This window comes from Rhipicephalus microplus, chromosome 6 (genome assembly GCF_043290135.1).
Source record: "Rhipicephalus microplus isolate Deutch F79 chromosome 6, USDA_Rmic, whole genome shotgun sequence".
Lineage (NCBI taxonomy): Eukaryota > Metazoa > Arthropoda > Arachnida > Ixodida > Ixodidae > Rhipicephalus > Rhipicephalus microplus.
The window spans coordinates 190,253,405-190,314,352 of record NC_134705.1 but is presented as its reverse complement, the minus strand read 5'-3'; the positions used below and the strand labels follow the sequence as shown (position 1 = coordinate 190,314,352).

The 60,948-nt window shown below is 45.2% G+C and overlaps 2 protein-coding genes across 2 annotated transcripts; one reads left to right on the top strand and one right to left on the bottom strand.

Moving 5' to 3' along the window:
• Positions 1–3,916: 3,916 nt before the first annotated feature.
• On the top strand, positions 3,917–45,917 carry LOC119166954 (nuclear RNA export factor 1-like). Its single transcript, XM_037418349.2, has 24 exons — positions 3,917–4,123; positions 5,116–5,283; positions 7,245–7,344; positions 9,069–9,133; positions 10,590–10,657; positions 10,916–10,999; positions 11,436–11,540; positions 16,992–17,063; positions 18,355–18,513; positions 19,805–19,912; positions 23,122–23,234; positions 28,394–28,430; positions 29,628–29,696; positions 30,659–30,714; positions 31,339–31,399; positions 34,917–34,957; positions 35,730–35,788; positions 36,911–37,026; positions 37,620–37,662; positions 39,292–39,364; positions 40,557–40,614; positions 42,718–42,893; positions 44,318–44,378; positions 45,653–45,917. Exons 1-24 carry the CDS (start codon positions 4,087–4,089, stop codon positions 45,689–45,691), a joined length of 1,968 nt encoding a protein of 655 aa, XP_037274246.2. The 5' UTR covers positions 3,917–4,086; the 3' UTR covers positions 45,692–45,917.
• Positions 45,918–51,039: 5,122 nt separating this feature from the next.
• Positions 51,040–60,048, bottom strand: LOC119166955 (fatty acid CoA ligase Acsl3). The gene is made up of 2 exons (XM_037418350.2): positions 58,914–60,048; positions 51,040–52,747 (listed from the first exon to the last, which is right to left on the bottom strand). The coding sequence occupies exons 1-2, from the start codon at positions 59,628–59,630 to the stop codon at positions 51,302–51,304; spliced, it is 2,163 nt and encodes a 720-aa protein (XP_037274247.2). The 5' UTR covers positions 59,631–60,048; the 3' UTR covers positions 51,040–51,301.
• Positions 60,049–60,948: the final 900 nt, after the last annotated feature.

Below are 60,948 nucleotides of genomic sequence, written 5' to 3'. Positions count from 1 at the left end.
ATACAGTTGTTACTAACCAACTAACCAACCAAAGCGAGCCATATTAGATTCCAGTGCAGTGATGGCGATTGTTTGGGTTAATGACCCTAATGACAATGTTAGTGGTATTTTAACAAGAAAAAAGAAGTGAAGGTTTGTTAATAATGCTCCTAAAAATTTCATATATTCATATTCGTGGCGGAAAAAAAAGAAAGACGCCGACACAATTAAACACTTCCCTTCTAGAGCCATCTGGTGTGTGTTCCTTATTGGGTGCAGCTCATGCAACGTTTATACATATATTTAGCATCGTTTCATGACGTGGTGCAATAAAAAAAAAATGCAGCGCGGTCACCTCTCTTCCGCATGCTTCGTATAATAATGTCGATTCCCAAGATTTCTGCGGATCTGCCGAATTTTTTGTTTGTTTGTTTGCTAGGAATACGAATAGAAGCGACAGCTGGCTATATGGGCGCACATAGCCGCGTGCACATGAGCCCCGCGTTGACACCTCATTTCAATGAAGGCTTCCTGGGTGCTGCTGTTACCCCCTCTGAGGCGTTGGAATTATGCGTGACCCCTCCACAAATGCGCTTCCGAGGCAAGGACATCAGCCATTGTACCCCCTTGCAAGTCTGCCCTCCTTTTTCGTGGAAGAGGTCGGCTTGCTACGAGCGCTGGAAAGATCGTGGCAGCCAACGCGAACTTTCAAATTATTTTCAGATCTGTTCCGGGCTACATTATCTGTCGATATTTCGTAGACGATGCGTATGTGTCTGCACAAATCTATCCCCCAAGTTATGTCGCCTTGAAACGCACGCCTAATTCTGCGAGTACATCAGCCTTTCAAATCGAAAATTACTGCTTGTAAAATAACCACGCGCTTTTGAAATTACATACCCTATACGAAGGTTTAGTTTTCTGTCGTGCAGTAAAAAAAATGGGTCGGGAAAAATAAATTATGGGCCTCTGTAGCTCAGTGTCGCAGGCCTGATATGATTACGGAGACGCATAATTATGAAATCGCTGTTTTACTTCCCAAAACGACGAGTTCGTACTGTATGGTGCATCAGCATTTGCGCAAAAAACACGAAGTGCAGAAGACATGGAATTCATGCGCGGCTTGTGAATTTTTCTTTTTCTGTTATTTCCACTATTGCCATTCCCAATATGATTATGAGAGACGCCGTATACAGGAAGGCTTCGGGCCTAAATCTGAATACACGGCCCCATATCATTTTGCCTCATGTGGGTTATACAGAATCCATTTCAAAAGCTTTTTTTTTTATTGAAGTAATTTGCTTCTATCTCGTGTGCATGCTTACAGGGTTTATAATTGACCTGGTCAATGCAATAAATGCTTTTTTTTTAAATCACCGAGTGATGGACAAGTTATCCACGGCGCGACGGCAGCAAGAGTATTTCCGAACCAGCTGAATACTTAGTGTCATTCACTTCAGGAAACACATTTTTATTTTATTGTATACGCTCTAGACCAAGGTATTACAGAGAGCAGTGGCTAAGTAAAAATACAATCATAATAGAATAGCAGGGCAACAAAATGGGTTCGTTAATGAGTCGGGAAGGTGATTCTACTTCTGTGAGTTTCGAACAATTAATGGTTCGTGACAAGTTCAGGTGTGGCATTGAATTATTACAACGTTATGGCTATGATCGACGTTTAGTGAACAGCGGCTGTGTTCTAAGGAAAGGATGCAAGTCGAAAACAGTGAACGAATCAAGAAATCAAAAAATAAGGTGTCTACAAACACATTGCTGCCATTGGGCAATGACGCAATCTCGAATTCTTCGTGTATATACGAGAAGTGGCTAGCCTTCAATATACGCACTATGTCGATGAATACACTCGTGTGTCGCTGCTTACGAATTAGGAGTTTCGGCATCATCAAATGAGCGGGTGGAAAACTTTACTGAGAACCTGCGAGGTGCGCACGTAGCTAGTAATTCTGGCCCGTCCGACTGGCCCGCGAAGCGGCCTGATTGAATGGAAAGAAGAAAAGTTAGTTCCTCGTAAAAAAAAGTAAAGAACGAAAACAAAAAATGGCGAAGCTTGCACATAGCCCCGCAACCCTTGAACACGTCGAAACTGGATAATTCTGAGAAGTAGTTTGGTTGTTTCTAGGCCTTAGCTAGGTACGATTTTAATTTCAATTTATGAACGCCGCTAGCCTGGACCGATAATGAATTGTCTCGTCTCGGTTTTGCTTTTTATGTCCTAATATAAAATGATCCTGGTCATCAAACGTTGAATGTACCAGTCCGAGTGTTTTCGTCCACGTAAGTTCACCCTTTAGCACAGTTTATTTTACACGAATGCCAAACCACAGCAATAGCAGTCCAAGATGGCAGCGCTTTAGCGTGTCGTCACTGTGGGCTTGTCCAGCTAGGTTGTTTCTGCGTTGTCACCAATGTCAAACAAAACAATGACGTTTCGGGACCCGTACGGATCCCTTGTTCACAATAGATTGTGAACAAGGGATCCGTACGGGTCCCGAAACGTCATTGTTTTGTTTGACATTGGTCAGTGACCTGTTTTATTCAACAATGCCTTTACCTGACCAGACGGCATTCCGTCGAACTCTCGACTAATTTAACGAACCACAGTAATAAACGCGACAGAGTTGTCCAAAACTCCAGAGACAGAAAATCACGCTGAAACCATAGCGTTCATACTTCTCATAGATCTACTGGCACTTCGTCGTTTGCGAGGGCCTTCTATCGCTTCGGATTTTTCTCGCAGCCGCATTCGCCTCTCCCGTTCCCTAGTTAGTGTTGGGCTAACTATAGCTGTTGCCTTCTCTCCTAGTGGACCAGGGCTAGCGGCGAGATTTATCCAATTTCGGTGGCACATGCCCGTTTATGAGTTGTGATAAGGCACACATATAAAAACAGCTTAACCAGCTTCGCTGTAAAACACTACAACCGCTTTCCTCCTTCTTCCCCCTTCTTGGTGACCATGGTGGAAGGAAAGAAGTTGGGGACTTATTTTGATGTTAGCGTAGTTCCACGATAGTTCAAACAGCGCGCCAAGGTAAGTGGCGCACTCACTGAAAGCTTCAATAAAAGTACGAGCGGACGCAATTTTCGCTTATGGACCGGCGAACACAATAGTAAGCTAATAATGTATTATTACTTTTTTCAAAAACCAAACCTCAAACACCGTACAAGAAAAGCTTCCTTGAAAATTATGTCGTAATTATAATTCATATACGCCCTATAACTTTAGTTGGTATTCAAATAAGTGCTATATCGACAGCGCCTAACGTTTGTAGAAACAGCACCATTTGAGTAGAGTTTGCACATCTTGGAGGCTATTGTTATTTCTGCTAGATGCAACAAAAGCGATACAGAAAGCCTAAAAACAGTTTGAAGCCTTCCCGGGCCAAAAATGACGTCGAACTGACATCAGTGTTTTTTGGCACAGCCTCCTAGATTTCTCTTGCCTGGCGGATTATCGGTGGCCACTTGAGAAGTGGTCGTCGTCGGAACTGCACTAATGGCGCCCCTAAAGTAGGGTTGTCTTCAAATAATTTCTTACGTTTTTGGAGCTTATATGCAACAAATATAACGTCAAAAATTTTAAAAAGACGTGAGCAAAGTTATAAATCATTATAATTAATTTTACGTAAGTGACGCCACCACAGATAATGGGCGTTTCGCGCTCATTCGGCAGGCAACATCTTCAATACAAAGCATAACCTCTGAAACTAAAAAAAACGTCAATGTTGCTAATCTTGAAAGCCAAGTACAAAAACCTTCAACCCTACGTAGGTGGCGCCGCTATAGATGACGGGCGTTTTGAGTTCATTCGGCAGGCAACAAAAGTATAGGCGGCTATGTTTTTGGCTTGGTTGTTGGCTTGGCTAGGTACTAGGTATTGTGCTTCTGTGGTTGAATCCGATGCGGAATCCAACCAGTGCCAGTCGAGCAAACGCAGTTGACGGTGGTGGCTGTGCTGGTGTGTGCGCGTGCTTGTGGTCATCGTGTAAACATCGTGCCTCTTCCTCTTTATTTTTTTCGTTCCACGATCGTTGTGATCACCGCGGTGAATTCAGCAGTGCTTTTTATTCTCACCGTTACTTCGGCATGTCGTCGAGAGGACCGCGCAGTCAAGGCTTCTACGGTAATATTGGCGTTAGGCCTAAATCTCTATTGAAGAGAATTTTTTTTTTCTTCGGCGAACGGCTTCGTTCGCACTTCGCCCCGAGCGTCAGCATCTTGTGTGTGCGATGTTCGCGTTGCAATCTAGCGTTTGAATCTTCCCACACGACCTGCGTGAGAACCGATGACCTGCTTCATTTCGAGGAAGCGCTACATCCACGAGGAAGCCCTGCTGATGGTGCTGCATTATGCCTCGTTTCGCACATCAAAAAGCCCGCGAATGCGATATTCTGTGCAAATGTTTCTGCCACGGTGATTTATTCTGATGCTCCGATTGCCTTCAAGCAGTGGCGAACGTTTTCAACTACTGTTGGTGGAATCTAGATCCGTTTCTGGCTGCACCTTACGTGACGATAGTTGTGGCGCGAGAACAAAACGACGACACTAAGACAAGAAGGACACGAAAGACACAAGCGCTCGTGTCTTTCGTGTCCTTCTCGTCTTTGTGTCGTCGTTTTGTTCTCGCGCTATAACTATCGTCATGCCATAGCAACTAGCCCAAGCTGCCACACTAAGTTGCACCTCACAGCATGTTACCACGAAGCCGTGTTGTGTTGATTGCATCTACCCGCAACGGTGGGCTTGTGCATATGGTAGTCGACTGCTGACTGAAATGTGGCGGGATTGATTGCCGGCCGCATTTCGGGGGAGTCGAAAATGTTAAGAGGCACGTGTACTTCGATTCAGGTGCACGTTGGAGAACACCAGATGGTCAAAATTGCCGGACCCCCTCCCCCCCCCCCCCCCCCCCTGCTACCTCCGTAATCATATCTGTTTGCGGACGTTGCCGTTATTATGACACCTTTGCATTGCTCGAAATGTATTACGGGAAAATCGACAACCAGTTTTGTTGTAATTTTCAAGGCGTATGCGTTGGCAGGTATGTCTGTCTTTGTGCGTGCTGAATTTGACCAAGTTGAGCGTCCCCCCCCCCCCTTTTTTTTTTTTTTGCAGGCCACGATGATCGCGCCGGAGATCGTGGCGGCAATCGTGGACGCGGGGGTGGCGGCCACCGGGGTGGGGGACGCATGGGCAACAGGGGTGGCTTCGGTGCGCCCATTCTAAAGCGCTACAACCGCCAAAAGTTCGGTGGTGGCCCGTCAGGTGGACAACCCGGCTACGGTAAGCGTCTTTTTGCTGTTGTTGTTCTATTGTTAGTGGCGCATACCCACTGTGGGGTATGCGCCACTAACTGTGGGCCAAGAATCGAGTGGTTTCAAAATTTACTGTTCAGATCTGGAATGATGGAGGTTTAACAGAAAGATTACCGATAGCCTAGGAAAGTGTGGTGCATTAATGTAATGCATACAACTATATACATAAACGAATTTATTCTTAAAATAGAGCAATAAGCTGATTTTATATGTATATAATTATGTGGACCTGTTAGGTTGATTTAATTAATCAACCTATTATACATAAACGAATTTATTCTTAAAATAGAGCAATAAGCTGATTTTATATGTATATAATTATGTGGACCTGTTAGGTTGATTTAATTAATCAACCTATTAGTTTCATCAATATAATCCCGGACGGCCGCACATACTGTAGCATTAGAGAAACCAGAAATGGAAGCTCCAAAAGACAAAATGACTGGCAGAGATAAGTCCATACTAATACCACGTAAAGGTATTTCTAATAGGGTTTTTCGTAATGTGTTAAACCGTCTGCAGGTCTAAAAGAAATGGTCTATTGTTTTCAGTTCATCACAGAATGCACACAGTGGCGAAGGTGCCTGAGCAGACCTGTGTTTATAGAAATTTAGATTTGGTACCCGGCAACGCAGCCTTGTGATAGCTACTTCTTGTTTTCGAGTGCGGCAAAAGTCTCTTCGCCAGGGATATAATAAATGGCAATATTCTGTACAGTTTGTTAGTGCTGAACCTTTAAAGACTTGCATAAGCGTACATCTGCAAAATCGAGCAGCAGTCACATAAGTGGATGATGGACAGAGCGGTAGAATTGGTTCGCTGATTGACGACTTAGCTAAGGAATCGGCTATTTCATTTAGAAACAAACCTTTATGTCCAGGCACCCAAACTAATCATACTTTTCTCAAATGCGCAGGTACTAGAGCACGGAACTCCTTTTGTCGTTTTTCACAGTTCCAGCGCGTTCAAATCGACGTGCAGGTGCGAGAGAATGTTGCCATGACAACTTTCGCACGCGCGAAATAACGCTACAACGTCCGCGCTTGGTACGATCGAAAATTTCGGAGCGAAGTGGCGGCCAGTTCACGCTGCCTACAGCCACGTCGTTTGCGCAATCAGAATAAGTTTTATTACGGTGGAGGCAAGTTGTTGCGTATCAGGAGGAGGCGCAGGAGTCGGAAGCTTTAGCGGCGATCTCGGCTCATAGTTAACAATTAAAAAAACGCGGCTAATAAATCATCAACACGAATGGAAGAAAATTGAAGTTTGCATTTTATGTTAACTGATCCAGGTTTATCTATATAATGCAAAAACATGAAAACACATGATGCATTGAACAGTTGCAGACAGGGGGGTTGCATAATAGAAAAGAAAAAGAATGAAAGTTTGCTCTAAGGGCTATGGAAAAGAAATGTTCTGGAATTTTATATAATGCTAGATAAGAAACGTTCTTAATTCTTCTATATTGAGTCTATTGACATTCATTTTAAGATGGATGGCGGTGAATTCCATGTGAGAAATGTGCTAAAAGGAGTGGTTTGTCTAATCGTAGTTACTACAATGCAGATAATTACTAATATGACATTTTTGTGAAAGGCAAGGCCACAGTTTTTAGTGTTAAAAAGTGAAAACGGTGGGATGATGGAAGATTGGGAATCCATTGCTGATATGCTTTAATGATCAGAACTATATTTATATTGTCCACTGCTAGTTCATTTTAAGCATGCTGAGTGTCGCTGTGTCAAACATTCCTTCCCGTTTATCATTATCTATGCGTGAATCAGTACAGAAATAGCTGTGGGTACAGTTGACATTTTTTTTTTTTTTTTTTTTAGATATAGCGATCTCTGGTGCTTTATTGCAACACAGCATTTGCAATTTCACACGTGGAGTTTCTGCAGGTAACTTTGTTTTTCGTCCTCCGTTCAGGCCGTCGAGGCGGTGGAGGCAACCGGGCCAGATTTGCGGAAGAAGACGGGGACATAGAAATGCAAGGGGGAAACCTACCTGACCACATGCGCAACCGCTTGTAAGTATGAACTGACTGGACACCCTCTGTTAATGCCAGCCGCCCCTCGTCTATCCATTACCGGGTCTGTCGAGGCCAACCGAAACATAACCACAGATTGCACATAAATGCTTAGATTTAGATAGTGTAGTTATAGCGTTAGACTCCTTTATAGTGTAGACTCGAGCAAACCTCAGAAAACTGACTAGGGTATGTAGTTCGGTGTGTTGGTAATACATAACTAATAATATTAACATAGCACATAAGAACTGAGACACAGGACAAGGAAAGGGACAAAGAGGAGTGCTAACTTCCAAGAAGATTTTATTTTGAAGAGCGTACATATATATATATATATATATATTGAGCGACCGAGGCCGCGTCTTTCTCGTGGATGTTATTCGAGAACTTCTTGCAGAATGCCATGTAATTCACCGCTGTACTACCGCATATCGCCCACAAACAAATGGCTTGACCGAGCGCTTCAACCGTACTCTTGGCGACATGCTTTCTATGTATGTCGCCTCCGACCACACCAACTGGGATCTTATCCTTCCTTACGTAACGTACGCTTGCAACACGTCACCTCAAGCGACGACAGGCTTTTCTCTATTCTTTTTACTTTATGGTCGAGAACCATCATCTCCAATTGACACCATTCTCCCCTACCGACCCGACTCATCCGAAGGCACACCAGTTTCCGAAGCCGCGCGGTATGCGGAAGAATGTCGGCAATTAGCTCGCACCCTTGCAACACAAGAACAAGGCCTACAGAAATTTCGTCACGACGATGGACGGTCCAACTACCAATTTTCGCCCAACTCTCTTGTTTGGCTGTGGGTGCCCCCCAGTGCTGCGCCTGGTACCTCTACAAAGTTTGTCAGCAGGTACCATGGACCTTATCGCGTCATAGAACAAACTTCCGCTGTTAACTACCTCATCGAACCCCTCACGGCCACTGTGGACCTGCGTCGCCGAGGCCGCGAAATCGTACATGTGAATCGCCTCAAACCATATCACGAACCACTTGTCCTCACGACACGTTAGAACACTTACTTGGCACCATCTTCAGCGAGGGGGAAATATGTAATGATGAATGTAGTGGGTCATGCAAATCTCGGCACACACACTGTCAGTGCTAAGCACAAGACGCTCGGTCCGGACTGTCGCTGATTTTGCTAGCTAGGCCTACGCTCCTACCTGGTCTCGGATAACAGTTTTGACTGTCTCTGTTCTATATTATAATATATATATATATACATACACACACACTCACGAAATGCGAAAAAACAGACAAAACAGTTTTGAAACCCACAATTGCTCTGCGCGGAAACTTACAATCATAGGAAGGACGAGTCTTATTAACAGAACCTGAGAGGGAGTGCTGACAAAGTTCAGCCCTAATCTTCAAATCTGCTCTGCTACCATTACTGCTTGCACTGGCGAATTTCTTTCTAATTAAGAAATGCAAGTTGTATTTATATCGTAGACAGAATGTCTTAAAAACTCGTACTAAGTAGGTCTCTCTGGCAATCGTATATACTTATGGTGTTAGCAGGAGTCGCCTTCAATTCCGTGGTACTTAGCTTTTCTTTTTTTTTTTAATACATTTTGTCTGTGTTTTTTGAGCAAGCAGAAAATGCTCTCACTTTGTAACCTAGGTGATTGTTTCTAATCTCGTGTGGTAATGCACACAGGACTGACAAAATAAAATCTTTGTTCTTTTTTTTTTTTCCAACCCCCAGCAAGCCGTACAACAACTCCTACAACCGCAACAGGAAAAGGAGGGGCATGCCAGACCGGAGAGGAGGTGAGTTGTCCTTTATTTGTGGTTTGTTTGCTTCGTGATGTAGCTTCTGCTTTGACATGTTTACTTTTTTAGCTCTCTGTAGCAGAACCTACATAAACAATAGAGGTGTAAATGTTGTAGGCCCGTGTACTCGGATTTGAGTGCACGTTACAGAACCCCAGGTGGTCGAAATTTCCGGAGCCCTCCACTACTGCGTCTCTCATAATCATATGGTGGTTTGGGGTCGTTAAACCCCACAAATCAATCAGAACTTACATAAAGTATCAAGTAAAGTTTGTGTAGAGCAATTAAAATAATCAGGGGTGTTTCTCATTGTCTTTATAATGAAGTGTTATTTTTAAGTAGCAGGTGAACCAGAGGAGACAAAATATATGCAAAAACAAAAAGTGAAAAGGTCAGGGAAATTATCAGAGCTATTATTTATGAAACAAGCTTTTTCCATCCTCTTCTGCTTCCTTTTATTTCATCATTGATTCAGTTCACTTAAGGGGGCAGACTGGTCTTAGACATTTTTTTTTATTTCTTCAGTGATCTTGATAAAACTGCACAGGGTTATACAGTTTTTTCTGCTGATTTCAAATATGTAATTAGTTTTCCTGTAACTCACTTTGTTGCTGAGATAACTTAAGTTCACTCCCTATTGTTTAAGGCCACCATAGAAAAAAAAGTGCTTAATTAAAAGTGATATTTAGGATATGCCAACATAGACTAACGACTATAGAGTGAAAGTATGGAAGAGGTTTTTGTTTTTAGACCTTTATTGGTTATTTTGCAGCAAAATGAACTATACATTTTCAAAAGCAGTTGGAATTGTGTTACAATTTTGATTAGTAATTAATTAAACAGGCATGTGCTCTAAATTTTGCTCCCATACTTGCATTCTACACACATACAGGTTTCCACTGCAAATAGAAATATTGCTGTACCTGCCCTAGCTGCAGAGATATTGAGGCCTCAAAATTGAATAGTCACAAATTTACTTTTTTGAGAAAAATGGAAAAAACTGAAAACACACAGTTTCTTCAAAAAGCAACGATCATGGTGCGCATGTTTAGCAATCCTCACGAAGGCGCTCATAAATTTGTAGTAGAGCTTTAGACAAAGGGGCTGGCAAATTATAAAGAAGCCTCAAAGTCGGTTCCCCATTTTTTTTGCAGGTTCTGCATGTTAACAGCACCATGAATCTGGAAAGTTAAAATGACATTACAAAAAAATTACTACTTCTTGGTGCGTGAAAATTTGCAGAGAGATAGAAAAATACTTGCAAAAACCAAATATGTCAATTTTAAAAAATGAATATTTTTGTCACTTTTTGGTCCCAAAGAGCAGTCTGCCCCCTTAAAAAGTACAAAATGCTCTCTGTGCATTGCCTTGGCACTTTTCATCCTACGTTTTGCTTCGCTTCAACATGCCTAGAAGTTTGTGCATTTGTTCACTAATTTGTTTGCATTTGCAGGCCGAGATGTTTACGTTCCACCCCACCTACAGAACAAGAGCGGCGAAGGAACGTGGTACAAAGTCGTGGTAAGTTCATTAAGCCGGAATGCAGTGTTCAAGCGTAAACTCCTTCTTTCCTTGTGAGTAGAAATTTCTGAAGTTCCGTGATTGCGGCAGAAAGTTCTGAGAGTGCTAAAGTATTTTTCAGCGTGCGACGTACCCATTACTGGGCTTCAGTAGTATGACTTTAGTAAAAAAAATTTCCGTGTAGGTGTTATAAAAATCGGGCGCCCCCATAGAACAAAAGGTGATACTCAGTTTATTTGCTATTTTTTTGTTTTGCAGATTCCACAAGGCAAGAAGTTCGGCAAGGACTTCATCTACAGAGAGATCAAGGCGAGGATCAGCGTCCCGCTCATTCCTTACAACGTGAGTTAACATTTTACATATTAATGTTGTGGACCTTTGGGCTGCTCTTAATCATCGCGTGCACTTCTAAAGAGACTCGAGGTTTCTTTATAATGTCTACTTTGGCAAGACATTCGTGGAACAATTGTCGGGGTATGCAAAATACGGTCTGAAAATAATGTATGCCTTTACCCATTACAGAACGCTTGGTTTACCGCGTTTACTTGCGTACTATGCGCGCTGGTTAATTATACCCAATGATGACTATTTGATGGCTATGATATATGGATGGCTACGAATGAGTGTTGGATGTCAGATGATGTGGCTGTGTGTTGGCCAAATGGAATTTCTTGTGATGCTTGTTGTGTTTCGTCTGACAGATCTTCGTTGGGAAGTTCCTGCCTTGATTTATCTGTTTCGTTGCCGGCTTTTCTTTCGGTTTCCTCTGTTTACACAGTTCCAGTTTGATGGCCATAACGCAGTCTTCTACATTGCCGATGTTGCAACAGCTACGGCCGTGCGAAACCTCAACAGAGTCATCGACACACCCTCCGGCTTCAAGGTCAGCTTCCATTTCACTCTCTGTTTATGAAAAAAGAGCTCCACGGTTTTGCCTTGTGGGCAGTTCTCTCTTTATTCTTTTTTTGCATATTTGTATGGCAAATAGTCATCTGGGAAGATGCGATTGTTCCAACAGTGATGTGCTTATCAGTGGTTGAAGTGCTGCTCCAATAGTGCCAAACATGCTGTTCTGGTCTGTTATTTTCGTTAACAAATGCTCCAAAAGTGCTTAGAAATGTCGCTGCGAAAACGTAGAGGAGGAACTCTTAAGGAGAGATGCGAGTCGAAAAATCGCGTTTTTAGCGAAATTTCTCGTATTTCTGATTTTTATTGCATTGTAATCTTCAAACCTTCTTTCATCTGTGAAAATTTCAAAACTAAATTCGAACTGCAAAATGCAAAAAAATGTGTATGAAGGCATCGCAGTGGCTCAAAATTTCGTGAATTTGCGCCGATATTGGCCATCTTTGACTGCGCGCTGCTCCCCGTCGCAGTGCCGCCCGCCATCGCGATCGGTAGGGAAAGTTGCGTCCGGCCTTCTTCTTACAGCTCCGACGACCGCCAGTTTCGTACGTGGGCAAAAAAAAAACGAGGCCTTTTTATCACGTGGTTTTTGAGCGGTTTGAAACGCGCGGCACCCTAAGCCGCATCGCCATTGGCTACCGAGTCATTGTCAGCTGTGTTGGTGGCGGCCATCGGCATTTGGTCCGTCTGCTTTTCTGCGCGTCTACGCATATTTCCGCGATGACAAGCCCGAAAAAGTGCAACGTGAGACCGCAGAAGTCTCGAACGAAGCACAAGTTCAAGGGAAGGCGGCGTAAAGCGTCCCGAACGACTGCGACGAACGAGAACGCGCCTACGTGTGCTAGGCCTGACGGCGGCATCAACGAGTGCGCGAGCGGCAGTGGCTGCGATGAAGGGATTGACGCTGCGCTTTCTTTCGTCAGTGCTTCGGAAAAGAAGCTCGGCTTCTTCAAAAAGACGAAAGACAGCGCGATGAGGTTTGTGCAACGACAGTTTTGTGCGACACCCTCTTGCTGACGGCACTTGTGGCAGGTGCGGTATGCCCTGCTTGCGGTATTCAAAAACTTGCCGTTCGGGAGCCGGCAGAAAAGCGCAAGGGACTTTCGTCGCTCCTCGAACTTCATTGCGAAAACAGCGAATGCTCAGCGACTGTTCTTTCATGCTCCTATACGTCACTGCGTGTTACGGCGGACGGCAGCAGCCGAGTGAGCCAACAGTACGACAGTGGAAGCTCCCGAGATAGTTTCGCTGTAAATGTGAAGGCGGTGGTGGCTGCACGCGCTGTCGGCATTGGGCATGAGCAATTGTCAAGATTTTGCTCCATATTTGGACTCCCAAAGCCAATGCACCACCGAGGATTTTTTTCGATAGCAAAGAAGGTGCACACCGCTGCCATGGCAGCTGTGAGTGAAAACTTGCGCCGATCCAGAGAGTTGACGAAAGAAGTAGCAGGCGAAACTGATGTGGCTGTTATGTTCGACGGCACTTGGCAGAAGAGGGGCCACAAAAGCCACAACGGGATTGGCGCAGTTATCTCCTTAGATACTGGCCTCTGCTTAGGCTTCGGTGTCATATCAAATTACTGCCTGACATGCAGTAGGCACTAGGATATGGGCCCAGACGAGGAAGTGTGGCAGGCATTCCATGGCCCAGTCTGTGAAAAAAATGCAGACTGTTCCTCCCATGTCATGGAAACGGAGGCTGCAATGCACATTTGGCAGAGAACATTGACTTATGACACCCCACTGCATTTCATGACATTCTTGAGTGACGGTGACAGCAAAGCATATAGTGCAGTTGCAGAGTCAAAAGTCTATGGTGTTGTCAATATAGAAAAAGAAGACTGCACTAATCATGTGCCCAAGAGACTTGGCACCGCGCTACGGAAGCTGCATGTGCCATTACCACGAGGGCAGAAAATGAAAGAGCCAGCCATTGAGAAGCTCCAAACATACTATCAGATTGCCATAACAAGCAACAGGGGGAGTGTACGGGATATGTACACTGCAGTATGGGCTTCGTACTTCCACTCATGCTCTACTGACAATGCTGGCAGCCACAAGTTTTGCCCTGCAGGAACAGAGTCGTGGTGCAAACATCAACGCGCTGAAGCACTTGGTGAACCTGCACCACGCCACACACCTCTCCTGACAAAAGCACAGGGATTGGCCTTTTTGGCCCATTTATAAGCGGCTAACGGCTGAGAAGCTCCTTGCTCGATGCATCAAAGGGAAAACCCAGAACGCGTCGGAATCCCTGAACAGCAAAATTTGGCTACTTTGCCCCAAGACTAAGTTTGTCTCCCGAACGGTTGTCGAGACTGCCGCAGCTATGGCAATCCTGTGGTTCAACAAGGGCTCTTCCAGGATGTGCTACTTTCGAGCACATCCTGGAAGAGCTCAACATACTGCCATCTAGAGATCTAGTTACTTTCAGTGATTCCCGCGATGCGAGGCGCATCAAGAGAATGTCCGAGCATCTGACAGCAGAAGCAAGGGCCCACCGTCGTCGTGGAGTGAAAAGGGCACGGCTAGAAGAGAGTGCTCGCAAGGACCGTGAGGGCACAACCTATGCTGCAGGACAGTTCTAGTAACTTGCAGTGCTTTTCAAAGTTCTGTTGAACATTATGGCCAAAGATTATGCATTTCTAACAACTCTGTGATAAAAAAAAAAGTTTCAAACTTTCAAATGCGCTTTTCTCCTTTTGCAGTTTTGTTTGATCTGTGCTTCTTATGCACGCTAGTTCGTATACTTAGAATTGTCATACCTCTATGAAATTTTGCACATAGCATGATGAAGGCCCATAGAGTGCAAGTATCTATTCAGATTGTCAGTGCTGCTTGATTATGTTTTTCAAAAATTACATAACATTGAAAGCCCTTGGCAACTAGAGCCATAGTAAATTTTTCTATTTTATTATTGTATTTCACCTTTTTACACACAAAATTTATATAGTTTTTTGTACTTTACAGTTCCAAAGGATCATAGTCAGCTATATCTGCATGCTTTATCTGAAATTTTTATAGGTCAGAATTGTTGCATAACAATGGCCATAATTTTGCAGTATCTGACCTGCAGAAAGAAAACCAAGCAATCTACATGAAAATAAATGACATATTTGAAAAGAGGAGAAAAAACTCTATTAGCATGCCAATTTGTGTTAAATTCAGACTCTTATTAAAGAAAATCGTTTTTCGAGTAGCATCTCCCCTTAAGGATGTGACCAACTTGCAAGCCGTAAGAAACCGAAAAACAATTTTCATACAGTAAAAGCCCTTTACTCAACCTTTGATTTAGAAAATGCAGATAATTCAGACATTTTCTCTGGTTTCTGAAAGCCTATGTATTGTTTGATGGCATTAAATTTTCCTTTATTCGGTCATATTTGGCCACGACCCGGCTAACTCTGGGCGTTCTTCGGAGCGGCTCAAGCGTAGAGCACAGCAAATGTGTGAAGCAGAGGAGCTAAAACCGCAGTAGCGAACTACTGAAATGACCACAGGCTTTCAGAAAGGCGTGGTTGCCATAGACCTACCACAATGGCACTGTTGATGACTGCAGCTTAATGGTGGTCTTGAGCTGCGTTCACGTTGTGAATGAAGTCGTGAATGGTGAAAGTTGCAGCCTTTACACTTGTGAAAAAGATACCGCATTTAAGTATTCGTGAAGAAAATGAAAATACATTGAGTAGCAGACGCTTGTTGTTTTGTTAATAGTTCGGGTGATTTGGAATTGTTTTCCAGTCTTGTGAAATCATAACGTACGTTTACTGTTTTATCAACCGAGTACCGTATTTACTCGATTCTACCGCGCCCTTGATTGTAACGCGCACCCATTTTTCTCGCTGGCCCGCACGATCACACCACTCTAAAAAATGACTCCTTACGGGAGCGTCTTCCATTTAAATATGAGGTACGGGGGAAGCTTGTGCCTATCTGACGTGCAATGGAGCATTGCCGTCACTCTAGTTTTACCGTGGCCCGATGTCAGCACGCAAACTTGCTTGTCCCCCTTCTTCTCGACGGTTGTGGTGCCTGGCATGTCGAAGTAAAGAGGCGTCTGATCGGCATTCCCAGTTTGCCCAAGCAGGTAGCCGTTGTTGTGCCGCAAGTTTAGGACGAACCTCTGAAAACTGTGAAGCTTTTCATCATACTGCTCCGGAAACTTTTCGCATATGCCTGTTCCCCTTCGGAGGAAAAAGCCTTTCCTCTTCATAAAGTTAGTTAGCCAGCACTTGCTCGCTTTAAACTGGCTCGGCATTAGACCTTTTTCTAAGGCTAATTGCATAGCCCGCACTTGGAGCAGTTCTGTCGTCACGGGCCTCTGTGCCACTCGCTGCTCAAGCACATACTCGCCGAGCAGCTCTTCAATTTGCGGAAACCGACCCTGCTGTGGTCCACTGGAGCCTTTGCGTGAAGCTTTGCTGTCGACAATCTTCTGCTTTTGTTTCCGCCAGTCCCGCACGCACGTTTCGGGAACTCCGAACGACCGCGATGCGGCCCGATTTCTGTTCGTTTCTGCACACGCGATGACTTTTCTTTTAAAAGCGGCATCATGGTGGACACGAGTTTTTGGAGTCGGCTCTTCCATGCCGTCGATGCTAATGCACTACAAGATGACGAACAGCTCAGCACACGTACGAAGTGCCGCACATGGGAAACACATAGGCAGAAATGGCCGACGCACGTAGGGGGCGGCCATTTTAAAAATGGCAATAGCATGACCGTATTCATTTTTTTTTTTTTTTTGTACTCTGTTCTAACGTGCATGCGATTCATGAACTCGCTTAACCGGAAAAAAGGTGCGCGTTAGATTCGAGTAATTACGGTATGCTAGAATGTTATTTATGCAATAAGAACTAGCATATCAAGCATATTGGTGAATTAGCTGTTCTCTCTCTCTTTCTTACTCTTTTTACGGCCTGGCACGCAGTGTATTTTATGAAATGTGACAAATTACCGACTTGGTTAGATATTATACCTATTATCAACTACTCCTTTGGCAAACCGAGGTTACTTTTGTAATGCGGTACCTGACTTACCCAGTTGGACGTCGTTGCTGCCACAGCTGCTGATATTTTAAATGTAAAGCTCCCATCACGGCACCATCTTCAGCAACCATCTTTTTAATTGTCTGTTTTTAGCAGTTTACACAAGTGTTGTCTGTGAAGTACGTTTCATAATAAATAATAATATCTACGAAATGCTCCAGCGATGTTTCAAACTCCATGAGGTTGTCAGGGAAAATTGTGCTATCTTCATAAATGCAAATGTACTTACTTAAACTAGCATTTTTCTTCTGCTTCAAAAACGCTCTTGGCTTCTCCGCAGTGATACTTTATCTGCTACGAAATCTGCTCCGAAAAGTAAAAGGCCACTTTAGTCAATGGCTTACGCTTTGTCTCTCCTTGTCTGCACATTCTCTGCAGATGGCCATCACAGTCAAAGGCTCCGACCTGCCAATCGTGGCCGTCGACGAGGAGGTCATGCAAAGTCTCAAGGTAAGGCCTGTGTCCTTGCACATAGCCCCCACTCAAGTTTCCTCATGGCTTCAAAGTCAAAAACAAAATCTGCCTAAATAGTAACGTGCATCAAAGCTCCACAAGAAGAAAAATGAAAGGCTTTGAAATTTTAATTGGAAAATTTTTAGAATCAGGCAGAACTCTATTTACACTCACACGTCGTTATAGCAAAGTTGCATTGTACATGAAAATGACTTATATCCAAAAATTCGTCATAAAGGTTTATTCCTAACATCATCTCTCGATTGCAACACTATTTTTCATTCACTTCGTGATAACGGGTATTTCGTTATATCTGAGTTCATCATATCGAGGTTCGAATGTATTCCCATCAAAGCACGCACATGGAAATGCGTAAGTTATCTTTCAAGACGCTGGCGGAATCAATTTGACCGACATGCTACATTTCAGAGGCGAGTCAAATTATATTTTTAGACTCAAGTTTCCACTTCCTGTTGGAAACTACGGAAATTTGCAGCCGAAAAAAAAAAGTAACATTGTTAAGGCATTCATCATTGGGTGAAAAAAAAAAAGGGAGGGGGGGTGTTGCAGTTATGTATGCAGCATGTGGAAGAGCAGAGGTGAGCAACCTTTCGCGGAGGGAGAACGAGTCACCTGAAGCTGACATGGCTTCGGGGGGGATGAGGGGAGGGGGCTGAGAAAAAAAGTGAAGACGCTATGTGGACCAAACGGGAAGCTGGGGGACAATTCCAGTGGGAAGCGACCTTTTTTTTTTTCTCTTCATGTCTAACCCCATTAGAGCTCAAAACTGCCATTGCAGTCTTCAGATATGAAGTGACAAGGGGATTGGAGAGGGTTCCGACGTTTTTCTGGGTGCCGCAGGTTGGCAACCTGCTGCCTCCAGAATCGCAGTCATTATACTGCAGCCCAGAATCCTAATACTGACGCGACGATTGTGTGCGGGCCACAGGTTGTCGATCTTTGTTCATGCTAGCGAACAAATTTGAATCGAGATGTTACAGTTTGCGTGACATTGTTACCACGCTTAAGAAATTTTTCTGAAAGCCCTGACTCTCCAAAATGTATTTTGTAGCAGAGCATTTTGTTTGCTTCACATGTCTGCTGTGCACTGTTTCATACGTCAGGTACGATTCTATATAAGGTAGTGGGACATCTTGTAGCGGATGCATTCGCGTCTTGAAGTGGCGGAGTGATTTTACCATACATAATGTGAAAACGAATCGGTCGCATTTGGAGACTCGTGATGAAAGTCACAACAACCTCCTTACTTTTTTCTTTTTTTTTCCAGCTGGTGATGAGCAAGCGATATGATGCGACTCGCGGTCACCTTGACCTGTCAAACTTTCAAAAGGATGAGTCCCTAAAAGAGCTGAACCTGTACATCACCTTCACGCGGCCGAGCATCTTGTCCATAGCGATCAAGATCATCGTGGAAAACGTTCCCGAGGTGACACATCTTGTACCTATTTCCGAAATTTCTTACCGCATCTGTCAAAGTTGTCACAGGTCTTGCTTGTGGTGAGTTGACAAGAGCGATGCGCTTAAGGGGTCACGTGAACTAGGGCTGACAAATGTAGGCGCTTACTTGTAACTGAGGCTTATTGTGAAAATCAGGAAAAATATACATATAGATCATATTCTAGACATGTTCAAGTGCTGCGATTTTGGGCTGATGAAGTTGCAGTTTTGTATCTATATCAAATAAACATTGCTATGTGAACTTTCAGCGCACCAAAGCAGTTGGGCAGATAGATTCAGCATATCATTACCATGTGAATATGTCACAACAAAGAAAACTGGCAAAGCGTTCCTTTATCACTCCAAGGTAATGATGCCCATGAATGGAATGGAAAAACTGTTTTTGTCCTGCAGGACGCGCGTAGTGGGGGTCTCCCACGTAGGCACCTTGCAATTGAAATCACGTATAGACATGAATGGAACAGTGGCGCTAAAAGTCAAGATAAACAAGTGCGTAATCAATCCAGGTTCCGTTCATGTATATAATTTTTTATTTTCTCTTCTCTTCTTCACTCTAGTCTATGTCTTCCTTCTATGGTACTTCACCCTCACGAGTAATTATTCAATTCCAATTAGCTCTAGCTACCACCATCAAACTAGGCATTCAAACTAGGATATGTAAAGGAAGCAGTGTGCATCCACACACATACAAAAAAAAGTGTAGCTGCATTTTGGTCTGGATTCAAGGAGATAGACTGTAATGTCTCACATAACAAGTATAATTTCTTACCGTGTCTCCAGATTTAACACATTTGTGCTGTGGGTAGGTTTTAGAATGATCTTTGTGGAAAATGTTCACGTGATGGCATGTTCTGTATCTGCCCCTTCCCCCCCTCTTCCGTCCAAAATTTCTTATTTTATCTGCCAAAATCACCAGTTTCGCTGATAGTAGAGCATTCAAACTAAGATACGTAAACGTATTGGTGTGTATCCTACAAAAACAGCTGTAGCTGACGTTGACTTAGAATTGCTAACCGTGTTATCCGTATCAGGCAACTTCAATGCAGTTGGGCTTTAGGTAGCATTTAGGTTATGAGGTGGAAAAGTAGTAATGTGGGCATATTAAATAAATAAGTGCAGCCAACATTTTAGTTGCAACTTTAGGGTAAATACTCTCTGCACTTTAGGGTCGAAAACCATTAGTCTGTTATAATAAAGGAGTGTACGGGTTTACTCTCATAATTCTTATATACTAAGTACATTTATGTGCTGTCGCGCAGGTTCAGACGCTAGACCTGTCGAACAACAAGTTGACCACGCTCTACCCACTCGGTCCCGTTCAGGGTGCGTGCAAGCAGCTGCGTTCCCTCAACTTCGCCAACAACCGGGTAAGTGAACGTGCGGTCTTTCCCAATGGGGGTTGTTTCCTTACAAAAGTACTGCATCAGAAGCTCAAGAAATGGATCATTGTAATGTGTGCATAGTTTTCATTTGTGACCCACTCACGAGAACTCGGATGGGGCACGTCGACTCCCAGCTTGCGCATAATGGGAGCAATGTTACAGCAAGCTTCTAATTAAGCTCGTCAGCAGTGCATTGTTGAAGATTTTCGTTGGTCAAATGGTTACAGAGTGACGTTGAGACAGTCTAGAAAAATGGGGATTGGCTTTTCGAGAGTTGTCTGTCTCTCTAGCCTGGTTTCAGAAGCGTAATGTCAGTGTAAATGCAGTGCCAAGCTCTCTTCGTAGACTTCCTACCTCGATGTTCTTGCTGAGTTTTTCACAACATACTAGTACAGTCGACTCTCATTAATTCAAACTCGAAGGGACCCCTGGATTTTGTTTGAATTATCAGGCTGTTTGAATTATCAGAAGTTCTCATATATGCGACTCTGGGTAGGGTGACAGCACAAATTATGATCAGACATCTATATTCACACTTTTAAGCATCTCTAGATCCTAACTACACAAAAACAGAGAGCGGTGCATGTATGGTCAACAAGTTTATTGACTATCTACTGCTGACTAGACCTTTTAAAAAAATCATGGATGGTCAACTGCTTATTTGCCACATGCGCATTTAGCACAAAGCTCTCGATGCCAGTAAGTGCTGCCAGTTGATTCTGAGAGTTTTCTGTTGTTGTCAGAAATTTTCTCACTTTAGCAATGTACTGGAAAGCCTGTGCAGTTGTCACATTTTCCACTTCCGGTTCTTCTTCACTTTCACTGCTGTGTTGTGCTGGCAGCACCTCTGCCACCAAGTCATCGAGTGTGTCCTCCCTGCACACGTACAGGTTATCATCAGTAGCTGCATAACTGTCGAGGTCGGCAGCTATGTTGTGCGCTTTTAGAGCAGACAGCACTTGGCTTTCATCGTCGCCCTCAGTCTGCAAGCAGTCAAATGAAGTGGCAATGCTGCAGCCAGGTATGCGGAAGGCATGCTCGAAGCAGTTCCTTATTGTTGCTGATGTGACAGCATTCCATGCGTCGGCGAGCATGCCCAACGATGAGAGTAGTGTGACACTGTAAGGCATGTAATTGTCCATACATATCAGCATTCTCTTTAGCAGTGTTTTCCTGTAATTAAGCTTCAAGCATTTGATTACCCCTTGATCCAGGGGCTGGAGGACAGCTGTAGTGTTAGGAGGCAGAAATTCAAGGCGAATTGCTTCCAGCCCCTCCACGTCGCCGTGCGCAGGGCAGTTATCAACAATGAGCAAAATTTTCCTTTTCGCTCGCTTCATTTGCCCATCCAGTTTGCGGAGCCAACCCTCGAACAAAGCTTGCGTCATCCAGGCTCGCGTGTTTCCGTCATATGCAACTGGGAGTGTTCGGACGCCTTTAAAGCACCTGGGACGCTTTGACTTGCCCACAACGAAGAGTTCTGGCTTGTGACTTCCGTCCATATTGGCGCAAACCATGACGGTTAACCGTTCTTTGCTCAGCTTTCCGCCAGTGCAACGCTCTCCCTTGCGACACAAGGTTTGATCGGGCAGGCACTTAAAAAACAGCCCCATTTCGTCGGCATTATATACATCAGCCGGGGAGTATTCAAGCAGCAGGCTTTGAAGTCTAGTCTGCCGCCAGTCAGAAGAAACAGCTTCATCGACCACTGCTGCTTCACCACTCACTGTTTTGAAGGAGAGACCGTGGCGTTCCTTGAACCGAGAAATCCAGCCATCGCTGCACTTGAAATCTTCAATTCCCAAGCGCAAGGAAAGTTCTTCAGCTTTCTCTCGTAGGATTGGCCCATTTATCGGTAAATTGGAGCTCCGTGCGCGCTTGAGCCAAAGAAGCACGGCGTTTTCGAGATCCGGGTACGCAGCTTCCCTAAGCCTTTTCCGATCGGGAGCGAAGCGGCTCGCGTTATTCTGCAGCTTGTCTTTGGCTTTCAGAATGGTTGTGAGAGTACTTTTGGTTATTCCATACTTCAGTGCCACTTCGGTCTTCTTTACCCCAGCGTCGACTTCTTGGATAGCGGCCAATTTCTCTTTTAGGGGTAGTGTCCGATATTTTCCTCGCGGTGACATGGTCGATCGAAAAATGCGCAGCACGTAAGAAAGACGGGCAGACCTGTACGCATTCTGTGGACAGGTCACGTGCTTCGGAGTCGGCCGGCGCCACCGGCACGCCGGAAAAGCAGAGATAAGCCGCGAGCCAGCTTCGTAACCACCGGGCCGTTTTTGTTTTTCGTTTTTTTTTCCACCGCGGCGCGGAATGCTGAGAAATGATTGTGTGGCAAAACCTTTTCCCTTGAAGTTTTAAGGCGCTTATTTTTCAATATCAGACTATTATGATAATCATAAGCACGCAAATTTTCAAATATTGCCGGCAAATCAGCAGAAATTTTCCAGTATGGACAGGCAGAAAGTACGAATTAACCGAATGACGAAGTTTGAATTAAGCGGCTTTTAAATACATTGAAAGCATAGCGAGCCAACCAAAATTTTGAATTTTGTATGAATTAACCGAAAGTTCGAATTATCAGAGTTTGAATTATCGCGAGTCTACTGTATTCCACTTTGAATGATGCAGTGTGCTTAGGACCCTATGGGACTTTGAATCGGGCTTTCTTTTTAATTTTAAAGTTACTGTGGTTTACACTACAAAGCGAATGATAAAAACCTAGGACCTTTTTCTAAACCATTGTTTGGCCAGTGGAGTGGGGTGTATGTCGGGAGGTACGTATAACTGTATAGTATTAGGTAACAGCACATTGAAACAGTGAATACTCCTAAAGGGGAAGGTGGGGGGGGGGGTGTACTTTTGTTGGCATCTTTGTGCTGAAAGGGACGCCCTTTGTGCCCTTCCACTTTTTGTATTTGTGCTTCTCTGATGTATTTTTTCGAGTGGTGTGACAGCAAGAAGATATACAGCCATGCCTCCATGGAATGAATATGGATGTAAGAGCTTATCGTTTGGGACATTCTAAACTAATACCGTAATAGACGTGTCGGTAATACACATTACAAATATATCTTTTTAATGAACTTCGAATTTAGTGCTGCCATTTTTTCTTATATGCAATTTCGTTAATGAGGTTTAAGTGGGTATAAGAATGCGGTATGCCCCCTCCCCCCCTTTTTTTTCACAATCAGATTCTGAAAATGGCTGAGCTAGACAGCATGAAGGGCATGTCGTCTGTCCAAGAGCTCATCCTGGAGGGGAACCCCGTCTGCACGGCGTACAACGACAAGAGCCAGTACATAAGGTAACGTGCCCAAACTTCGCAGAACGTACGTCTAACTTGTATGAAACCATACGAACATTGCTGACACGTTTGTAATTTATTTGCGAACTGAATTGTGGCTCCATGTTTCTGCTCTTACGGTGCTGACTGTTCCGTGCAGTCTGACCAAGGTTTCTTTGAACTTGTGTAGAAACATCTTTCCCCGGCTATGTTTAAGCAGCGTTTGGTCTGGCACATTAGCATACTCTGATTTGAACTTTTGTGTGGCCTTGTATGTACAACGCTACCGGGTGTACAAAGGTTGGCCTTCCTGTCTTCATGCTCTTAGTCTCTATATCAAACTCGTATGCGTTTTCCTCTTTTTTCAACCTTTAATAATAGTGAAGGATGCCTAGTTTCTGACGCAAAATAAATAACTGATGCCAGTGAGGTTCACAGCTGCTGAAAACTTTCTATTGATAATCGTTCAGCTGGGCTCGATCTCTCAAGTGCCATACTTGTGAGTCTGCTTTCTCGGGCCAGGAATCTCACAAAAAAACAGAAAAAAAAAAACAGTTTCATGCGGTGGTTAGTGAAGTCCCCAGCTTTACATGCCTGCCAATGCCTCTTGACGTGTGCGAGCCAGCTCAAAATTTCTCAAAATTTTTCATTCTGCTTTCATGCAAAAATGCAACACAAGTGATGGGTCAATAGGTTATGGTGTAGTCGCACCACCATCCAAATTTCGGTAGCGGTTACTTCAAAGTGCCACTTTGACTGTAGCACCACTTTTCAGGCGACTGTGCTGACTGCTCATAGCAGTCTCGCTGCTTCTAAAGCAAGCGTCCTCAAGCACTGTCGAACAGGACGAGAGAAGCGACGTTTCTGCAGGGGAAATTGCGGGAAGCATTTCGGTTTCATTTTCGACGGGTGCGTCTTGCTCTACGCACCATTATCCGAGCAGCAAGTGCGGCTCTTCGAACGGGCGGAATCGCAAAACGCCGGCCACGACTTCAACTCGTATTGTTGGGTTCAAGTTCTGCCAGCCCAGCCGTAACACTTTCTTTTTTTCAGCAGAGTGAAAAAAGAAAGGGTGAAATGAGAATCTAGCCTATGTTTTAAGAAGTAGTTTTTTCGACTAATTTATTTGCGCGGACTGAGTGCATTGCATTGCAGGGCGCTCGCGATGCTTTGCCGTGTGAAGGTGCTGCGATTTTGCTTTTGCCGTTGCTTTCATCTATCAGTGCTGCTCGCGTTTCACCGTCTCCGAGGAAGTCTCGTGCATAAACAAAGCAAGGCACTCCGAGCTCGGCTTCACGGCCTATGCGGGGGGGGAAACACAAAATGGAGTTGCCTTGCCTTGCCTGCTTCGAAGAAACCGCATCATTTCAAGTTTCAATCAATCTTTCATTCCCCCCCTTTTTTTCACGTTTCTGCCGAAGTATTGCGTCAACTCAAGAACATTGTCCAACAGTCCCCCACCCTCACTTCTCTTTTTGTTTCTTTAAGACGGGCACGGTGACATCTCGAGGCTCATCCGCGGTGGGGAAAGACTCTGCGAACGCTAATTCCCATGTCCGTATCCCTCCCGAGCGTCAAGCTTTCTCTAGAACATCAGAGAACCAGTTTGTTGAGGAATATGAAGAGGAACAAGACTAAAGCAGAGTCTGCGGATCCCCATGACGGCTGGGATGGTCTCTCTGTTTCCCGAGGGCGCCAGCCACCAGGGACCGCCTCGCCTGGTTCGGATGCTTCAGTCTCTGGAGATTGCCGCTGCCCTCGTCACACCGCTGCGAAGACGACCGATTAGCTAGCTTAGAGATGCCTCTCGTGTAAAGATTTTGAAAACTTCTCAGCCCCGGCTCCCGCGTAAATTACTAAGTCACTTCTGTCTCAGATCTTCGATTTGGCAAAGGCTTCTCCACGACCCCGCCCTGCAGAGGCCAATTGAGTTACGGCTCTCTGTGCTTTTGTGAAGAAGACCGCTCCACTACGGTGTTGCCGAGCGAGCAGAGAAGCGGCTTGTGTGCGGACTTCCAGTTACAAGCAGTCAAAGCCGGTCCACCGTGGCTTATGACCATCGGAGAAAGAAGCTGACTGCGCATGCGCAGTCAAAAAGCATAAAAAAAAGGAAGCGGAGAACGGTTTGGTAGATGAAGGAAACGGTGCTGGCAGACGACCGGTTTTTCGCAGCACACCGCTGAGGTTTGCGGGCCCTTGACGATGCGTGCAGAGCATAAAATCTTTGCTCCCACTCTACAGAACTCTTAAAGTGAACTGATGCGCAGTAGCCCATACAAACGTGGCCTGTGCCGCACGGCTACACTGTCCGAGCAGGAGGCCAGCCTCCTGCGAAGCCGGCACGTTCTTCAGCCGCATTTACACGCTCGGCCAGGGTTCCCAAAATTGTAGCTGAATCGGCAGTGACAGTGCCTACTTGAATGTCGCTGCTGTCCGATCCTGGGAAGCATGCCCTTGAGGTCCTGCGTGCAAGCGCTTTTCAAGCAGCGCAAGTCTGCTACAGCAGTGAAAACACACGTTCAGAGATTTGGGAACATCAAAATAAAGAAGAATGTGGAGCAGTGGATTGGCAGCCAGTCTCACACAAACTGCTTTATTCACTTAAATTAAGCTGTTTGCTTTATGATCACTTTTGTGTACAGTGTTAAATGAAGGGGTATAAAATTGTGCTTTCATGTTGCAGTTGCCAAGTGACTTGCATTCGAGTGTGGGGTGTAATACTGCTAATTCAATTGCTAGCCACATGCTGTGCCCCTTCATTTCTTTTTACTGTGCTGTCCTTCACCATCTAATGTGTTGCTCTGGGACATTGTGCCCTGAAATTCATTATTCTTGTTCGATTATCACCGATTCAAGTGCATATTTGGCTTGCATGCAGCGAGATATATTTGGCAGACAGCTGCAGGCCCGATTACTGTGGCAAACTCTGCTACGTGTGCTGATATTTTGTTTTATTGAGTATTGTATGTGATGATTGCAGCTCTTGTGTTGCGTAAGCTCGTTAAACATTACCAGGCCCTGTTGTACTGGTCTTGTAAATTGTGCGTTGAGTCCGTGGATCAAGGAGCAATTCGCATCTTGTGATCGCTCCGTTCACTGAGGTGTGGAATGGACATTTCATAAAGCAGTAGTGGGAGTCGGCGAGGTGTTGATAACTAAAGCCCTTAAAATTTTGAATAGATGATAACTGCACACTGCGTGTCACTTAACTCTTTCCTTACCGCCAGGAAAAGACCCGTTTTCATGTGGTGCAGAAAAAAAAAGTTTATCGTTATATAACAATGTTTTTTTGTTGATTGTAATACACCAAAATGTAGACAAATAAATGCGCTTTTTAATGATATAAATACAAAACATGTGTTTGCAACACAATAGCAGACAAAAAATCCCAAACAACAAATTTCTCGCAACTACCGTAAAAAAATGTGGAAAAGTAAGCATGGTGGGCACAAATATCTCAGTAAAAAAAATTCAAGATATGCGTTTTGTGGCATATTTACATAGCTAACTATCCTAAAAGTTTCAACAGTACACATAAAAAATTGTTAGCACAGCAAAAAAGAAAGTTAGCACTTGTGATTACGGGACAATTTTTTGAGGGTGCAAGAAAAAAAATTTTATCCGCAGATAAAAAATATTTTAGATGTTCCGCAGCCCATGAAAATGTAGAGGAATGAATGGTCTATTTAATTCAATAAATTTAGAACAAGTTTTTATTACACAGTAAGAATAAAAAAATAACAAACAAAAATTCTCAAGGATACAAGTTTTTTTTTTCTTCAAAAAAAGTGGGTGTAACAAACGAAAAGATGGCAATACAAATTCTGAATATACATTGGTTAGGTAGTAGTTACTTCTAAATACCACAGTGGTTACAAGAGTACACGTAAACAACTGTGAGACCACACAAAAATGTTATCCCTTGTGGTGGCGGTGCCACTCACCAAAGCAGTCTCTGGTCGCGATGAAGCACAAGTAAACGCCACACGTTTCCGTCACGCTCAGCATACTGAGGAAGGAGAAAAAAACGTTTTCTTGGCATAACCCCACGTGGGATTAGCCCAGAAAACAACTCTGCTGTGCTCCAATAGAGGTGCAGGCGAGGCAGTTGCACTATCCCCATGTAGATGAGGAGTCCGATGAACTTCATCATTTCATCTGGGGAAACATTTTTCCACGATCCGTCGCGTTCCGAGTACGTTGGTTTCTCGAGAATGTGCGCCCAGGCGTATTTATTTGTGTTCTCGCACATCGCTGTGACGAGTTCCGTTGTGAAAAACGGCAAGAAGAAATCCAGGGCTCGAAGAAACCGACTAGCGCTGCTCCGTCGCGCCATGCCCAGATCGACTCCTGGTTTCCGTCTTGGACAAAACTGCACGCGCTGTGCAGCGGGAGGCATTGAATCGCACCCATAGGATGTAGAGACCCTGCGGATAGAGATAATAACTGTGACAACACGCTCGGTCCCCTCGCAGGCGCTCAACAACGCGATAAATCCCGTAAAAAAAACTCACCGTCGAGCTGACGAAGACGTTCCCGGTGTGTCGATTGCCTCATCGCTGTCGGTGCTAAACTCCGATGATAGGGAATCTTCTTCAGGGCCACTGCTACTACTTTCATCCGAAAAATCTACTGTAACAACACTAGACTCACGAGAAATACGACAATTCCTTTCAGACCCGGCGCGCGACGACGACGCCGTGGCTGCCGCTATCGCCAGACGCTCGCTTATCTTCCAAGCAAGGTCAAAAATCACCGGGTCTCCGGAAACCAAAACCGAAACTGACACGGGTTGTGTGCTTCCTGAGCTTCATTTCAGATGGCGCCTCATGTCCATAGGGCGCGTTGGGGCGCGGGAATTTCAACTTGAACCCATCGATCAGATTGATCGAAATTGAATAGGCGCGGTAAGGAAAGAGTTAAGACAGGCAGTGGGGAAACCCCCGTCTCGCGTTAAATTTCCTTTTTTTCTGCTCTTGCTCTTGTGTTTGGTTCTTAGTGTTTGAACAGTCGCGGTGTGCATGAGCTATGTTGAGGGCCTTGTGTGTGGCGCGAGTCTTGTCTCGGCAGGCTGCTCGCCGTCTCCGGCCGCTCTTGAGGCGGTGGGTTCGGAGGACTGACTGTGCTTCGGCGCGCGCCTGCGCGGCGGCTGGGCCCTGCTCTCTCTTGTCTTTTTGCAGCGCGGTGCGGCAGCGCTTCCCCAAGGTCATCCTGCTGGTACGTGTAGACATATTATTATTATTAATATTATTATTATTATACTTTGCCCGGAATGTTGCTTGTCTGGGAAAGCTTAACAATATGTCACCTGACATCTGACGTTGCCAATTGAAAGAATGCACTTATCATATATACCCTATTTACTCGTATTTACTTTCTTTCGCGGCAAACTGATGAAAAGTTGGGGGTTGCGAAAACGTACGGAGCGGGAAGGAGGAAAAGTGGCCACAAATCGGGATTCTCGTGTTAGTGACTAACTACAAGCTTTGTGAAACTACAAGTTCAACACAAGGCAAGATTTACTTGAGACGCAAAAGCTGCGAGCAAATAGTGGAGTTTTGGAACACCCTATGCAAAGCTTGCGAGCATAGCGTTAGCGTTTGTCACTCAACGGCACCCCGCAAAAGGTTAGCGTATAACGTCAACCTTGTGCTGATGGCCATCTAACATGGAACCGTTCGCAGTTGCTTTCCAACGAAATAAAGCTTTACCGTTCATCCCAGTCTTCTGCCCACGGAAGGCTGAGCGCGTCTTGGTACTTTTCAGCTGCCAGTGCTGCCATTGCCAGTAGCGAACACAAAATTAGTCGCCTCCAAAGTGCCTACCGGCGGCCCTGTTGCCGTCATTTAGTCCAAGATCAATCACTTTCAACTTGAAAAGCAGCCATACAGCTTCTATATTGCCCCATAACGTAACTACAGAACGGACACTGTGTACATTGACATGCTGTAACGCACACTTAGCGCTTTGGATTGGATTGAATTGGAGCACCGTGCGATGATAGTAAGCATAGTGCTTAAGAGGTGGCCCCCGACTGTTGTGCGCTGTCTTCTGTGGTTAGAAGGGGCACACGACATATCAGCTGCAATTACTCGCAGATAAAAACAAAAATCATTTTTCTTGGGCAATGTGGGGGTGCGAGAATTGTGGGAGTGTGAAGGTTACTCGAGTAAATACAGTACCACATTTACTCAATTGTAACGCAGCCATGATTGTAAGGCGAGGGGCGAATTTACAGGTCACTAGTGAACGGACTGCGAGCTGCAGCTTTGAGACCGCCCGTTTTTATATTGTTCATTACCGTTAAGAAATCATAACTGAATCGATTAGGCAGACATTGTACTTGTGGCTAAGGTCTGCGAGAAAGAAGTTCCATTACAAAGTGCTGTTCCTGGTTCTTTTTGTGATTTGCAGGACCACAACGAGCTACCCCCTCCCATATCGTTCGACCTGGGCCTGGAGGAAACGATTCCTCCTTCAAAGGTTAGCATAGGGATTTTTTTCTGATGAAGTAGTTACCGTTTGTTTGACGTTTCTTTTTTTTTCTTTTTCTTTTTTTTAATTTTACTTTTTAGAGGAAGTGCATGCGGGATTTTCTTTTCGCTAAAGCAAACACAAGTACGGGAGTGCTTTGTAGGAAGGTGTAGCTGGCGTTGCATGATTATTCGAAATTCCAGATGCAGATGAGGTGCTCATTGATACAGGAAGGCGAGAAGTGTTTATTTCTGTTTGCAGAAGAGGTAACACTTGTATTTACAATGAAGTCGCATCTAACACAAAGTGACTTCCTTATGTATGAAAATTCATTGTAAACATACATTTGTAACACTATTTATGACAAGATAATCCATTAATATTGTTGTAACTTGTAATTTGTTATGTCTGTGTTCATTATATCGAGGTATGAATGTATTTGTATGCACTTAAATAACTTCAGGAAAGCTGGATGTAGTTAACACAGATGGTGCTAGTTAGTGCCGGATATAATTGAAGTATTTAAGTTTTTATCACCAGCCACGTCCTGTAACTAATATACGTGGATTGCAACTATGAGTTTATAACGAAGGCAGTTGTGTATTGAGTTTTGCTGTAGTACCAAGGTTCAGTTGTACTTATTTACCAACTGAAGGAAATAAAAAAAAAAAAACTTTCAATGAAAGCTGCATTTTTCAGACTTATATGGAGGTGGATTACTTGTTGCGCTATCTGCAAACAAGTCTTTTTTGTTTCATAGATCACTAAAAGGCAGATCAGAGGAACACGTCGTATTTAGTAGTTAGCTGCGGCGGTGATTTTGTTCAGCCTGCTAGTGATTGTCAATGAACATGGCAGAGTGCGAGTTGATCCTTAGAGGAGTACTGCCGACCCTTCCCAGACAAACAACCCTTCCGTTGCACATACTTTCTTCAGCTCATTTTTTTACTCTTGCTGCTCTTTCTTTGCAGCCAAGCTATTTCCCCTCGGAGGACGTGAAGCAGATCGTGGTGCAGTTCCTGGAACAGTGAGTATCGACTCACGATCCCCACATTGGGTGGTGGGTACATGTGTGTGTGCACAGGCTCGTATGTCACAGTTTTGGGCAAGACGTTTCGCTAGTGAACTGTAGCTGTAAGACTAAACTCACCACTGCCGCTGTTGAGGCCATCCAGGGTAAAGGAATGCCGTTCCACCTAAGAAGACCCTGCTGCCTTTGTTTTTACATTGAAGGCGGGTTTCGGGCATATTGCATCACCGGGCAAACCAGTGCGTGGAACGATTTTCAGCACCCTACTGCCGCCGCAGAGCATGGCGACGGTGCTTCACGGCACTCCCGCGTCCCTATAGTTTATGACGTAGGGATCATGCTAGCGCTACTATCGGCAGTTGCCTCTGTGTTCGCTACGGGTTGGACGCTCGTTCTCAACGCGGAGGAAGAACAGCGAGAGTTGAAGGAGAGCCAACATGCACAGAAGCGTGAACGGATTGAAAATGATGTGAGGTTGCTGCCACTGGTGTCGCTGACTTCTGTGCTTACAGCTGTGGGAGGGCTCTGAATATCTTTACAATCGATTTGTCTCGCTCGTTTGCCTTCTGCGATCCAAAGCGTCCGCTGCTAGACTATAACCTCTCACTCCGTCTCCCCCAGGTATTTCACCATATTTGACTCGAAGAGCAGGGGCGGCTTGATAGACGCCTACCACGACGACGTAAGTTGTCACCGCCCACTCCTTCTCTTGCTTTTTGTTCCATCTCAAACGGAGCATAATGGAATTACTTTTGCCGCATATGCAAGAAACTCTAGACGTGCATCAGCATGGTGTAGTGCGGCAAAGTTCTTGCGAGCGTGCTCGTTGTGAACTGGTACCATCAGTAACCTACCAAGTTACTGTCGGAATTCTGAGAATTTTGCCTAAAACTTCAGGATTATGTGAGTAAATTAATTCGAGGATTACACAAGAACTTTGCCTGAATTCTGTGAAAATTGTAATGATAAAACTTGCCATACAAAAGGAACTGTTCGTTTGCTTTCAATTTAGGTATAACGCTGATTTTTAATTTGGCCAGCACATATTACAAATTGCGTCTCAATATGGGCATTTTTTTTTTGTAAGGTTTAGCAACTTGAGGGGTCTAAAGATATTTTTTTCACTGAACTTACCTTCGGTGAAGTAAGTATTTATTGCTTAGATATTCACATAAACTGCAGCATTGCCATTGAGAAAACGCAAACGTGGAGGCAGAAAAATTGCACTAATATTACCCAGTTTCAAACACTTTACACAGGCCCATTTACTTAATATGTATAAACCAAATTTGGTATAGAAAGAAGAAGCCATACATTTAAAATAAATGTTCTCACAGTCAACGCTCAGACATCTTTATGGGAGTTAGCAAGACAACCACGTGGACCAAAAAATTTCTTTTTTCTCAGCCTGGTCATCTAAACCTGCTGGTTTCTTATAACAAAAGTTCATTCCTTTTCCTCCTCCGAAGTATTCTAGCAATTCACTGTTTTCAATGCAGTACATCAGTACAATTTCTTTCTTATACATTTGAGCTGGTCACCAAAATGGCTCAGACGTTTGCCATGGAATGACCTCTAACTTAAATGAATTCCTGGCTTTTAGATAGCTATATTTTCAATGTACACTCAGACTTCATTATAACAAAGTTGCATCTTACGCAAACATAAGTGTTATATCTGAAAATTCGTTATGAAGGTTTATTCCTAACACTATATTTATTGCAAAACTACTTGTCATTTGCTTCACTATAACTAGTATTCTGTTGTATCCGTGTTCGGTTTATCGAGGTTAAAATGTATTTAAATGAAAAGAATTCAAACTGCACTATTTGGTTAATCCTGTTATTTTATATATTGTGCTTATTTCGTACTAAAAATTTTAGCTGCCATTCTTCTTTCTTGCCAACTGCTTGCATTTGCATATTTTCAAAATCGCCAAAAATGAAGCATGATTGCCTCCCTGGACTTGTCAAACTACTAACCATAAACAGAAAGAAAAAAAAAAGGAGAAAAGGGAAGTAAAAGATGTGGAAAAATGCACGTGGTAATCTGTTATCTCTCCTTTTATTATCACGTTTCCCCCGAGCTACATTTACCGTATAAACGTGTGTAAGGGCTGCACTTTTTTTTCAGGAAGTGAGGGCTAATTTTCAGGGTGCGGCCCATACACGGAACTTTTTTTTTTGGTGAACTAAAAACAACGTACCATTTAGTGAACGAATAGCGTTTATTGCAGTATGCCGCGTGTGCGCTTAATCGTCGTCACTCGACGAGTCCTCTAACTCGGAGTTCGAGATGGTGTGTTGCGGAGCACCATCATTCCACAAACAGTCATCTTCGGTGCCATCCAGGCTGTTGGATATCCCAGTGGCTTTAAAACTTCGGGATACAATGTCCGTCGTCACCAAGCTCCACGCCGACAATACTCAACCAAGAACAGTAGCAAACGGTGCCCTCTTCAGCCGTCCGGTCGGCGTCTGCTCATGGTTGCCGGTTGCCATCCATTCCGTGTAGAGTCTTCGGAATTCAACTTTGAACGGTCGATTCACGCTCACATCCAATGGTTGCAACATTCCTGTGAGGCCGCCTAGAATCACGGCCATGTCTGTGCCGACACGGCGCAGCTGCTCCTTCACCTTATCGGTAAGGTGGCCGCGGAAACTATCCAATACTAAAAGTGAATGTTTGGCCAACAAAGCTCCCGGTCTGTTCTGCCAAACACTTTTCACCCAGTCTAGCACCATATCATCGTTCATCCATCCCTTCTCTTGGGCTCTATGATGCCCTTGGGGAAAACTTCGTTGGGAATTCTTTTCCTTTTCAAAACAACGTACGGGGGCAGCTTCCGCCCGTCCACGGTCACACAAAGCATCACGGTGCAGTGTTGGCGCTCAGCGCCGGTGGTCCGCACGGCGACACTCTTCTTGCCTTTTACTTCGACTGTGTAGTTCTCGGGGGAGTCAAACCACACAGGAGTTTGATCAGCGTTCGCTATTTGCGACAACAAATAACTGTGCTGATGGCGCAGGCCGATGACATGCTTGTGAAAATTAAGCACCTTGTCGGTATAGCCTTCTGGCAGCCGCTGGCACAGCGTGGTCCTTCGCCGAAAGGAGAGTCCCTTCCTTTTCAGAAACCTTCGCACCCAGCCAGCACTAGCCTTGAAATCCCCGGCCGGTATATTTTTCGCACGTGCCAAGGCTAGTGCCTTCATGCGCAGCATGTCTGTAGTGAGCGCAAAACCATCGTTCCGCACCTCAGTCACATAGCGGAGCAACTCTTGTTCCAAATCAGGATACTTGCACTGTTTTCCTCGAAAAGCGCGCTTTTTGATGTTGGTGTTCTGCAAGGCTTTCTTCTGGGCGCACCAATGTTGAACACACTTCTCGTCAACGTCGAATTTTCTGCCGGCGGCCCGTTTCCCAAGCTCGAGAGCAAACTCGATCACCTTCAACTTATAGCCAGCTGTATAGCTATTCAGCTGCTTGCCCATCGTGCCAAAACGTAAACGTCCCGCATAAAACTAGCTAGAGTCCCAGAGTCATTCAACGGTGCGCAAAACTCGAGCACATGGCAGGCTGAACAGCACAATGACCAACAACGCACAAATACCAAAGTTGGTGATGCTAATGCCGAAATGGATAGCGCGTTTGTATAGAAGTGTCAAAAGTTAAAGATAAAATCCCGCTTTAACCTTTAGTTGGCGGGTGTATGAACACTACTGAAAAAACTAAAAATTTTTAGCCAACTTTATGAACATATTAGCATGAAGAAAACCAAAAAATTATTCTAATGATGTACTATATGGTGATGATGAGAATTGCGTTCTCTAACGCCATCTACTGACAACGCCTAGTAGCTCATACACGCGCGCGCATTTTGAATACGCATGGGTCAAGAAAAGTGCGGATGCGGCCCTTACACACAACTTTTTTTTTTTTAATATGTGCTTCTTAAAAACAGGAAGCGGCCCTTACACGGGTGTGGCCCTTACATGTGTGTATACGGTATGTTCGCACCTGATAATTCAAATACAATTCTTAATTAAATCCTGCCCTCAAGTCGGAATTGCTGAGTTTGTTGTATATTCTTTAAAACATCGGGTTCCTCATGCTACCCTTTTTGTGGAGCTCACTGATAAATCAATTCAAGTACCTTAATTCTTCTCGTTAATTGTTTTCTTTGTCTTGTCGTTTCAGGCAATCTTCTCCATGAGTTCTTCTAAGCTTCCGCAAACAAAGTATGTTCTCTTTTGTCTTTTTTGTCGGTTTATGTCTGCCTCAGTACAAAAGATACCTTTCGATGCATTTTAAACTGCTCTAGTGTTCTACCAAATGAGATTGTACTCAATTGCAACAGTTTTGTCTGTTGGGCTTACAATACAGAGTAATATCACATGATGCTAACCAGTTTGCAATCTGTCCCTGTATCCTAATGATGAGTGAGCTAGATTAGCTATGATTAGCTATAGTCAGATACTACTTCAGATACTGGAGAGGCCCCGCCCAGTTGATCCAAGCCTGGCGGCTGATCTCCTCCGCACCCAAAAAATAATCTTGCCTGTGCACTTTGCAATGTTTTCGAAAGGGAGCGTCCCGCCACCCACCTCGTGAAGCCAATCTAGAGTATGCGTCAATTAGGGCAGGCTTGCATGCATTTGTTTTTGAGAAGGAGATGCTGCATAATTGTAAAGTTCAAATCTGCATCATTTCTTCTCTGCCGCTGCTCATTGAGCAAAGCAAGTCCTTAAGCACCGGTTAAAGGCTGAATGCCAAACACCCGGTGTGCTTTGACTTAGGCACACGTTAAAGAACTCCAGGTAGTTCAAGTCTACGGACCCCTCCCCTGTGTTCCTTTGTTAGCACTGTAGTTTGGGACATAAAGCCCCAATAGGTATTATTATCGTTACAATGAGGCTTGAGTTTATTCATACACAATTTAAACTGAATACAATCGTTATTTCATGTTATCCTTGTGTCTCGCGGCTTAAACACTTCTTTGTTCTATTTCAGGCATGATGCCAGGGAATTCATGAGAGACAGCAGAAACATCATGAAGGTGACAAATACAGGTGCGTAGAACACAGCGTATTTACTTGAGTCTGCACCGACCCTGATTCTAAGCTGACATACTAAAGTCGAAAGCCCGAAAAAACAAAAAAAAAACAACTTATCTCGAACGTAAGCGGAACGAAACAGCAAAGACAGCACTCTCAAAGAGAAAACATTTATTGAACATAAAGATGAAACAAAGCATGCTGCAAATAGCTCAAGAAACATACAGGTGCTAGTTTTTTTTTTTTTTTTTTTTCGCTTTGCTTCTAGTTATTTGCATCATAGAGATGCCGCGCTCATTCGGAGTCGTCGTTGTCGCTGACTTCTTTGTCGCTGTCTTCAAACAGTGCACAATTCTTGGTGCCTTCAAGTACATTGGATATGCCGCACTTTTTAAAAGAGTGCACAATGTTTCTGGGATGTCGTCCTATGCTGCAGCCCCTCCAGCAACGCACATTTTTTATTGTCCACTATAAAGTCCCGCCCAACTTGAATGTTGGACGATGACTCTACAGCTAGAACAACTTTCCTTTTATAAGCGGCACTATCATGCCATTGGCTGCGATTGAGCTACGCCACACACAGACTACTCGAAGTGCGACTCGAAATGACAAACGGCCCGCCTCAACACTCACCTCAAAGATCAAAATGGAGGCCTCGAGTGTGTACTTTAGCCAGTTGTTGGCTCGACTACTAACAGCTATATGAAAAATGGCGCGTTTTTCAAAATCCTCGAATGAATACTTTTTTCTTCCCTGGAAGTCGCTCTTCTCTTTACAATCATGGTCGCGTTACAATCGAAGTGAACATGTTATAAGGTTTGCAACAACTAGGTATTTGCTTCAGCAATTTGACTGTGCGAAATATTTATAAAGTGTTCAAAAAGCATTCGTATTTACGAACAGCTCGCATTCGATTTCAAAGACAGAATCAAACGAGCTGCTATACTATTTGATTCTATACTAATTGATTGCTCAAGATTTTCAAATATTTGCACACTTTTTGCAGTAAAATAGTGATTTGCGTGATTTTTGTGCACATTCTTGGCTGTACCGTTTTGCTTGCTTATAGGCCTTCTCATTGCTGTTCTTGGACTTGGCGCCCCATCAGTTCATGAATTGGAATTTCTCTTCTTCCAGAGTCGAGACGAGAAAAACTCAAGACGGGGCGGGTCAACGTCGTTTCTTTTCTCGACCAGCTGCCCGAGACGCGCCACGACCCCAGTTCGTTCACCGTCGACATCCCCCTTGTGACGGTATGTTCTTTTGACCTTTTTATTCATGATGTGTCGTTCTCTCATTTTGTGCACTCTTAAAAGGAAAGGGCATTTGCATCTCTTAGCTGTGGACCAACAGTTATCATATGGCTTTGGCTTGCCTTTCCTTTTTCAAAAACTGTGCCCTCCACGTTTCAATTATATCTTGTAACCTGCACACCGTTAGTTACCAGGTTTGACTTGGTGCATCGCAATAACACAAAAAAAGGACTGGAAATAATTGTGTAGCTTTGCCCCTAATGCTGTAACTCTTCTCATATACACTCAAACCTTGATATAACAAGCCTGCATATAACAAATTACAGTTATAACAAAGCAAATTACTTTTAAAAGTAGTCTTGCAATAGAAATAGTGTTAGAAGTAAACCTTTATAACCAATTTTTGGATATAACGAACTTACTTTTGCACAAGATGCAACTTTGTAATAACAAGGTCTAAGCGTAAATTTTTCTGTGCTTTCCCGATTGCAATTTCGTTGTGCTTATTTCTTTGCTCTATTTTATGCTGAGGTGCCGTTGCAGGCACTCGGGGTGGTGTCTACTTTCTAACGACTTAACCTTTATTTTTGCAGCCATCTTTGATGTGCTTCACGGTGTTTGGAATCTTGAGAGTCGGTGAGTGGCCATTTCTTGTTTTTTGTGTGCTTTCTAGACTCAACAATAATGGTTACAGTATTTTATTGAAAGTTGAACACACTTAAAAATGGCTTACCTCTAGTCTTCATTGCCCTGCAAACCTGCAGCTGTGCTTAAGAATTTGTTGGAAGTTTTATCTATCTTGATCAAACTTGCTGAGTTTATGTCTATTTATATTTCGATTTCAAATGCAAATATTTCTCTAGTACACAACAGTATATGCAGTTAACATATCATTTCATGTGCCTTTGTATGAGCAATAATTTTTTCCAAAACTCAGAAAGAAAGCAAGAATGGATGCTATAAATTCGTTTAATCAAAGCGTTCTACCGTATTTACTCGCATAATCCTTGCACTTTTTTTGCCGGAAAACAGATGAAAAGTTGGGAGGTGCGAGAATTACGCGGGGGAAACTTTCTACGAAAACGTACAGAGCGAAAAAGAAAACGAAGTGGCCACAAATGGGATTCCCACACCAACTAACAGCAAGCTTTAAGAAGTACTAATTAAAACTTACCTCAACAATAAAAGCAGAGGTTCAACACAAGACAAGATTTAATTGAGACACAAAAAGTGGAAGCAAATAGTCGAGAATCAAAATACCATACGCAAAGCTTGAGGACGTTGCGGGTGTAGCAATAGCGTTCGTCGCTCAACAGGAGCCCTTAAAAGGTAAGCGTGGGACGTCAGTATTGGGCTGATGGCTATTTAACAGAATTGTCCGCAGTTTCCTTCTTAAGAAATAAAGTTTACCATCAATCCCAAGGGCCTACCGGCGGCCCTGTTGCCGGTCTTTAGTGCATGATCTATCACTTGCAACTTGAAAGCAGCCGTACAGCTTCAGTATAGCCTCATAACTTGACAAGGTTACCAACGCAACGTACAAAACACGCAGCAACGCGCACTGGCCACTTCGGCTCAGCTTGAGTTGGATTGAATTTCTGTGCAATAGTACGCTTGATGCTTAAGAGATGGCGCCAAATGACGTATGCCATCATCATCAGTGGCTGGAAAGAGCAGACGACATTATTGCAGCAGTTTTCGGGGGTGCAATAATTACTCGAGGAAAAAAAGAAATAGTATTTTTGTTGGGCGATGTGGGGGGTGCGAGAATTGTGCGAGTGCGAGGATTACGCGAGTAAATACGGTATATCAAACATTCGCAAGTGAGTATAATGTCGAACTGGGATTTGAATCAGGAATGTACAGTACACCGTAAGTTTTGCTAAAATGGGCTCCGTTCTCTTTTCTATAATGTACAGTTTTCATTCCATATTACTACTGTGATATGCTGCTTGCATTTGCTACTTTTTCACTTGAGGGAGAAAACTTGCCGCGTCAAAAGAATGTGAATTGTTTGATATTCAGGAAAGGACTCATTTCACTAGAAATAAAATTGAAATGTTGAAATTTATGCACCAATATACATGCAAGTTTCAGCAGCATCAGTTTAGGATTTAAAAAAAAACCTTTTAAAGTGCAGTGTATCCCCTTAAAATTTCTTACCAATGCAGTGTTCTCACGCACGCAAATACGTTTTGCTGTTACAAATCTGTTGCAAAGTTTGCTGAATGGTTTGTTTCTTTTCTTTTTTTTCTGCATTCGTAGTGAACAATGGTCTCATCGTTCCACAAGTAAAGAGTTTCACAAGAACCTTCTTTGTTGTTCCCCAAGGTGCAGGGTAAGTGTGCAGCCTGACGTGTTTGCCTCATCAGTTTCCAATCATGCCTGTAATTTTTTTTTTCACTATTTGTTTTACCGTGATGCATCATACACTTTCCTGAAGAAGAGTTGTTCAATGTCAGGTAAAAAAAGAAAATCGTTCGAAATAATCATCCAGGTTCTGGCTTTAAAAGTTGTTAGTCACATAAAAGTAATTTTCTCAGTTTCAGTAGACTGTACATATGTGGCTCTCAACATACTGCCAAATCCTGTTAAATGGAACCTTTAAGAAATGGAAATAATGTGTTTTGTTTAATGAGAGTTTTGTTTTATTGGAGTGAACTAGAGCACAGAAAACTGCCATATGCAGAAATTACCAATTAAAGATGGTTCAGTTTAAGTCGAGCCAAGTTTATTACATGTTTCAGATTCGATTACATGGTTGGAATAGTACAGGAGGTCCTAAACTTTCAGAGAAACTTACAGGGGGACCTTTTATGGCGACATGAATTGGGTAATTACAAACAAAAGAAGTGCAGCAAAAGGGGCGAATTTGGGAGCAATGAATAACGAGCTTAATTAACGATAACAGTGCAATTATTGCATAACATGATGTAAATACTACTGATAAAATTTGACATGAAAATGTTTTATAGCAGGGGATAAAACTAGAACAATGCAGTGTTAAAGAACTGTGCGTGAAAAATGCAACTAGTAGTTGCATAAGTTGTACATAGGCAAATGTTAATAATAAAAAACTAACACAGATATGTTGAAAGCTATTAACAGTTAATTTCTTTAACCAAAGTTCTGTTGTACATTTCATTTGATGATACAAACTTGCTAATATCATGAATGCTGGGCGATGGACGTAGTTTTAATGTACAACCAAGAAGTGCCATTTGTTCAAAAGGCCATTCAACAGGAAATTTGTAGCTCCATTTGAAAAGTGCTTTGAATTGTCTGTGGAATTCACCGTATGCCTATTGTGTTACTATTATATATTAATAATCTTGTGTTTTCATATTACGAAAGTTACCTATCATGTGGGCTAACATTGCGCTGCATTTGTAGACTGCTTGAAGGCTGAAATATCCGATGCGAGAGATGCCTGGTATTCATTGTGCAGCTCATCACTTCTTGGCTTGTAGAATCACCTTGGAAAGATCCTTAAGAGCACGGTGTGACTGTTTTTCTTTGCATTGTCGCAGGTTTTCCATCATCAATGAAACACTATTTGTCACGGGTGGAACTGATGATCAGATCAAGGTGAGTAAGCTCTTCTCACATTCTAGTGTTGTTGTTTTTTCCCCTAGAGACAAAAAAAGAAAAGAAAAATACCATCAGTTGTGTCCAATATACCTTGAACTCTTTTGAACATCACAATGCCGCCATGGTCGCATCCCTGTTGTTACCGTGGTAAAGGTTGTTGATTTCTCCTCATACGCGAGTTCGATTCGTGTGCCGAACGTTCCTTTGCCATGCGATTGCACAACCACTCTTTGCCACCTTAGTTTCATCTGGTCTGCATTCGCAGAGTGCGAAAAACATGTGAGAAAAGACACAGGGCATCAGTGCGAATGTTCTGTGTGTGTGTCTTTTCTCTTGCCTGTGTGTGTGTCTTGTCTGGTATGTTTTCAAGTTCCACGCACGAAAACTTTTTTTGGTGCTTAATCGGCTGGCCTATTACCAACATAATTGTTTTGTTAAAGGGCAGCGCTCCTTATGCTGTGGGTCATTCCCTCCTACGCAGTACAGTTTAACCCCTCTATTAGAGGCATGCTCCAGGCAGCAGTTATTGTCTTTTATATGGGATGTCTCTCATAAGCAGGGTACTACTTATGCATTTTCTTATCAACCCGTATATTACTGTAGGCAAACTGGTGTCTCTTATACCCATTTGTATAGCCGTGTCTTCTTATAGCCGTGTCTCTTATAATGGAGTTTGAAAGTTTATTTAACATAAGACATGTATTGATTACAAGAAACACACTTTTGGGACCCAGCAGATCTGTTGAAGGGTCCCTAACAAAGATATCTGTAGTAAATCATTTAAAGAAGCTGTTCAAAAAACACTAAAAAGGAACAGGAGTGTGTAAATCATGCAAAACAAACATGTACTGTACAAAAGAAAATGTCAGCAAATTAAAGTTTTTTCAGTGATACCTTTTAATGAAATGCATCTTGAAGGAAAAGGAGGAAAGAAAAAAAAAGGAACAGAAAACTGTGACTGTAGTAGTAGTGGTAGTATGTAGCCACCTCTAGTTTGTGAGTTGTTTAATAGATGGCGTTGTGTGTATATGCATGTTTTAAGAAGAGTGTAACTAGATGAATGAAGTGAATTATGATGAGTGGGGCAAAGCATCCGTTTGTTTGCACGTCCGTCCGTCCGCCCGTGTTTGTACTTCTGCCCGTGCTTCTGTGCGTCCCGACGAGCAGAGGGACACACGGGCGGGCAGTTTGCCCCACTCATCATCATTCCCTCCGTGGATATGCTGTAATTTTTTGTACACTCAGCTAGTACTAATTCCTCAATATTGTGTGGAGATATGTTGGGTATAACAAGATCTGGTGAGTGACAGTTTTGTGCAGTGTTTCCTTCTTTTCTTGCAGTAATTGAAGTAGTAGCACAATTTGAACAAGCCAGAGTTTTGGAATGTCGCGTTTCTGCCGCCTCCGTTACAAAATCACACAAAATCTATGTTAAAAGAATAGTATTCGGAAATTGTTTAGGACGTTCTCACACCGCTATTTAAATTATCAGCTTTTCCAGGCTTTCGATTTATGCAACAGAAACAAGTCACAGATGGAATTGCTGTTTTTTTTGTGTGTGTGTGTGTGTGTGTTTAGCTTTGTGGCGCGCTGTACAGCTGAACATCTGGCTTTGCTTTTAGTATCTTTATGTGCAAGCTTTATGTGTCATGTAGAGAGTCCTGTCAGATTGGAACACATCAACGAAACTTTTGAGTATAACGTCTGGTTTGCACAATTGCTCGAGGCAGTCGCATTGTGTCCCTGCGAATGCGGCTGCTAGATGTAATATGGCTAAAATCTAAGCAGCTGAGTTTAAATTGGGCAGACAACACGAACTGAAGACATAGGTGGAGACTATAACATGCATTGCTTAGCCCTGAGCTCTTGTGTTTCAATCTGTGGACACTGTAGTTGTGTCACACATCGTATGATTTATTGCCAATAATTTGTTGTTGTTTTTTCTCATTTCTGGTTTACTATTTGCAGCCACATTTCCGCTAATGTAATGCCCTACAGAGCTCTTAGCATACCTAAAGAAACTTGCTTTGTCAGTGCTACTTTAAACGGTTGTGGGCAGTTGTTTACGAGGTACCAACCATCGGTGCCATGTTTCTGCAGGCATACCCCACACCTGAAAACACGCTGCCGGCCCCTACGCCGACCCCGTCTCCGGTGCCTGCTCCGGTGCCGACTCCAGTGCTCACACCGGCAGCACCACTTGCAACGAACGAGCGGGAGAGTATATTGGTGCAACTGTGCGCAGAGACGCGGATGAACAGGGCTTTCGCAGAAAGGTCAGTATTTGTCGTTGACAGTAAAACTTGTCACTTGAGCTCACACAGCTTGAACTGTCACAAAAACTCAACTCCTCAGTTCCCCATTATACTTCCAACAGTGGATGATTTCTAACCTGAGCATAAATCTGTCTAAGATAGATAAAGATTTCTTTGGCAGCTGGTGTTCCTGGTGTTCCTAATTTTGGTCACTCGCAGTCAAGCAGATTGGTAGGGCTACTTAAATTTCGATGTGTTTACCCCACTCATCATTCCCCCCCCCCCCCCCCCCCAAAAAAAAAAAAAGAAAAGCTCCAACGACTGAGTTGTGAGTGGGCAGTTTTACATTATTTCGGAGATACTATATTGTATGTCATCTTTTGTTCATCTAACGTGTATGCCTAAAGCTTTCTTATAAAGACACTCTATTCCCCTTCATTGCCTTTCTGTTTTGTGTGGCAATAAACAGCATACTGTCTGAAATAGTGTCCGATCTTGCGGCGCTTTCTCTGGAAAGCAGGCAGACATTTTCAAAGCGACTTTTTGACCTATGCTCGTTGGCCGATTGGAGGGAGGGGGATGCTCGCAACACTGCTTATTGCCTGCAACCTGCAATGACAATCGTGCCGGTGAAAGTTGAAAACTGGAACCACATGAAGTTTCTGCAGGCTCCATTAGGATTTGTTCAATAATGAAACAATTACTGGTAACAGTCACTTAGAGCTTACAAATTGTCAAGTAAAGTGTTATCACCCCAATCCCGCGAGCGGTGTTAAGTAAGCCTGGGAAACCATTGCAGTCGAGAGGAAAACTTGGATCAGTTACCAACACTGGTGTCGGGAAATGGACTGTAGGGGTTCCATTCATGCTAAGTGTTCAACTTGAACAAACATGACACATGCTTGATAGAAAAGCAGCAGGTTTCTGCCTTTTTTCAGTCATGTTTAGGTGTTCGGGTGACTCGCGCTTTCACAGCGTAGGCAGGCAGAGGAACGGGTTTCCGGCAATACGAGCGGGTGCCTCTTTGAATGCATGATAAAAACAGCAAAAATTGCTCTCTGATGCAACGCAAAGCTGTCAAAAGTGCATCAAATACACTTTTAAAGTATTTGAATCCTACATGCAAGTTTTTGTTCCTGCCAATAGATCGAACCGCATCGCTGTTGGGTGACGCTAGCGGTTGTACTTTCAAAACTTTGAGAGGCAAATTAACAATATGATTCCCTTTTTATTCAATAAAAACCATGCTTGTTGCCGCCGGCTTGACGAAAGGTCTTCTTGATTTCACTGCTGTACAAAAATTTTCTGATTGGCAACATTCTGTTTGAAGCTCGCGTGAATGGCTATATGGCTATGCAAATGTGGCAATCAACTTTAGTGCTTTAATGAGAGAACATTTCCACTTTTCGTTCTGCAAATTTTTAAAAAATTGCTTTTCATTACAGGTGTATGGAACAGAACGAGTGGAACTTGCACAAGGCACTCCTAGTATTTGCCGAACTAAGCGTGAGTTTGCATGCAGGCATCTTTTCTTGTTGAAAACTCAGTTCTGTGGTGCTGGTAAAAACACCTTGATGGCCCATGAGTGAACCTTCTGTATATGATGGAATAAATGAATATACAGCAGACTCTCAGTAAACGGAACCTGAAGGGACCGGAAAAATATGTTTCATCTAACAGGAGTTTCGTTTACCGAGAGGTGAACATGGGTACAGAATACAAGCCCGAAACCAAGCATTGCAGAAGGAGTAGTTCTGTTTAAGCAGTAGTTTTGTTTACGGGGAGTCTACTGTACTAAAGGAAGTGTAATAACACTTGTGGTCAACTTTTACGTTTGTGTTTCAATGAATAATAGCTCTGAGTAAGGTATTTTCATGTCAATTACGGCCAATGTAAACAATATAAAATGCCTTCAGCTAACTTTCTGCATCTGTTACTAACCTAATTACACTTTTTAAAAATGCATAACCCTGTTCCAATTGTCTCAGTGGTCACTACACAGGGCCATGCCGTTTGGAACATTCCATATGCGTACTGCTAATTTGATTTGTTCTCCATAAGATTGTTACAAAACTTTATTAGTATTGTATAAAATATGCATAAATCTATAAAATTGCGTGGAAAAACCTTGGACCATCTTCCTGAAAGGAACCCTGATGGAATGCAAAGCAGGAGTGTTGCACACGGGTGGCATCGTGGGTTGAACGGCGCTAACGCTAGTGCTGCGGTCAGCGCTGGAATGTTCGTTTGAAGCAATGGCTGGCCTAGCTTTTGTAGGTGCCACATGTTTCAACATGTACGTTAGGTGCACGTCAGGTTTATTGTACGTGAACCGACAAGTCTGTGGTGTAGCGAGCGGAGGTTGCGGTAGGTGTTGGGGGCAAACGGACGAGGCGGTAGCTGCAGGTGCCACAGCGAGCGCACGGCAGGTGAGGGAGAGAGTGACGTCGGCGTGCACTATGAGGGGAACAGACGTCAACGTGCAGCAGTGGTGTGACCTACTTGGCGCCGTGCCAACACCTGTGGTGTGTTCGTGCGGGGGGAAAGCGTTATACAAGCTAGTCGGAGTGCTGCTTCGCATCTAATAATGCGAACCTATTGGAATGGCATTTGGAATGTACCTGTAGGAACATGTTTTTTGTGTGTCTATAAAAATGGGGATATCAATGTATGTGCCACCTTATTTTGGCATTATTTTGGCGTTGTATGCCAGGCTCATGTATTCCTTGAGGTGGTGTACTCTGTGGCTAACTGCAACATCCTCTTTTTTTTTCCCACAGGCTCGAGGAGCAATACCCCCAGAGGCATTTCAGAGCTGAGCGCATCATCCTCAACCATGGCTATCATAGTTAATGGCAATAAGGCGAATGGGCTGAGAGCAGCTACTGTTAATTTCATGTAAATAAATGCTTTTTAAAGAAACATCATGTAAATAATAAGCCATCAGGCGATACCCAAGTGTTAATGATGTACATAGGATGGAAAGAAGAAAAAAAAAACAGGTGCGCAACAAATCTTGTGACACAATAAACACATCTCACTAAATGTTGTCTTGTTGGTGTCATCAATGCTAAGCAATAACTTATGGTAGACAGCTGGGCCAGATAAAGTGACTATAAAACCAGCACATGGAAAGTAAGTATGAAAAGAAAATAGGGTAGAGTAGTGCGCAGTGGCAACAATGCTCTTGACCAAGTATGGCAATGTAATTTAATAGACGCACTTCACACTGTGGCTCATTAAAGTCACGCGAGAAATCTCCAATCGCACAACATTATGACTTGTGCAACATGCTTTTTTGCTTTTAAGTGTTGCAGAGAGTATGACGTGCTGTCAGCTTCGTGCTTTAGAAGCGAACGCCACATGTAACAGGCAAGCTGGGCACAAGGCAGGCCTTTAAACATGCCTGAATGGGTTGGCCCCTGTGGCTGAAACAACCTTCTCCTGTTCGTTCTTTTCTCCGTCTGAGGCTTGTGTTAAATGCCCCACTTTCGCTGATCAATGAAGGCCACAGCAGCAAGTAACTTGTAGACATGTCCACTGTTAAAAGGAACACCTGAGCGCACAGCATGCTCAGATTTTGCAACCCTGCGGAAAGATAGTAGCTTACATATGCATAAGACACATATGCATATGCATAAGATGGTTGGAAGTTCCGACTCCTTTTGACTCACTGGGCATGTGCTTGCAAATTGTTTTCGTAACCACGTGCTCTTAGAATGCGAGCAGTGTTGGTGTGCATTCGAGTGTTCCCTTTAACAGTGTTCGGTACTGTACAATAAAGGCAGCAGCAGTGAGCGAAGTGGCTATGCTCTATGGCTCCAATGCAAACGTGGCGATTAAAGATCAGAGAGTGCGTGCCTACGAGCCATCTCTTATCATCCCGATAAGTCTAAATCTTTGTCTGACGTCACATCTTGCAACGACGTGTCCAGTTTGCGTATTTCCCGAGCTAAAGATTCTCTGTAGAGTTGGCTTCCCCGCAATCAAGGGTCGAAACGGGTGAAAAATGTTGGGGCCCTTATCACCCCCGATAAAGCTAAACTTTTGTCTGACGTCACACCTTGCCGTGGAAGGCGTACTGTGCATTTGTTCTGGCTAGATGGCGCTATAGCCGGCGCCCTATTTAAAAGGTCCAGCAATATCAATCTATCAATCCAGCTATAAGGCCCCTGGTGCGTTGGCTTCCCCGCAATGGTTGGTCGAAACTAGCGAAAAAAGTTGAGGCTCTTATCATCGCCGATAAGGCTCAACTTTTGTCTGACGTCACACCTTGCAACGATGTGTTCAGTTCGCTTATTTCCCGAGCTAAAGCTTCCCTGAAAAGTTTGCTTCACCCCAACGAATGTCGAAAAGTCGTCGAAAATGTTGAGCCTTATCAGTGGTGATAAGGGCTCCAACTTTTTTCGCTTGTTTCGACCATCCACTGTGGGTAAGCCAACTTTCCTGGAAGCTTTAGCTCGGTAAATATGTACACTCGGAACATCGTTGCAAGGTGTGACGTCAGACAAAAGTTGAGCCTTATCAAGGGTGATAAGGGCTTCAACTTTTTTCGCTAGTTTCGACCATTTGTTGCGGGGAAGCCAACTCCTCGGGGAAGCTTTAGCTCGCGAAATACGCAAACAGGGCATATTGTTGCAAGGTGTGACGTCAGACAAAAATTGAGCCTTATCAGCCGTGATAAGGGCCCCAACTTTTTTCGCTAGTTTCGACCATACACTGCGGGGAAGCCAACTCCTCGAAGAAGCTTTAGCTCGCGAAATACGCAAACAGGGCATATTGTTGCAAGGTGTGACGTCAGACAAAAATTGAGCCTTATCAGCCGTGATAAGGGCCCCAACTTTTTTCACTAGTTTTGGCCATTCATTGCGTGGAAGCCAACTTTTTGGGGAAGCCTTAGCTCGGTTAATAGGCAAACTGGGTCCATCCTTGCAAGGTGTGACGTCAGACAAAAGTTTAGCCTTATCAGGGGTGATAAGGGCTTTAGCTTTTTTCGCTAGTTTTGACCATTCATAGCGGGGAAACCAACTTTTTAGGGGAAATTTAGCTCGGGAAATACGGAAACTGGACACATCGTTGCAGGTGTGGCGTCAGGCAAAAGTTGAGCCTTATCAGAGGTGATAAGAGCCCCAACTTTTTCGGCTTCTTTCGACCAGCCATTGCGGGGAAGCCAACGCACCGGGGGCCTTATAGCTGGATGAATGGGTGAATGGATGGATATATTGACATGACTGTACCGTTTCGATAGGGCGGCAGCTTACGCCACCTAGCCGGAACAAACGCACAGCCCACGCTCTACGGCAAGGTGTGACGTCAGACAAAAGTTGAGTCTTATCAGGGGTGATAAGTGCCCCAACTTTTTTCTCTGGTATTGACCAGTTATTGCGGGGAAGCGAACTTTTCAGGTGAAATTTAGCTCGATAAATACTGAAAGTTGACACATCGTTCAAAGGTGTGGCGTCAGACAAAAGTTGAGCCTTATCAGGAGTGATAAGGGCTTCAACTTTTTAGACTGATTTTGGGCATGTTTTACGGTGAAGCAAACATTTCAGGGGGAACTAAGGCGGAAGCCACGCAGCTTGGTCGGTCTGTTATAGTCGAAAAAGTTGAGGCTTTAACTCAACGGAGGAAGGGGGGGGGAGATAGATGGTGTACTGGGCCTCCCTTCCCCGAAATTTTGACCCGGGGTGAGTGACAATGCACTTTCCAGGTGATACCTATATATATATATATATATATATATATATATATATATATATATATATATATATATATATATATATATATATATTTAATTTTTTATTAAAAATGGACAGGCTCGGCCGTGATATCTTTAGACCCAACGGGCCCAGGTTCTAGGTTGACAAAAATTTGTGTCGACACAAACACTCGAAATTCCTCAGCAAGGTCATGGCAGGCCTTCTTACGTCTCAGCAATTCAAACCATCAACCTTTTTGTTACGAACTGAGCATCACACCCGCTCAGCTACCGACACGACACAGAATGCACTGATTAAAAAGCGTGTGCACGCGTTACCGCAGCTTAGGGTTTAAAATAAAGAGTGCCCTTGCGTGTTGTAGCGTCCATACAGATACCACCGTCACCGTCCTGGTTTTTCTTTCTTACCCTGTTCTTTTTTTTTTTCCTTCTTAGTCGTGCTGGCGGTGCTGGGGAGGGGTTGAGGGGTGACAACACCTGGGAGCACACATCACTGGGCTTGCCACCTATCCAGTGGCGTAGCGAGGGGCTGACACACTGGGCCCATTGCTCCCCTCTCAATTTTTTTTTTTCGTCATGGCATACATAGCGCAGAACGACCACAGGTCTGCCCACCAATCTCCACTTCAGATCAAAGATGTCCTCCCCCCACTCCCGAAAAAAGCTTTAGCATAAGTTTCTGCACTTTCTTAGGAGGAAAAAAAAACGCGCATCTGCGGAGGGTGGAGCGAGGGGGTATCAAAGGGCATTGTTGTACCTCTCAACATCAACATAATAATGCACGCACATACAAACATACAAAGACATCACTCGGCGCAAAACTAGTCTGCTGGCTAGGGCACGGTTATTTTAATCTTCGCACTAAGTCACACGAGCGTTAATGGGATTGAGTATGCTGAACAAAAAAAAAATATTTGCCACCGATCTAAAAAAATTGGGTGCCGACACCCACACACACAATCCCTTCATTTTAGAAATAAGCTCGTGAAAAACGATTATCATAATGCGTGTTTTACACAAACTGCAATGCCTTGAGCTTCCTTGAACGGCCGCACCTTGAACTGGTGGGCTAACAATACGCCAACCGCTTCTCTCTCCCCCTCAACGCCTTCCATGGTTCATGGTTCCCAAACCACTATGCGCGGCCCCTGGAGCTAGTAATGTTCCCAGGTGGAACAAAGCCCCTCAAGAAGGGGTACCGAACTGCTCTCTCGCGTATTTGTTTGTGTCGACTTCCGCCATATTCTTGCTTGCGATCCCGGTTACTTGTGTGTTCGCTGTAGATTTAAAACAGCTCTTTTGTTGCTTAAACCTCAAATCGATGCGACCCAACGGCCTAACGGGCCACTTCGCATTCAAGCGAGTTACAGCGCTCGCTGGTTGGAGAACTGCAGTCAGTACAACCTTACAAGCTCCGCCCACAGACTTCGCTGTTTTCTCCATAGTTCCTCCAATGGATACTTCAAAAGACCCCGCAACACAGAAAACTATCAGGAAACACTGCCAATCGCTAGTAGAGTCTTCTGAAAACACGTGAACTAAATATTGCAACGCGGCCAGTAATTTGCATTTGCAAGTCAGCTTATCTATAAATTCCTTCTTCCTCTATCGACCTATGATGCCATAAATCCAAAGTATGAGTCAGAGAACACCTACCACTTTACCACGTCCATTGGCGGATTTGAGCCTCGTGAGCGGTGTAGTTACCGCGGCCGCCGTGGAGTGGCACTACATGCCCGCGCGCACGATCACACTAAATGAAGGCCGAGCGCTCGAAATAAAAAGAAAAAAAGACGAAAAAATAAAGCGCTCAAAGAACTTATGCGCGCCGACGCCCGGATCCCCCACCCTTCTTTCCCCATTTTCACCCTCCCCATCTGCGTAGCTTTAAAGGCACTCGTTTGTAATGATAGAGAGAGAAAGCGTTTAAAGCGCGCGGGAAATATGTAACTCGATGGGCATTAGGCCCCCTTATCAAATCCTTTCGATCATTATCTGGAAAGTGTTGCAGAGCGCCTTCCAGGTGGCATGTTCTAAAGAGATGGAGCCGATAAATGGCATAGCTGCAACTTGCACTGTTCGCGCATATATGTAGTTCACACGCGCTCGTGACGACGCAGTAGATTCCACACGTGCGTTTCATCATAGATAGCAATAAAATTTTGAAGAATGTACTCACTCCTGCTTGTTCCTTGTATGCTGTGCCTGATAACAATAGCAGCCTCCGAGAACTGTTTGACTGCCAGCTCATCATCACGAAAATTAACCCTATAGATATATGCGATATCTGTTCCTCGTGAATTGAGTAAAATGCACCCTGTCGCCGTTCCTACTGCCCACCTCAACCCCTCTTTTCTACGTACCCCCCCCCCCCCCAAGGACAGCAATTATGAAGCAAGAATACGCTCGAGTAACCGCAGCATCAAAAACAATGCTTTGATGCAACAGTAGTGGCTGGAAGAGTTTTATTCAGTCCACAATTCTTTTCACTCTTATCGAGAAAAATTATATATAGCAAGACGAGTTATACATCTTCTTAAAAAAGTACGCGTTAACATTTGTACCATTGTTTACATAATGAGGAAACCGTTCTTGGCGTAGAACGTTGTCTTCTGTCCTTTTTCAGCTTTTGTAAACGTCACACACACACACGCGCACCGGCCACCTGGTTCTTAGTACCGGAATACAACACGCGCGCACGATCAATTTCTCACGCGCGACGCAATCTGTTCTCCTCCGACGTCCCGTACATCGCGTCGATGTCTCGCTGGTAGAAGACCTGCAGCGGCTTCCTGCGAATCTTGTACGTAGCCGTCACCAGCCCCGTGTCCGGTTTCCATTCTTCCACGCACAGCTTGACCTTGCCGGGCACCTCGGTTTTCAGGAGACCGCTGCCCCGCGCGTACTCCAGGATCGCTTCCTCGGCTGCCTTGGTAACTTCGGCGTCCTGACAGAGGTCTTTGACCGTCGCGTTGGCAACGAAGTCTTCGTCCCTGCCCAGACGTCGAGCGATGCGCTGAAGCTGCTTCAGATTGGGAGCCACGACCGCCACGAGGTAGGTGTGCAGCGAGTTGCCGTAGACGAAGAGGTTGTCGACGAGCGTGCAAGTTTTTAACACCGACTCGACCCGACCCAGAGAGATGTACTCGCCGAACTGCAACTTCACAAGGTCCTTCTTGCGGTCCACAATCTTGAGTGTGCCGTCGGGAAAGATCTCGCCGATGTCGCCGGTGTAGAACCAGCGAACGCCACCTTCCTCCCTGAAGGACTCCTTCGTGAGCTCCTCGTTCTTGTAGTATCCCTTGGTGACACATGGCCCGCCGACGACGATCTCGCCCCGGGGGTTTGGCGTGTCCGACGTCCGGTAGTTGCCTTCTTCCCAGTCAACAAGTCGCAGGTAGCAACCCGGGAGCGGGGCACCGACGCGGTCTGCGCTCACGTCTTCGGCGTTCATGATGCTCGCCGCGCCACTGGTCTCCGTCAGGCCGTAGCCCTCGATTACTCGGCCGCCCATGCAGGCCCTCACGAAACGGCGCGTGTGTCTGGACAACGGAGCCGAGCCGCAGGCGAGGACCTTCAGGTTGGGCCCCAGCAGGAGCCGGACGTGCTTGAAGACCAGCTGGTTGAGGATTGGCGTGTCGAAGCCCAGGTCGAGCCAGAAGTTCTTGTACTGGACGGCGTAGTCGAACAGGGCCTTGAAGAAGGGTCCCTTGGCCGCGGCCACTTCGTTGACGCCCTTGCGGAGACGGTCTACTATGAGGGGCACGCAGGCGAATACGGTGGGCTGCAGGAGCGTCACGTCGCCGCGACAGCCCTTGGCCACGGCGGACGCGTTGTCGGTGATGGTGAACGGCGAGGAGTAGCCGATGCGGGCGCCCGCGCCGATGAGCAGGGTCTCGGCGGCTAGCTCGAGCATGTGAGCCAGCGGGAGGTAGGCGAGGTAGACGTCGTTGCAGGTGTAGGCGCCGAACTTGCTGCAAACGACGCCGAAGCCGTTCATGGAGGAGATGAGGTTCCTGTGGGAGGCCATGACGCCCTTGGGCGTCCCCGACGAGCCGCTGGTGAACATGACGATGGCGACGTCGTCGGGAGACGGCGAGCACTGCTCCTGCTCATGGTCCACGCCCCGTTCTTCGAGGCTTGAGAATGGGATTACCTGCGACAGGAAAAAAGAGTTGCGTTAATTGTACCGAGAACAAAATGAATCGAACGAAGAGGAAAAGAAAAAAAAACTTAAAGCGGAAAGTAAAATTCGGTTTCCTTCATATACATAGGCGAACCAGAAGTGGGTTAGTTAAAAAGATAATATCGAAGCATGGACGCAGCTTAAATAAAACCAGCCGACAATGAAGCCAAGAAAAAGTTCCGGAGACATATGTAGTCTATTAATTGTGATTAACATATACAAACATTAAAAGTGGTCCTGAAGACAACTTGCCACCGGTAGCAGAACCTACAACCTTCCTTTAATTTCCCTTTGTATATGTCGCAATAATCAATAGTACAAGATTGCTGCGGCAAGCTATTCAGACGTATGCCTCGTGCCGGTGACAAAGCTCGACAAACGCTAAGTGGCACCATGGTCATGGTGGCACGGAATCGACTTCAGTGCCAAGTGCGGCAAACTACACCTGCTCTGCTTTTTCAAACAGAAATATCCCGCCGCTATAGACGGTTTCAAGGTTGCAAGCGTTGTACCCAAAAAAAATTTCCGGTCACCTCATTTACCAGCTCCTAGTGTCTAAACTTAAAGCACGTTTTACAGTTCGGTTCAAGGGTAAGGAAAGTCTCTCTTTCGTTTTTCACATAAAAGGAACGTACGTAAAGTAGAAGGGAATCTTAAATTTTTATGTAGCTCAAAAGAACATTTATTTGAATATATTTTGCCAAATAAGGGAAGGAAACTAAAAAAAATCAGGGGGATATTTTTTGAAGCTCTTGTTGTCCACCGAAGTTATTCAAGCACATCCGTGGGCAACGCCGGATCTCATCAAGGACCTCTGTAAACAGTGAAAGGGTCTATAGAATGGTCCGTGACTCAGTTGCACCACCACAGAAAAAATCTCAGCATATCCACGGAGTGAATGACGTTGAGTGGGGCGAAGCGTCCATCAGCCCGTCCTTGCTTCCGTCCGTCCATTCAGTCTTGCTTCCGTCCGTCCGCACGACCATCCGTGCGTCCATTCACGCGTCCGTCCGTCTGTCCATGCGTCCGTCCATCCATCCGTACGTCCGCACGTCTATCCATCCGTCAGTTTCTCTGTCCGTCCGTCCGTGCATCCCTCTAGTGAACAGTCCAAGTACCGCCATCTCCCATCCCCTGTGGCACATACCCGCTCTGAGCGGGTATGTGCCACCGGTGGCTACGTATTACTACATACATACAAGGGATGGACAGACCCACGCCTTAAGGAAGGAGCTTCACCTCTAAAGGAAATGGCTTTGCATAGACTCAGTAGTGCTACCCTTGTGCGCATTCAAAGTGCGTCTGCGTTTATGATGTCGCAACGATTCTAAGGGATCATTGCAACGGGTTGACGCGAGCGAGAGCCGAAAGAAAGTTTTCTCAGAACAACCCCGTGCAGTTTGTCGGTGTTTCGGGAATTCTCCCCCTGTGCTATAGTGTCCTGCGAGGTCAAAAGAAAGTAATCGTGTGTTGGATACCGATTTTCAATAATGCTGCAAACCTCCACGCAAAGTATGCATTCGAGTGTCGCTGTGAGATCGCCGAGCCAGCGAACGGAACCTACATTTTTGAGCCGACTTCACGTGCGACACGGAATAAGAATAACGTGACATGCTTACGTCACTGCTATATCTGCGAATTGCCGCATGTCTGATTAAACCGGCACAGCTTTACGTAGCAGTGAATTAAGCGTGCTACGTTATTCCGTGTCGCACGTGAAATCACATCGAAAACGAAGGTTCAGTTCACGGGCGCAGCGCTTCCCGAGTCACAGGCAGCACTTGAGTATGCACTGTCTCTCTGTGTGCACTTGAACGCATACTTTGCGTCGAGGTTCGCGACATGAATGAAAATCAGTATCCAATCGCGATTACTTTCTTTTGTCCTCGCGGGACACTATAGCACAGCGTGACAATCCCTGAAACACCGACAAACTTCAAGGGCTCGCTCTAAGAAAATTTTTTTCGGCTCTCGCTTGCGTCAACGCACTGCAATGATCTCTATAGAATCGGTGCGACATTGTAGGCGAGAACGCACTTTAAATGAGCTCAAGAAAGAGAAACGAGAAAAAAGGAAGGCAGGGAGGTTAACCAGATGCTAGTATCTGGCATGCTACCCTACACTGGGGTTGGGGAATAGGGGGTTGAAAGAGAAAGGGAGAGTTAAAAATAAATAAGAAAAAAACACCGACACACACGCACACACAAAATCAGTCCACTCAGAGGCGTTCCGACAGGCCAGTAGTCCGCAAGAAGCCCAGTAGCGCTTGCACGGCTTTCTTCTGCGACGATGGGTCATGACGATGGCGCAGTATACTTTCTTCTCACAGCGGCTCGTCATCTAACCTGTTTACTGTATTAGAAAGGTGTTGTCTTTCCAGGTTGTATTTCGGGCAGTCACACAGGATATGTCGAATGCGCTCAAGGTTAGGACTATGGTCAGTCTACACAAAGCCATTGTTTTTTTTTCTGTGGTTCTTTACGGCTAAGATGAACACGCGTGCAACTGAGTCACCGACCATTCTACAGAGGCGGGCTGTTTCTGTTTAGAAAGCATGCAGAACACGTATGATTTGTCACAGCTGGCGCTGAAGTCGGTTCGCCATGAATTAGCTTAAAGCACGCACTCCCCCCCCCCCCCCCCCCGACCGTTTATGGACAGTATTACGTAACACCGGACGCGGGACAAGCACGTTCGCACGCACACGTGCGTGATTCGAAAGTCAAAATAGCAATACGTCGATCCTTCAAGGACGCAAATCATTGTCCTTTGCTTATTGATTTGCTGAAATCCCCGCCGACACTACTTTGACGGCACCTACGTTGCAGGAACACATTTCATCCCGACTCTAAGCTTCTTACACGACATAAGAGCTTTTGCTTGAAATTAAAGCACCACGAAAATTGGTGTTGCCTAAATTACGAAACGATTGATTGATATGTGGGGTTTAACGTCCCAAAACCACTATATGATTATGAGAGACGCCGTAGTGGAGGGCTCCGGAAATTTAGACCACCTGGGGTTCTTTAACGTGCACCCAAATCTGAGCACACGGGCCTACAACATTTCCGCCTCCATCGAAAATGCAGCCGCCGCAGCCGGGATTCGAACCCGCGCCCTGCGGGTCAGCAGCCGAGTACCTGAGCCACTAGACCACCACGGTGGGGCTAAATTACGAAACGCACCTTGCAGAAGCGCCCGAAAGATGGGGTGAGAACGGCCCCTATATAGAGCATTGACAAATTGACATTTGCATTAGCAAATTTTCTATTGTTTTATCGTTATTGACAACTTCGCGAGCAAGTTATTATGTAAGAAAAAAAGGAGCAGCCTAAGCGACACCAAAACGCCAACATATCCTTAAACACATTTAATAACAATTTCAAGAAACTCGCACATGTAAGAGTTATGCGCACATATTGTAAAGTTAACGTGCGGTTGATGGCGGAGCCACCTTCGATTGATGAAATGGGGAAATTCGTGCGTCAGCAAAGCGTCAATGTCCCCAGACAAAAATGAAATAAAGTTCATAGAAAGCACTTCTTAAGCCATCCTTAGTATTGGTAAAGTTTCTTAATAAATTAAGCAGACTTTTCCGTGGCTTTTCTCTCGAACACGGAGCAGACCTCCGAACACGGAGGTCTGCTCCGTGTTCGGGAAGGTTCGGCTAAGTGGTCTCGCGATACGGGGCTGGCTTTAATTGGCCTATCTGGAGGCGGAGCGGTTTAAATCTCCCCGATCCTTTTCAAAAATTTGAAAATTTGCATTACACACGCATACATACAAACACGATTCGCTGATGATATTGCCCTGACGAGTAACTCAGGGGACAAATTACAGTTCGTGATTACTGAACTGGACACGGAAAGCAGAAAAGTAGGTCTGAAAATTAATATGCACAAAACTAAAGTAATGTGCATAGTCTTGGCAGAAAGCAGCGCTTCGGGATAGGTGGAGGAGAGACGGTGGAAGTTACAAAACACTCCCAAGCATTTCTCCGAGGGTGAACATGGTTAAGTGCTAATGCACGGGGTGATGCTATGAGGGGGAGTAAAGTTAAAATCCGTTGGCATTCGCCAGTGAGTTAACGTAAACTCCCCCGTGTGATCAAATTGCGATTCCCAGGAACCATTAGATCCTCTCGGGAAATCTTGGCGAGTTTACGCGTATATGTCAGAGTAAATTCGCGCTATAATGGTGTTTACGTCCGCGGCCCGCTTCGCCCGCTTGCGCTCGGCATCACGGGCCATTCGCCGCGCTGCCTTGTCTTCAAACGGCGCGACATCTTCAAAGACGCGTGCAATGCTCGCATTCGATTGGGTTGTACTCGTTGTTGGAGGTATCGCAGTCGAGGTTGATGCCTGCGATGGATCCATACCTATGACGACTTGCCGATTTCGAGCAAGTCGTCATAGCAAGTCATCCAGCAAACAGCGAGCGAGAAGTGAGAGCGAGCGGCAGCCGCGCACACAAGGACGGCGGAGCGAAACATGATTGGAGAGAGGGGGGGGGGCGGAGAGACACGCGCGAAGGTGCAGTACCGGCGAGAGGGAGCTGTCAGGCGAGGGGAGAAGCGCGCGCCGAGAGTGAGTGCAAACTTAACGAGGGAGAGGCACGCCAGCTGCATGGCGCCATGGCGTCACGGCGCGGAAGAGGGGTGCGAGGAGGCGGCGCGGCGCGCGCAGCCACAGAGCGGGGGGCGGGGGGGGGGCGGAGCGCGCAATCACGTGGTGTTTGACGTTGCTGCGCCGTTGCTACAGACGCTCCTCTCCGCTCCTGGCGCCGTTGCTAGGGGAGAGGAGGAGACTCACCGCGGACGGCGGATTCAGGGTCGCTCATAAAGTACATTCGCGCTTAAAAGGAATATATCTACTTATGACAGGTAGCAGCCGCGGAGCCCAACCATAAGAGTGAAATAACTAGAAGAATAAGAATGGGGAATGGGAAGAATACGAACATTCGGCAAGCAATCTCAAATCACGAATGGTAACCTAACACTAACCCTCAAGAGGAAGGTACATGACAGCTGCATCTTGCCGGTACTTACCTACTGAACCGAAACCTGCGCTTGCAAAGAGAGTTAAGCTTAAGTTGGCGACGCACCGAACGATGGAAGGGAAAATGATAGGTGTAACCAAGAAGAGAGCAGAGTGGATCAGGAAAAAAAAAATGGGGTTAAGGATATCATAGTTGAAATCAAGAAGAAGGAATGGACATGGGCCGGACATGCAGCGCGTAGGCAGGATAACCACTGGTCATTATGGATAGTCGACTGGATTTCCAGAGAAGGCAAGTAGGTGAGGGAAAAACCGGGGTTAAGGATGTCATAGTTGAAATCAAGAAGAAGAAATGGACATGGGCCGGGCATGTAGCTTATAGGCTAAATAACCGCTGGTCATCGAGGATAACTGACTGGATTCCCAGAGAAGGCAAGTGGGTGAGAAGGATACAGAAAGTTAGATGGGCAGATGAGATTAGGAAGTTTGCGGGTATAAAGTAGCAGCAGCAAGCACAGGACCGAGTTGACTGGGGGATCATGGGAGAGGCCTTGTCCCGCAGTGGGCGCAGTCAGGCTGACGACGACGACGACGCATACAAACGCACGCACTAAGTGTGCAATACAGACAACAGTTGTTAGCTCTCGTGATGTCACGATTACTCTGTGCGCGTCGTGCGCACCATTATTAGTTTATAACATCCCACCCACAAAACATGGACCAACGCGTCGCTCAGTTCCGTATTTCTACATCATGAACTGACTATACAATAAAGCGAAGGTTATGTCTAATTCAATTGATGTATCAAAGTAGCGAGATCAGGGCGAGTTGGTCTGGCGACCTTATATGCGTCATACGGCGTTTCGAGGGAGAAACTTTAGTGAATTGCTGGAGATGCTACGTAGATGCTGGGTGGTGATTTTGCTGTATACACTGATAATCACTTTACAGCACGTGAAGCCCCTCACACACACACAGATTATACTATTTTACAAAGTTTCATCGAGACCCATGGTCCGTAAGCACGCCAACAGCGCTTTCGAGGCGCACAGCGCACAGGTGGTACTTTGCCACGGGCCGAGAATATGGCACAGTTCGAAGAAAAAAAGAAAAAAATAAGGCCACAAATGGGCACTGACCTGAGGTCCATTCTGCAACGGTGCCGGGGGCTTTGCGTTGGCGTTCTCCATGTACACGATGTGCGTCAGCGTCGGCATCTTCTCCACGACGCTGAGCACCCGCGTCAGGAGGTCCGACGAGGTGACCAGGTGCGTCACCTCGGTCAGGTTCACGGCGCTCACGATGTCATCGTTGCTGAGAGTCGCGTACAGCGTAACCAGCGGTATGTTGGTGCGGAAGCAGGCCTGCGCCGTCAGCATCCATTCGGCCCGGGTCTCGGCAAGGATGGCCAGGTACTGTCGCGGCCTCGCGCCGATTGAGAGGAGACCGCGAGCCGTGAGGTCTATCTTGCGGTCCATCTCTTCGTACGTCCACCACTCGTAGTCGCCCAGCACGAGCTTCTTGAAGACCTTGCCGTTGGGCTGCTTCTCTTCGGTCCGTCCCAGGATGCGTCGCGTGCCCATGGCGGGCCTCTTGGGGTAAGCCCGGATGGCCCTGCGCGCGACTTCGTCAAGTGTCTGGACGCCCTTCAGGCTCTGGAGCTCCGAGTTGTCCAGGAGACGGTACGGGGACGACGGGTCGCCTTCGATTATGGGCTTGGCGAAACACATCCGCTTCCGCTTCCAGTACACCCAGGGCTTCTGGAGCACGACGTACACGGGAAGCGTAATAACGTCGTAAACAGTCCCCATGACCTTGATGAAACCCATTACGGCTTCTATCGCGAACGCAGGCATGGCTCTGGCTGCTGTGAACCGCGGTGTTCACAGTTTCACCGAAATAACCGGAGACGATGCGAAAAGGATGGTAGGGAGCGCAAACAGTGGCCTGAAGACAGAACTGCACTCAGAAATGCGTGGCGGTACAGAACACTAAAACACACGGAGAGCTTCGGCTCCACTGAAACGACACTTCTTGGCAGACGGGGCAGGTACCGTGATGACGACTCGGTGAAGTCGAAAAAGAGCACTTCCCTCAAAACACACTAACTTCTAACTTCCTTCTACACAATCAAACTTCCAAGCCCTCAGCACACAATGGCAACGGTGGCACTCGCTGGTGAGATAAAGAGATCCTGCCTCTTCGAACGAAGAAGGTACTTGAAGCGTCGCGCTCGAAATGCACTCGAGAGACGCACGACGTTGAACTTGCACCACACTACGCCTCGATAAAGTCCAGCTTCCGGGAACAAGGCAGGCTTACTGCTCTACGCCTCGCCGTCTTCTCAAAACGCAGATTACACCGTTCCGCCCAATCGGAAGTGCTTTAATTTCGCACCAGCTGCAAACCTCGCGTGGGCGCGTTCCCGCATACGGTGCACTATTATAGGACCAGTACGATTTCGATGACGAACCGTCCTCCACTCGAAGAAAGCAGCAGTTCTTGATCCTTCCAATATTGGGATTAGGAGGCGACGTCTTGATTGCTAGCAGGAAAGAAGGTTGCGCCTCGCAAAGCAAGCAGCGAGGTCTTCGATGTTGCCCAACATGCAGCACCTCGAGCACGAAGAACAGGGCGAGCGGAGCTCTAATCTCGGCAGCACTCGAGAAGAGGGCTTCGTTGTCTCATTTCGAAATCCGTCACAGGTGCCGATAACCCGGTGCATCCACCTGTTGCGCTCTATTTGCCTTGGAGGGCGGCCATCAGACTGGACGTGCGCACAGCTGGTCTCTCTCTCTCTGCGGCCTTGACTGGAACAAAAAGGAAGCAAGGAAAAATACGGTCATACTTCTGTCTGTATTTTATGACAAACAACGAATGCGTCACAAACATACATTGTAGAATTGATAAGTGAGTGAGTGAAACAGCTTTATTTGGTCCACAATAGGACGAGTTAGCTCGACGTCACCAGGCTAGGCCCAATCGGAGACGGTCAGGTTAAACCTGACCACGCTCGCGTGGGCCCTCTGTACAGGCGAGAATTTGACAGGGCAGGTTCTGGGTCTTAATGGGCTTGTTATTTCCTGTTGGTGGAAAGGGGGACCAGCAAAGGCACCGTCCCACAGGACATTCTCGAGAAACCACCACACAGGGGGCACTCCGGGCTAGCGAACC

Bases quoted from the DNA above. Each gene is read 5' to 3' on its own strand.
- LOC119166955 (XM_037418350.2), bottom strand. From the start codon at position 59,630: ATGCCTGCGTTCGCGATAGAAGCCGTAATGGGTTTCATCAAGGTCATG. The intron at 52,748-58,913 runs GTCAGTGCCCAT...TTCCTGTCGCAG, and splicing joins CGTTGCAGAATGGACCTCAG to GTAATCCCATTCTCAAGCCT.
- LOC119166954 (XM_037418349.2), top strand. From the start codon at position 4,087: ATGTCGTCGAGAGGACCGCGCAGTCAAGGCTTCTACG. The intron at 7,345-9,068 runs GTAAGTATGAAC...TCCAACCCCCAG, and splicing joins GACCACATGCGCAACCGCTT to CAAGCCGTACAACAACTCCT. The intron at 23,235-28,393 runs GTAACGTGCCCA...GTCTTTTTGCAG, and splicing joins GACAAGAGCCAGTACATAAG to CGCGGTGCGGCAGCGCTTCC.